Genomic DNA, 72,089 nt, shown 5'->3' with positions numbered 1-72,089 from the left:
TCTAATGCTGAAATTTGACATATAATCTTTCGTTGAGTGAATGATACAAATTACATTCAAAGTCAATGTCACAGTACTTTAGCAGACTCAAAGGGCCCACTTTGTGTACAGAGATGGATGCAGTGAATGGTGCTGTTGTATATAGACTAATATCACAACTTTGCAGGTCCTTTCGGCTGTCAATGCACACGTCTGAGAGTGGTGCCACCACCTGCTTATTGAATATTGTTAGGGGTGTGCGAATATCAAATTTTTCGAATACGAATCGAATACGAATACCCACGTTCGAATATCGAATCGAATATCGAATATCAAAGGAAAAATGCCTCCACAGTAACAATATTTTATTTAACATGTAGCTATTTGAAAAAAAAAAACATGGTTGATCCCTCCGTCATAGGAATCGGAATAACACGAAAGTAAAACGCGCCCTTACAGAAGTAACCGAATCTTTACTGTACATTGATATAAGAGGGTTTGCACAATGTATATTGATGTCTGGAAGCTATGGTACCGTTTAACGTGTATGCACCCTCTTTGACGATTGGTGATACATCTCCATCCCGACGATTAACGTCCATGTTCAATTATTAAACAAACCCTTGTGGTAGCTGTAGTAGTTAGCGGTGAAAGCGTAATCAGAGAACGAGTTGTGATAGCCAGAAGAGCGTCGCATATTGGACGCAGAACTTGGTCGCCATCTTGCGGCATGTTAAAATGTGATTGAACACCACGGCCGCACTAGAGGGAAACGCAAAGCGCGTCGTGCCGCCCCGGAGCCCGGCCGCAATTTTTCTGGGAGCGAGCGCGTAGGCGGGGAACGCGGTGTTACAGCCAGGTGAGGCAGGCGCGCGTCGCAGAGCTATTTTTGGTTTGATTAGCGTGATGCTATGAGCGATGCCGACGCTTTTACAACGCTTGCGTTAAGGTCGCCACCTCACGGTGTGTTAAGGCATTGACAAAATTGCACTTGTATTGAAATCGCGCCGAATGGGACGAACGTGTAACGCGTTGCAGGTACTAAAGCCACAGTAATTATGAATAACTTTGTCGCTTCTAGAGGGCAACACCACCCCGCCGACCGGGAGAGTGGTAGATATAAAAGGCGCGTTTGTAAAGTCTCTAGAGTCTGTGATCGTGGCGCAGTGGATACCGCGCCCGGCATCTGTTGTTGCGGACCGAGCGGTCGTGGGTTCGATGCCCGTTGACGGAACTTTTTTTCTTTGCCATCTGATCGTGTACATTTTTTCGGCGTCATTTCCGTGACGGAAATACGTCACTGAAGTCTTGGTGGACCCCGGCATAAAACACTTTCGTGTTAAAAAAAACATTAACTGCATGACTGGCAACACAACATACACTGCTATCTCCAGAACACAATGTCCAGGCTAGCACAATGCACATCACAACACAAGCAAATTTCACACCACAACGAAAGTAATGACTAGATGCTATCATGAAAAAATATGAGTTGCTCCACATGATCAGGCAGCAGGCGCTCCCTTCTAACAGAGACAACCCCCCCCCCTTCCCCTGCCACTGAAAAGGCACGCTCGCTTGGAACAGAAGTGGCTGGTATAGGGAGGTACATGGGGCAAAGCTTTGCCAGACTGGGGTATCTGAAGGTGCCTACAGTCCGCCACCAGTCACATGGGTCACTGTCTTTCTTCAGAAGTGGTCTCGCATAGTGAACGAGTGGTAGTGCGGCACGTTACGGCCGCATAATATTGAAAATGTATGGTTACATGATCGCCAACAGCGCTGCACGACGGAGATGCACCAGCAATAAATCATACGTATTGGGGCGCTCGTCGCAGGCAGATATCGTGCCTCCGTGTACTTATGATGTTTATCGCTCCTCTCGGCAACGTTTTTAGCGATACGAACGCAGCAGAAATGTGGAAGATGAGTTATTTTATGCATGATAATCGAATCTCATATTCGAATTTTTCGAATATTCGAAGTTATCGAATATTCGAAACTTTTCGAATACGCGATTTTCGAATCGAATACGAATATTTCGAATGTAATATTCGACGAATATTCGAAACTTCCGAATATTCGCACACCCCTAAATATTGTCTTTCTTTCATTGAAATTAAAGCTCTTTTGCAGAAAAACATTCTTGTATTCAAAAGTATTTTGTGTTTGCATATAGCATAATTGGGCATAAAATTACCCTGAATATCTCCTTTCAACGTGGTCTTGACAAACATGTATTTGTCGTCTGGTCAGACATAGAATAGCTTTATTTTTTTATTTTCATATGCTGCGCCGAAAATTGCTGCATAATTGTGACAAAATTGTCGTGCGAAAGAAAATTCTTCAATGGAAAGAGCTAGCTATAGACTTAATTGTAATTTATCAACTCTCCACCAGAAACAAATATCTAAGTTATATCTGTTGCAGTACCTAAACGCAGATAAATAGTTACATTGTTTACGAACGTTTTACGACAGTCATGCAAGTACAATACTGATTCCGTTTTTGAGCAATATATGAGAGATAGATCCGCTTCAGGTGCACAATTGCAGATGCCACTTGATATCGTTCTTCATTCGCGAACCACATAATAGTGAGCAACAGTGTTTCGCTTTCTGACAATTTGCGACCTTCATGCATTTCGAAGAAAACGTCCGAGCAAGAGGCTCTTCCAATGCGCCTTTCACAGATCTATAGAGACTCGTTAGGAGCGGTGCTTTGTTTCTAACAGCACAGCACAAATTTGGGAGCATCGAAATAAACTCACCCAGTCGTGCATGGTTCACGGGGCAGTGCCCGCAGTAGGAGCACCAGGCAACTTAATGTGGCACGCCTGGTTCCCCTGACTGGCGGCTGTATGCGAGCCATCCAATCTGGTGCACTCACACTCACATCGCAATCACACGTTCCATCATAACTGCACGCTCTTCTCTGAATGCCTTTGACGTCGGTCGAGGTGTACATCCCACGCAGCAGGGCCTGATCGGCACTGCCGAAACGTTGCAGCACGCCAAGATGATCGCGGGACCGAATTCTCAACGAAAACAGAGAGACCGCGCAAGGAGCGGGCGCAAAAGAGACAGACACCGCTCGACGCGCATGGGAGAGAGAACTGTAGGGGGAAAAAGTCACAGTTTCGCCGCAAGGGCGAAGCAATGAATGCGATAGCAAGGAACTAATAGTCTCAGTTGGAACAGCGCTTCTGTTGCAAAGGCGGCCGAAGCAGCGAAGGAAACTAGCGTGCTTCAAGTGTCGAGCTGTGACACTTGATAGTTCGCGCTCATCTTCTGTTTGTTCGTTTGGCGGCGTCCCTGAGCTCGAGTGACATTCGTACGCGCCGTAACATGAGCGCGGACATCACGGTGAAAGCGTGAAACATTCCTCTACCCCTCGCCACGAGAAAACCGCGCGAGCAGACAGCGGAAGGGCAAGCTTCTCCCATGCGCAAATATAAGAAGAAGCGAGCGAGCTCGCCGACGACTTTTAAATGCGCCCGTCGGGATCCTAGCGCCACCTCGCTGGTAATGAAGAAACGCTTATTATCGCCTGCTGTCTCCGAGTCCGTCCAGCGCTAAATGGTGTGTATATAACGCTCGCCGTTAGCTACGCAGAGGATCTGCGTTTCGTGGCGTAGTGGATAGCGCCGCTCGCTGCGGATCAAGAAGTCCCTGGTTCGATTCCGCGCTTCGGAAGCATTTTTCTGAGTTATTTTTCTTTGGGGCCTTTATATATATATATATATACATACTTATACATATACGGTGCATGACGGCGGCGACGGCGACGGCAAAATCCAGCCGAGACTGTCCATATAATTGCTATCGCAATAATAAGTCAGCGGCGTGAGCAGGGAGAGAACGCGATCAAAGGTGAAAACTTCCTTCGCACGTTGAGTTTGTCTGACGTAACTCGGCACAGCCGCTGTCTTTCCAACGCACGTGCTTCGCACGTAATAAGATACGATCGGCGAAGGTCAGGGAGGCGCTGGTTTTATCTCGAGTTCACCGGCCGCATTCGGCGCCAACACAGGAAACACTACACGACGTACACGTGGACTTCGAGCCTTGAGCACGCTCTCTCGGCGCTGTTGATATATAAGTTTCTCTCTCGCTTCTCGCCGCTGCGCCGATGTCAATTTCCCGCATAAAGAAACGGGCCCTGTATAAGCGTTGCGTCCGCTCGAGACATTTTCGCGTCAATAAACACCGGGCCCCATATAAGCGTTGCGTCCGCTCGCGGCCGCATATAGCGGGCCCAGCCCGTCACCGCAGAATTTGTCACGCTTAATGGCGGTTGAAGGGCCGCTTATATGGAGTACCTTGTGGTGGAATAAAAATGGGCCGTTTATGTGCCGGACGTTATACGGTACTTGAATAAGAGTGTACCCTTCACAAACGTATGAACAGTGTGGGCGTTCCATCGTGGGTATATCGAGCAGCGTCGTCGGCGAGGAGGTTACAACTGATCCCACAGTGACCCCGTAGCCATTGTAAGACTATGTCGTGTAATTGCTTAGCGGCCCAATGACAAATTTCATTGATACCAGACACCAACTGGTGGTAGTTCCACGTCGTAGACTTCGCACGCATTGAAGGGACGCGTTAGAGTCGCAGAATAAGGCGCACATAATTGTTGACACCAGTAGGCATCAGTAGCAATATTAAGAAGCAGCTAGTCAACATTACTTACCACTAGCCAACGTTATCAAACCATTACCCAAAAAGAGCCCGTACTGGTTTAGTAGAAATAAATACCATATAGCACACATACACAAAGAAGGCTTGAGACTGCACCAGATATCGTCATAAGCATTCAATTTCTTACGCTACATTTAGATTCGATTTGGGTCTAACGTGACTCTTTTATTGCGATAATAATTACACGGACACTCTCGGCAGATTTTTGCCATCGACGTCGCCGTCATGTTACGGATATGCATACGTATGTATATATAACTAGAAGCAACAATTCAAAATTATTCAGGAGAAGAAAAATTCTGATGCGCTCGACCGATGTTTCGAATCTGCGCCCCCTCGCTCCTCAGCTCGCTGCCTTAGACAATTACGCCATACCTCATTTTTTTTTCTTTAACTCATGGAAAGATGACCTGTTATCGCAGTGAACCACCCACTACATAATTCGTCACATTAGAATTACCTTATTCCTTTTCCGGGATACTAACGGCAGAATACAAACGCACGCGACGTTGGGGGAAACGCACGGGACGCCACACGTGGCGAAATTAAAATTATGCGAGACGCGAGCCACGCTGCATCGCTGCCCGCGCTGCGTTTGCATCGTATCGCTGGCGACCACGCTAGTTTTGCGTTTTGGGGTTGTAGAGCCACGCCACTAGCGATGATGATGATGTCCTCTTCTTGATGGCGCTCACCCACAAAGGGGGATGGGCCAAGAACCGGGCCAGGGGCGTAGCCAGAAATTTTTTTCGGGGGGGGGGGCGGGGGTTCAACCATGCTTTATGTATGTTCGTGCGTGCGTTTGTATGTGTGCGTGTATATATACGCAAGCAAAATTGAAAAATTTCGGGGGGGGGTTCGAACCCCCCCCCTTGGCTACGCCCCTGAACCGGACGGCAGGATGCTTAAGGTAAACACCTATGAAACTAAACATAAAAAAAAGAAAATCATGGCGAAAAATTCTGATGAGGCGGCGGGATTGGAACCTGCGTACCCACGATCCGAAGGCAAGCGTCGCAACCACTCGGTTATCAAGGCACACTGGCAGAGCATAGCATAGACTTGTATAGTATAGTATAGTATAGCAAGGTGAAGGGAAAAGGAATTGAGGGTGAGGAGAAAAGATGTGAGGGTGACGAGGAGAAAAAGGAGGAGGGCAGAGAGTAAGGCATAGCATAGAGAGAAAGAGAGAGAAATAGAGAGAAATAAAAGGAAAAAACAGAAAGAGAAAGTAAGCTAGAGACAGATATAAAGAGAGAAAGAAAAAGGAAGCGATAATAAGAGAGAGAGAAAGAAAGAAGGAAGGGCAAGAGCGAGAAAGATAGAAAGAGTGAGAAAGACAAAGAAATACATAGAGAGAGAAAGAAACAAACAGAAATATAGACAGACAAAAAAAGACATACAGTAAACAGAGAAATGAAAGAAAATGAAAGAAAGACAGGAAGAAAGAAATAGAAAAATCAAGAGAAACAAAGAAGGCGGTCTGCTCCGCACTGCTTTCAGGCTTGGCACCACTACTGCGAAGCATCACGTAATAACTAGGCACGTGACAAAGATCACGTAACATCCAGACACATGACTAAAAAGCCCGTGACATTCACGCGACTATAATCACGTAACATGACGTAACTTGCCCCGTGACTAGAATCGTATGTATCTAATCGCGTGACTAAAAATCACTTAACATTTTGTCACGCCACTAAAATCACGCAACATTGCGTGATGGCTAGTCATGCGACATGCCATAGTCCGCCATAATCTACGTAGCAGCTAGCCACGTGACATGTTCCCGCAAAAAGCCACGTAACAGCTACTCACGTAACTGAAATCACAACATCGCGTAATATTAATGAGAACTAACATACAAGGAGGAGGAGGAGGAGAAGAAAAACGGAAAGACAGGGAGGTTAGCCAGTTCTCAGACCGGCTGGCTACCCTGTGCTGGGGAAAGGGGAAGGGGGAGTGACATAATACCAAGGAAAGTATAGGGGATGTTATTTGTGTAATTAGGATATAAATGTCAAGAAACTAAAGCGGACGCAAACACTGTTGCTGTCACGCGAAGAGGAACCAAATCGATCAGCATTAAATTGAATCAAAAGTGAGACAACCTACATTAATCTGCCTGCTGGGATAAAAGCGTAGATCTAGAACTCTGTGTGTTCTATGCGGTAGAAGTATACAATCCATATGTTCAACAAAACACGGTGATGTATAAAGGGCGTTTAGAACAGACACGGTGAACGATTTAGACTGCAGTACATGAACTTGCAATTAAAGAGCTGCCAGCGGTTGCCTGTAAACATGAACTGTCAGCCTCGATGAAGAATGTATAGCCAGTATAGCTACCTCCATCTTCTTGTTTAGGATAGAATTGACACAAATAGTGGTACCAGTTATTCTAACCCGGGGGGAGGGGGGGGCACTGAATGTTGTCCCTTTCGAAATCGGAGCGGTGAATGCAGCTGTCCATGGAGCCAATTGTCCGTATGCTAGACTCATGTATGCTAACATGAAAAGCCACCGTGCATGCTCTAGTGCAATCTGCAGGTTATATCTACGTATCAAGCTTAGATAACGCGTGTCCACCAAATAAATGGTAAAGCTCAAAGTGCTTCGTTCATTACATCACATCGTTTAAGCTAACATATACGAATGCAAGGCAAACACGTGGTCGGAAGGTACTTTTGATTTAAGAGTTATATACTGTCACGGATATTGAAAGAAGGGGCTAATAAGAAGAATATAGAACATCGCGGCAATGCACCTCAATGGGGACACAAGAGGAACGTGCACGGTGTGCACAATGTGAGGAGAATGGATATAGCTAGGGGGTTGCGAGGGACAATGGATCAGGAGGAGTTGCGTGTAGTCTGTGTTTGTTGACGCGGAATGGATTAATAGGAAAGACGTGCATTCGGTAGTGGTGGTGGCGGTAGATAGCAAAGGGAGCTTTCGAAGTGCCGCTTCCATTTATACGAAGGATTCGGGGCTTGGTGAGCGGGTGGCTACTGTTCTAGCACTAATTCTTCCAGGCAAAGTTTTACTGCTTAGTGACTCGCGATCTGCGTTTAAAGCCTTCTCGAGGGAACTTGTGGCAGAAACGGCTTACAGATTGCTGCGTGGTAGAGATATCACTTCGCGTACAGTTACTTGGTTCCCGGCGCACATGGCGTCAGTGGAGAGAGCCCCGCGTAACCTCAACGAGGTGGCGCACAGGGAGGCGCGAGGATTAGTGTGACGCGCACTCTCCGAGAGGGCTAGCGTACCTTAACCCGGTCGTCATGGATAAATTGAATCCGGACTTCGGGGTATCTGTCTATTCGTATTGAAACAGCGCAAAATACGTAGGACATAGAAAGACTTCACAACACGACCGCTGACTGACAATTGATTGCATTATTCAAGCGAAACAGAAAAAGAGAGGGAAAAAAAAAAAACATGCGCATGCAACCTATGCACATCAGAAAAGACTACACTTGAACATAATTATGTCTTCTCCAAGTACGTCAACTCTCACTCAACTAACGCAATCGACGGTGCGCTGACACACGTGTGACCATTTTTGCAGATAGCGAGGGCTTCAGTTATCTCTCTTATGCGAGAATCCATTTGTCTATAAACGGTGGTCGTGCGGCAGAATTTTGGGGTGCAACCACAGGCGGCACAGTCGACAGACAAATGTTTCTTTCGCTTGAATAAAGCAATCAGTTTCAGTCTGCGCTCGTGTTGTCAAGTCTTTCTGTGTCCTACGTATTTTGCGCTGTCTCGACATGAATGCAAACCAACTACAGTGAAACCTCGGTGATACGAATCTCACGGGACCACGAAAAATATTCGTATCATCCGAAATTCGTATCACCAGAAAGCATGGAATATTAGCTTGCAACAAAAGAAAGCTGTTCCATACTTAATGTAACTGCGCAAAAAACGGACGGAAACACGAAGGGCGAGAAAAGGACAAACAAGCGCAGTTTCCGTCGTGTTTCCGTCCGTTTTTTGCGCAGTTACATTAAGTATGGATCATTACCAACTAGCCCAACTTACCACTCTTCAAAAGAAAGCTGACCTACATTTTCATTTACTGTTTTTCAGGGCCGCAGCAACGTCAGGAATAACCCTGAATGATTGCCAGTTAATTTTTTAGATGTCGGCAATCATATCATCAGTCGTAAATATACGAGCCGTACGCGCGTATTTATTAATTGAACCAGGTGCGCTGTGACCCGCGACACCAGTAGCCCCTTCCAAATTTTAGTATACTTTCTTTCATGACACCGGAGTACTGCAGCGAAAGTAACAAAAGAAGCGCTTCGACGCGATGGATCAGGGCCACAAAGTTACAGAACCACGGTCCTGTGTTATGATTTTGTTATCGCGGAGGTGTTGGGGTTGTTTTTTCGGAGATTTATGGCCGTGCCCGCACAAGTGCGACCTCAACGGTCGCGCATTTTGACGTAGTGACGCCTGACTCCTTCATCAAGACCGTCCTCGCCTTCTTTCGGTCCTCGTCCACCTTTCATAGGATGACTGATGCACGAGGCAGGCATGTGTAAACACAGTACAATGACAGCAGATCGTGTCGACGCGTTAGAAAAAAAGCGTGGCGTTAATGTCATCTGTAATCTAAACGCGAAGGCACACGGAAGGACATAAGGGCCTCAAAGATTCGCGCACGCGATCTCGGAGGCCGTGACGCGTCTCTGAAGGTTTATTCTGACCGTAAGAAAAGTGTTTTTCTTACACCGTGATTCTGACGATTTGGCGGTGCGGCGCGCATGCCCAGCTTGCGTCCCCGCGCTTGCACGTGCTTGGCGCGTCTTCCGCGACAGCGGGGAAAACACCTCTTCGTACCTGGGCGGTTGTGGTACGTTCGTATCAAACGTCGCTGGGTGAAAATCTGTTCGCAACAACCGTACTCTATTATATTGCAGGCCAATGGGCCTTGGCCGGGACCAACTAAAAATTCGTATCACCCCGAAATTCGTATGAACTGTGATCGTATCACCGATGTTTCACTGTAGCCCAACTCTCCCTTTTGCTGCTGTTGTTTCAGTCTATTGTACTAAGCGTGGGGGCTTGCTCGAGTTATACCATATGCTCCGGCGCTGCTAGGCGTTGGGCGGTGGTTCTTCTCAACTTAAACAGTGGTGGCAGCAGATGCTGCACAGTGACGTGCTGGCGGAAAACCTCAGGGCTGAGCAGAGGGCCCGTATGACGGCAGAGGGGCTTGTCCTCTCTGTCCCAACGTCGGAGCGTCCCACATCAGTTCGAGACTGAATCCTCACGACCTCAATAAAGTTATTCATATCGTACCATACGAGAGGCCATTGTGTCCCGTGTTCCTTTGCTAGTATAACATATCATCTACATCGAAATAAGACCGCTTCGTCGGGGATAAAATAAGCTCCGCAAACAGTCCGCTGCATTGGTGACGAACAGTAGAATTTATATTAAGGCGAAAGCCTTAGATGCCTCCTTAAACGCGAAGTCTGACCGTCGGCGTCTGCGTCTTGCATCGGCGGCGTCGGGGGGGAGGGGGGGGGGGGGGGCAGTCAAACCGGTTTACCGGTTTGACTGCTGCGCTGCGTTTTTCTTTGTCACAACCACGTGACAACATTTCATGTATTCCCGATCAGGCAAGGCTGCGAAACCCTGAGTGCATGTTTAGACTAAGGGCACAAGGTAGGCCCTATACCTTCCATGTATTTTAAGGCTTCTTGAAAGCCCATTTTCTCTGCTACATGTTAAACGTTCGGGTTTGTTTCATTTCATTCGTCAGCGTCTCCTCTTGCAATAGAACTGCAATTGCATATCAAGTGTTGACATTTTTCAATTTTTTAGCAAAGCAAGTCATTTTTGTCATTATTTTTGAAATGAAACTGCCAAAGAAATGAAAAGTAGTCTGCGTCCGTACATTATTCTAGTTTGGTAGCTTCGTATTGATGTTTTGTTTATTCTGGTAAAAAATCAGCCTGCTGTTTCTTCAAGTTTTGACAATGGGGAAATGTAACAAAAAAAAAATTGATTTCAAGGTACTGAGAGTTAAGGGGAAAAACAAGTTTATTTCATGTTTGTTCAAAAAGACGATGTACTCAACAATTTAATTAATAGCAACGTCCCATGTAGTCATCACACGAATTAGCTTTTCGCTTTTCTTGTTTTATTGGTTTCCTGGATTGTTTCGTCATATATACTGTGTCTCTATTGGCCAAATACTCTCGATGGCGGTCGATCTCAGCCAACCACATAACACTGTTGCGCCTCGGTGATATGCCAGACGGCCTTGATAACATTTACTCGGGCCATGCAGGCCTTTTTGAAAATTTGAACGGTTTCAAAGGTGGCAGTTCTGAAGGTTTCCATTCCAAAGAACACGATTCATTGTGTTTTCTACGAGTGCCACGGTTCCTCCGCATTATGTGCAGACACAGTTACTCCTAATCACGGTTTCTAGCAGCTCCGCATCAATCAAAGCCTAGCCACTGTCACTACTGGTAACATGTTGTCCTTGCGGCGACGCGTAATGAGGACAAACTTACTTGCTGAAGTGCTCGCGCGAGTGCTCCCGGTCTCGTTTCTGTTAGTAGCCGGAGCGTGTTCATTTCAAATGATACTGTGCTTCCTAAACAGTTTCTTTGATTCGTCAAGATGAGAATATCCTTTGCCGTCGCCACAAAATCAACAAAGGCGCAACTAAACGCGCGTCACACACACACAAGGCAAGTGGACTTGGTAAATGCAACGTGTGTTTAAAAAAAACTGCGCCACGTGCTTTTAGGTAGCCAGAATACTTCTTTTAAAACCTAGTAAGCTCAGGGAAATTACCAGTTTCGATTATTTTAAAATTAAGTGGAGGCAGACAGCTCAGGTTGTGCGCCGTTTGAGAAAAAGGGGCTTGGCTGCTCATCACTTGGTCTCCAAAACCTGGTTTTTTTGGCGCAATCAAAGCGCACAGAAATGTGTGGGGCACTGGATATTGTTAAGAAGTACCTTGTCACTCAAATCAAGCGAAAACCAAATTACGATTTTTTAAAAAATTTTACCCTACCCTGTCTCCTTAAGTTGCATTCATGCTTCGCACCTCTCGTAAGCTCGACATCGCATTGCAGTGATATATGAACCACAACAATCCCGGTGACTGTAAATGCATCAGATTATTTTTACTTTCGCGCCCACGTTCAGGGAAAGAATATATAATCTCGACCCCGGTTAGCATCTGTCGGCGCTGCCGGCGTAGGGGCCGTGGCTTTGGTTACGTCACAACAGAGGGCACGAGAACACTGGCGGCAAGCGTGCGATAAGAAGAGGCCGGATACTATCATAATCGTGTGTTCCAGGTGACCCCGCAACCCCCAAGCAAGGATGGCTGCAAGCAATCAAAATTCTGGTCTATATTGCGCACAAGACGAAGCTTTGATGTAATACGCATGGTTGAGCATAGAGAGGCTTTATTTCTTGGTGAGTCTTCTGGTTGCTGGAGTCCAGGTGCGCTCTCGGCCTTGATGATGCGTCTGTTTCTCTTGAAATATGTGGAGCAGATACTGGAGATAGCATAGACGGGACTTAGTTACTTTAAATATAGTACAAAATAAGCGTGAAAGGCAAGGCAGACGCATCGAGTGAAACTCGTCTAGCGCCTTGGGCAGTTAAGTTCGACGTCGGTGAGGCTCTGCACGCTGCGTCCTCGCAATTTCTCCGGAGTGTGGCACCGAGCGCGCAGCCGGCGGTCCGAGTGGCGCCCGAGGTGGGCCAGCTTGCAGTCGCAGTGGAGCCAGTTGTCTGCACCGTTCGAAAAGAGCAGGTTTGCTGCTACATTATTACTGCTTCTGGTATCCAGTATAACTCAACACTGTCGCTCTCTATCAAAGCACAGTATTAGCCCCCTTCACTCACGCCATTGGATACACCATTTATCTATGTCAAATGGGTTACGAACATCAGAAAAAGACGACATGACGACAGAGTTACAGTGTGCAGTTTATTCCTACAAACCACATTATTCCTGAACGCGTAGTCTGGTTAGTGCGGTGTTCAACTTCCTACGCTCCATCAACACTGGTGAATAAATTGTTGGTGATCCAAATGTTCTGGTATTGGATGAAAACGCGCCACCACATACTCCACAGTAAACTGATAACGCTTCGGCCTGGCATTCTGGCTCCAACAAGACGAGCGTATAAAAAGAACTTACAAAAAATTACACCATCTCCTCCTAAAGGGGACCATGAGGCGATGCGAAGCCGGAGCACCTGCACGATCGCGTTCCGTTGGCGTTCGCTGGGCATGCTACCGACCTCGCGTCGTGGAACGCGAAGAGGAACACTACGCGCGTCGTGACTTCCCTCTAGCCTGGCCGTTAATTCTCACAGCGCGTGCGGGGAACGTCGACAGGCGCGCGAGAGAGAGGCAGCGTAGGAGAGGAGAGAGAGGGGGAGGGGACGCGCATGCGCTGGCCCTCATCGCGGCGCTGCGCAGGAGAGAATTTCGGCATGTCGAGCCCGCATTTCAGAGGAGCCAACCGAGGCAAGCGCTGGACTGAACGCGCGCAGCGCTCTGCCATTTGAAGGAGAGGAGACTATTCGCCGCGAGATCGGGCTACAGGTGGCAGCACCGTCGCCGCGCTAGTGTGGATAGGCGGTTGTCGGTGCGTATACAAACGCGCACGACAGCGCTTCGTTGTGAGCGATTTGACCGGATTTGCGGCAAACAAAATGCATTGACTGCAGCTTTCTGGTAATGTGTGCGCTCTTCATTCCCGAATTAATGCGCGAAGCGCGCCGAACGTTACTATTACTTGTGAGAGAAGCGCATTTTGCCAACGAACGGGTGGCTCGCCTTCGGCGACAGTCTGCGTTTTCGCAATGGGCGACATTTTCTTGTTGTTTTATTTGTACATGTTTAGCTTGTCTTCCACCTACTACGCACTGCTGTATCGCGCGACTGAATTAACTATTTACTTCTTGTTCATCTGGATACCCCCCAACAAAAAGAAAACCCGTATTCCTGTACGATGAGTTGAAATAGCACTTTGTGCATTGCGTGATCAAATATTCATTCGCATTTCTTATTCAGTTCTCCATGAAATGTTGGACAGTTTATAGGTTTACTGAGGAAAGCCTGACAGCGCTTTAACGCTACGGAGACGTTTAACACAAACACGCTTGTTTTTATGCCAGTAACAGTACACAAAGTAACTGTACAGCACGGAACTTTCTCCGATTGATTACTTGCACGACAGTAATGGAACTTTGGCCGGGTTATTTCACGGGACCAAAGTACGTTTTTTCATGCGAATAATGTCCGCTGCCTTCCGTAAATCTACTATAACAGCGCAACACAAGCGCTCAAGATAATGTAAAGAAAAAAAAGATGTGGCTTCGCGTGAAATTACCACGACATAAATGTGAAGTACGCCGTTTGGATTAATTTTAACGCGGTAGCGTTAGAGAGCTCGTGTCGCAGAAATTCCGCTGTCGGCGTCGGCACCGTTGGTTGTGAGCGAAAAATCATCCGTGAGCGAAAAATCGAGTAAGTAGCAAATAAAATAAACGATAAAATCTTCGGTCCCAATGAGGATCGAACCCGGGCCGTTCGCGTGGCAAGCAGGTGTCACCACAAAGCCACGATGTTGCGTGCAGCTGCTTCGGACAAAAACACTACATAAATGTCATGTAGTGAAAGGAGTCTCGACGCATTTTGTTCGGCAGGTGTCACGACGAAAACGAGCCCATACGGTAGGCGCATTCGCGAGGCCATCAAACTACGTCGAAAAACGCCGGGATAGTGCAGCCATGGCCGCTAAATACACACACGAACTTTCAAACAGCTCTAAAAATGGAAAACTATGTCCACCTAGAGGAAAACATATCAAGCCAACGCAGCAAACGCTAGATAATGTGCTGCCATCTGTGAGGCATTGTGAGAAATATGTCTCGACTTTTCATGGCATCCGAGAGGGCCGGCGCGCGGCGTATATCTTGGAGGCCATGCGACTCTTGCTTTAGATCGAAAGCCTGTAAAATTCGCGCGCGTGCGTGCGTGTGTGTGTGTAACAATACACATTAATAAGTATGCACTTAGTGTTTGAAGTGCGCACTAGGGGCCGGATATCGCTATCGCGTTCAACTCTTAAAGGCGAAGCTTAAGGGTCCCCCAATTTTTGACCATCAGGGCTCTTTAACGCGTACCTTAATCTAAGTAAACGGGTGTCTTTGTATACATTTCGCCACAAGTTATATTTGCGCAAGGCAACTCAGTTTTGCGATTTCCGTGTCATTCTATTTTTTGTTCTGTTTAGGGGGCAATTTAAGTACCGAAATGTCGGACGTGACTTGACAGAAATATTTCTCTGCAGTGGGACCAGGACCGTACACAACAAACTCGTCGCGTAACCTATGAACGACAGTCCTGAGGTTTACACCTAACCACAATGCGCAAGTGCATGAGAGCATTTTTTTTACCACCGAGCCGCTAAAAGGCTATATTCCCATGAGATTTATTACCTCTCAGCTTTAGGACAACGCCAAGTGCACTTTGCAACGCGCTTGGACCACAGAGCGGCACCTACACTGATATGACTCTCGTGAACGGACGGTACGATGTACACACACAGCGCTCTCGGCAAGTGCACTCACCGATCTTATTACAGTATATATACAGCCGATCAAGGCCAAATGCTTCTTTCCATCGTGTTAGGTATACCTACGAGCGGTTGAAGTTGCACTAACGCAACGAAACAAACCGCCTTTTGAGGACCTGCCTGACGTACGCGCACATGCGAACACAACGTGGCTAGCAGACGACGCATGGAGCAATCCACACTAGGCGCGGTTCAGCCAGAAGCCGCCAAGCGGCGACATCGCTCGATCTCGCGGCCAATAGGATGAGAGTAGCGTATGCGCCGTGAGTGCAGAAGCGAGAACGCAGGAGAAGCGCAAGCAGGTGCTGGTAGAGAAGTGGAGAGAGTAATGCGCAGCTGTTGGAGAGAGGGAAGGAGGAGAGTCGCGCACGCGTAGTGTGAGTGCGAACCACAACGCTGCGTGCGGATGACCACGCCGCGTTACATACCCCCGAGCAAGAGATACTTCGCATCTAAAAAAATATTGCCCCTCCCTCAGGAATGGAACCTGTAGCGTGGTGAGTATATATCCTCCGTGTAACGGAAGCACTTGACAAGAAGCGCGAATATGTGCGACCGTAAAGTGGGAGAGCGCTGTCAAGCATATCGTGCTTTCACAGTATCCACGCATATTCTACAAGTTCTGCGTGTACGGTTATGTACAAGTTTTACACAAACGTTAAGTAAACTTCGTTGTCGAAGCGAAGAGGCCAATGACAATATCATCACACTACGATGAATCGGGCTTAGTGCTAAGAACAGCTCGCACGTGAATGGTGAGGTCTTTGCCTACGCACAGTATGATCCACTGTGCGTCTACAAATCCAACTGTACAGTCTGTCATTTGCCGTTAAATCAAAATTAAATCAAGTACGTGTGCTAAGCACGCGCTCTCGTATAACTTAGGAAATGGTTGTAGGGGGATTTTCCTAGATTTTCACTGTCTAATCACGACGGCTAAATGAAAAATGCACAAGTGTATATTATATCGCGCGGAAGTTACTTTCTCTTCTTTTCATAGAGTCCTAAATGCCTCGGAGCAGTATTGTGCAATACTGACGCATCGCACAGCAGTGCATCATATTTTATGAGTGAAGGGATACACTGGAATTTTAGAGGGCGCTGAGCGTCGGTTAGAGTTGACTCGGCTCATATTTGAGCCCGTCCAGGCTCAGAATTTATTTCGTATTCCTCGCCTTCGCGGTGGTGCAGCATTTAAGGTGCTCGGCTGCTATCCCGAAAGTCGGGAGTTCGATCCCGACCGCCACGGTTGCATTTTGATGGAGCCGAAATGATAGAGGCCCGTGTGTGTGCGATGTGAGGGCACGTTAAGGAACACCATATGGCAGGAGTTTTCGCCGACTTCCACTACGGCGTGCCGCATAATCGTATCGTGTTTTGAGCACGTAAAAACCCAGCAATTATTATTATTTCCTATTATTCAAGAACGCCTTTCAAAGAGGAGCTAGCGACTCATTCTAAGCTTACCTACGAGATGATAAAAATAGTTAACTTGAGTTTTATTCAACAAATGTAGCCGTGATTAAGATGCGCCACCCCTCAATATAACGTTCAGTTCAAAGGTAAAATGAAAGCGGTAAATAAAGAAGGCTTCTAAAAAGTCTCCTAGAGAGACAATCGTCTTTGTGTTTTGTAATGTTCGCGAGAACTGTTCAGCATTTTTTTCTCATATGTCGCACATGCTGTTAATGTGCGACATATAGGTAATGTGATCCGCGGAGGGATGTTTAGCGCACTGTTCGCACTCCGGTTTTGACTCTAGATCTCCTCAGTACAAAACTGCAAGTAAAGTGTGTGTGTCCTATACAAAGCGACGGGACATCGCTTCAATAAAGTGTTCTGGCTGGAAACACAACTTCCATTGGCGTTGAATAGGTTTAAATGTTTGTAGTTTCTTGTGTACCCTGGGCTCCCGCTCTTCCTACAGTCTTAAAGAGAAGGTAGTAAAAATTTAGCGACTGCAGCATTCACTACAGGTATGTGAACTTTGCTACGTGTCTATAACATTACACATTTAAAGTTCTGTCTAACGAAACGCGATTTTACGATATTCTCTACTTAGCGAATAAAGTTCCACTTCTCGGCAGGTACACATAATGGTCAATGTTTTCACCAACCCGAATTAACGATGCCGATTTGGTGCCACGCCCCATATAATGAAGGTTTTCCTGAAATACAATTGTAAAAGAAACGGTGATTTCATTCGTATTTTGACACAAACGCGTTTTTCTTGAAGCGTGCGATCTCACGCCACGTGCGATCTCACGTCTGTCAATCCCGTTCCGCATCCCTTCACAGAGTAGCATGCCAGCGGTATACTGACGCCGGCAAAAATCTCTGTTTTTCCAATAAAGAGTCTCTCTCTCTCATGGTTTGGCTCATACTGTGCTGGTACGTTTTTTTTGGTGGCCTGCAAAATGCAAGATTTTGCAATGCCTCTTTTTATAAGTTTCGTGTAACTTTAATCGCCGCACTTGTCCCACGTGGATACTGATATGGCCTTGTGTAAACGTAAATTTCCAAGAGATAAATGTATACGTGTTTGCTCCATAGTTAGCGTCCTCATTGGCTCATGCGCGGTTTGCCCACAGTGCCCACTCCTTTGTCTTTTCCCACCCCTTTTTAAATGCGAATCATTTCTTAGGGAACCTTTGGCACATTGAGCGTTTCTATGTGCCAAAGGATCTATCTATCTATCTATCTATCTATCTATCTATCTATCTATCTATCTATCTATCTATCTATCTATCTATCTATCTATCTATCTATCTATCTATCCGCCTACGTCTGGGTGCTCTCATGATCGCCTTCTTAACTTGATGTAGACCAAAATTAGCATGGGAGTGCAAGGGGATTTGACGAATATGACTGTTGGTTCAAGACATGAATAACGTGAAAATCCTGTCGCGTACGTCGTTAAACCCTTTCCCCGAGAAACGTGTGGCCCATACCCGTTTACCACGGGCCGCGGTGTACGGGTATGCGCCACAGGTGATTGACAGTTTATACCTATCCAGGAAGGGGCGAGAACAGATATTGGTAACTTAAATGCGAGAGCCTTAACAAAAACCGACATCGGCAGAGTTGGCCAGACGAATGAAAACAATGAAAATTAGGATGCCAGCAGGAATCGAACCCAAGCATTCTGCGTGGCAATCACATATTCTACCACAGAGCCATGCCAGGTCAATAGACTGGTTGAAAAAACAGCCTATGCAGGCGTAATGTCGGTGCAACGCCAATTGTGGTTATGGTGCTGGCGATCTAATTTTGCAAGAAAGCAATAAACGCTACATGATACTCCTACGATGTGTACTCCTACGATACAGGCGTCATATCAGGTTTTACGTTGTCGTTCCAGTGTTGGCTGCGCTTTTATAGAAGTCTAATAAACATTACATTTGTATTCCTATGACTCAGCAAGCTAGATTGAAGCATTGCTCGACCCCGGAGGAATACATTAACGAAAGTTACCTATGATATTCACATCATCGCACCGTAAAGTGCACTTAGTCCTCCAGAACGACGCAGTGTCCTTTTCATTTCTTACGAGCCTGGGCGATGGCCTCATACTGACCGATGATGATGCCAGATTGATTGACAGCCGCTTTGTAGACTGGGCTACGTAGGCCACATACGCCCATGTAGTCTATGAATACGACAAGCGCCATCCACTGATGTTGGTCTACGTAGCATTATCCAGGCCTATCAGCCTCGACGGCCTATACCTCACCAAAGCGAAGGGTGACTTCAGGTTCCGACATGTCGCGGGCTCTATCGACATAGAATTGGTCAACGAAATGACCGAGGCATGCACGATTTCCAACAACTGTACTATACCTGATACTTCACTACACATGGACCGCTCCTCACCGCGATCACGACCGGATCCAATAACAAGTCATGACCAGCAGCTGCTGGTGCTCACTGACCACCGTTATGATGACCTTGTTTAGAACTGTCAAGAACCTCTTCCACACATGCAAACGGGCTCGTGAAACGTGCGTGCCTTCTCCATCACAAGGGACAAATATAAGCACTACATATCCGCTTACCGCTTCCGGTGTTGGTAATACGATGGTAATACCCACGTTGCCGTTGGCAGCGTTACCCAACTGTAAACAACTGGTTAAATAACACATATGCGGCTCTTCAGCATATGTGTGTGCGTATAAAATTTGTCAGATCTTTAGCGTCATTTTGTAACGTTTCGCTCAGTAACAAAAATTACGTCACAGTCACCTTCCAGCAGCGTGCCTCGCATAACATCGATTCCCACGGTACGTGGGATCTGCCGAATTTCTTCTTACAGTGCACTGGTGCGCCAAAAATGAAGAAGGGAACACACGGGTGGCCAACACTAACGTACGTGCCGCACTATTTGGGCCAACTCCACTATTCGACACTCCAAGCGCATGCGGCGAGCCATACAAGACGATGCCTGTCGCGTACCCGCTGGGGTGGTCTAGTGGTTATGGTGCTCGATTGCCGTCTCGAATGTCGCGGGATTGAATACCAGCCGCGGCGGCCACATTTCGTTGGACGGAAAATGCTAGAGGCCGGTGCACTTAGATTTAGGTGCACGTTAAAGAACCCTAGGTGGTCAAAATTTCCGGAGCCATCCACTAAGGCGTCCCTCCTAATCACCCATGTTAAACAGACAGGGCGTGCAAACAGGGACACAAGAGAGAAGTCAAGACGCCACAAACTTCGGCGTTCGTGGTATGTTTACTTCCCTCTTGTATCCCTGTTTGTACGCCCTGTCTCTTTAGAATGAATACTTACCAACTAGCTAAACTCTGTTTTTTTAAGCTTACAATCATTTCGTCGTTTTGGGACGGTATACTCCAACAATTATTATTATGGCGCACGTCTCGAAACGAAGAATACGTCTAAAAGACGCATGTTGCTCAAAAGGCTCCTCAATATCGTGCATGAAACGCCAAGGGCATGCGAAAGCCCGACAAGACGATACCATCACGGCAAAAAGACGAATGCTTCTCAGGTGGAAAACTTTAAAGTAGCTTAATATGTACTTATGGGCTAGTTGGTGAGGCATGATATTTTATGAAGCAGCACAAGCTAACTTCGAAAGAGACTCTCTGGGAAAGATTTCGAATTTAGCAATAGGGTGAGTGATTGGGTAAGGTTCGAAATTCTGTTGCCTCTCTGCCGTGTGCGAAACAGCTTCGCTGGTCATCAACCTGGATATAGGGGAATAGCTCTTGAATTTTTGTTGTTGTTAACCATGTTGGAAATAGCTTAAGCAGTATAAATTTATAAAAATCCTCAAAGAGCAAGCTTTTCGAGCTAGGGCGACGCAATAATGTTAACTAGAAGCAATAGTCGAGCACCGGTCAAAATGAAAAGTTGCGTAGGGTATGTTCAACAACAAAACACCTCACGTATTTTAATACATGGACACTACACGTGTCATGGGACATGATCACATTGAAATTCATTATAAATATGCAGTAGACGATCGTCTAGTGCTGGAGTGTGGAGCTTGTGATACAGTGTGGAGTACAGTGATCGTCTAGTTAGAAGATGAAGCAACGTGGATCGATTTGAAGGAATATAAACATATTGAAAAAAGTGAAATGATAACCTGCTCTCTCTAAACTAAAACAGCAAAAAAATAGGCTGCATAACAGCCAGAGATGCTAACTCAACGGTGGGCAAATACTTTGCATCAGTTACCTCTTAGTTTGGTCTGTGTAGGCAACCAGTCGTATGTGCAACAGCATCTATAATACACCAGAATCACTCAGATGTATCTCCATCTGAATAAGTTTGTGCATATAGAGTGCAACAACTCTGACGCTTATAATCAATAAACGATATTTCGTTTTGGTTCAGGTTCGATATTGGTTCATAACCTCCTCAGAATAATGGTTAGAGTTTAGTTCCGGCCAACAAGTTGTTTGCTAGGGAACAGCTTCGGGCTCGGGATTCGCTTCCCTTTGACACCCTGATGAGACCGTAGTTTTCGGCTTGGTGCTCTAAACCGCAGGAGGTGAAAAATAAACGATAGGGAAAGAGAGAAGAGCAGCGCTATTCCAGTTTACGTGGCTTAATGTTGTTTTGCTTGTTTTCTCCCGCGTGTCTTCAAATCAATGCACATCAATGCCAAAATTCATGCACCTCATCAGAGTGACTTACTTCCCAGTAGTACCACGGTGCTGGTGTCGTTCAGCACACCGGCGAGTTCACGCTCCTCGATGGTGGTGACCTTGTTTCCCTCCAAGTCCAGGAACGCCAGAGCGGGAAAGCCGTCGCCGAAGCCCGCCGGGATGGCGCTCAAGTCATTGTAGCTTTGTGGGAAGACGAAACGCGGCACTGTCATTTCAGCAGAACAGGCAATCATCCCAGGAGCATCGTCATCATCATCATAAAAGAGACTCATGGGTTGATGCTTGAGAGAGAGTGAGAACCGATAATGGAAAGTAGGCAAGTGAACTAGGCTGGACCCCGTTGACTAATATTTTCTGGCGAATGTTGATCAATGAAGGAGAACTACAATAAAAGGACACTAAAGAGCAAAATGATTTTTCTCATATCAGTAAAGTACTCTTTCACGATACCAAAAACACCACGCTTGCTGCGAGAAGACGCTTAGTAAGTGAGAAAACGCGCAGAAACAAAATGTGGGTGGCGCCGCCAACTTGAAGTTTCCGCACCATTCGCCGTGACGTCACAAGTTTTGATGGCGCCTAATAGGGACTACGTAGTTCCTAATCGGTAAAAATGAAGTACATTGTCCTGTGAGGCGGCCATAGACTTAACATACCAAGTTTGGGGTAATATTGTTGAGCCAATGGCGCCAAAATACGATAAATACACTTTGAAATCCATGACGTCACGCGGGGAGATTTCCGCGCGAAATTTAAAAATGAAACTTTGAACTAGATTTTCTCCTCTAATAATGACGAAATTAACGACATTAGAGTTCTCAGAGCACAATTTATTGATCTAAACCATTTCGTTTCTTCTCTTTAGTGTCCCTTTATCAGCGTCGACGAAAACAAGTTCTCACCGTTCATTTTGTTCGGCAGGTGCAGAACGTTGCCCGATAATAGGCGTGGGAGAACATCACGTAATGTTAACATAAAAACAGTCAGAACGCTTTTTAACCGTCCTAAAGCTTTTTGAGCCGTAAACCATAAATGTCTGTCCAAAAATTCTGGCAAGTTTGCGCAATGACGCGCCAAGCTAGGCACGGCGTTGTTGGTCTATCCCTAAGACTTTAGGCTAACGCCGGTTGCTGCGATGTTGTAACTGGTTCTTGCTAGGTTTTGTTATGTTGTAAGCATACGTTGTTTGTCCCCGTTTATTTCTTTTCCTACTATCTCTGTCTATCTTTTTCTTTCTCTTTCTTTCCTTCCTTTGTCTCACACTCTATTTCTCGCTCGCTTCCTCTTTCTCTCTATCTTTTTTTCCTCTCCATAAATTTATTTTCACTCTTTTATCCTCTTTCTGCATTTTTCCCTCTCTCTTTCTCATTCTTTTCCTCACCCCCACTTCTCTTTCCTACCCCTTGCTATGCGATACTATACTATAGGGTATGCTATGCTCTGTAAGTGTGCCTGGATAGCCGAGTGGTTAAGACGCATGCCTTCGGAGCGTGCGTACGTGGGTTCGAATCCCGCCGCCTCGTGAGACATTTCTCTCGCCAAGATTTTCTCTCTTCTTCTTTTTTCTATCTATTTCTTTCTCTCTTTCTCTCACCTCCTTGCTATACGACAGAAAAATCGGCGCAATTTGTCCAATTTCTCTGGAACATACCCGTTCGTGATGATAATATTTTTCGGGTCACGACATTACACCGAGCTAGAACAGCTCCACTGCTAAGTAAAGAAAGTGAGCTCACTTGCTGCGTATGAGCGCACAATACACGCATGTACTTCGTTCACTTCGTCTTTGCGGCGTTCAGGTGAGTATATTAAGCAGAAATTTGAGGGGTTTCCTAGAACTTTCTGAGAATGTGAAGTCTAAACTCTACTTGGACCTTCTACTGATCTGCTGTTTAACTTTTTGCTGATATGCTGAACTTCATGATGAACGGATGCTATTAATAGAGGCACGTGTATCGATTTGGCATTTTGCAACGCGGAATGTGTAAAAACAACGAAGCATGCTTCGTGCTACTTCAGAGATCGTAAGGAAATGCTTGTCATTGTGAATAGAGTTGCTGAGGTTGGTGTGTTCACTTGTCCTGTTAATGAAGTGAGCAATTATATGTCGTTGGAAATTGATGTGGAATATACGTGGTGTGGTGGTAGAAGTTCCGCAGATCAGCAGAAAGTTCACCAGCAGATTAACAGAAGCCCCAAGTAGGCTTCGGAAGAGGGAAAAGGAGCAAGTAAAAGAAGGTAGTAAAATATACGTCACAAAACAAAACACTAAAAATAAAAACTAATTGATAACCATGTCATAAAAATTGGGGGACCCTTAAGCGTTGCCTTTAAGAGTTGAACGCAATAGCGAAATCCGGCCCCTAGTGCGCACTCTAACCACTAAGTGCATACTTATTAATGTGTGTCGTTACACACACACGCACACAGACACATACACGCGCGCGCGCGATGTATCTATAGTAATGGTACAGGTTTTCGATCTAAAACACTTCCCTGTGATAGAGTCGAGACATGTTTCTCACAGTGCCTCACAGATGGCAGCACATTATCTGTTTGCTTGATATGTTTTCCGCTAGATGGACATAGTTGCAATTTTTGGAGCTCTTCTCATGTTTGTGTGTGTTTTTAGCGGCGATGGGTGCACTATTCCGGCTTTTTTCGATGCATGGCGTCGCGCAAAAAACGTTTGATGGCCTCGCCAATGCGCCTACAAATCGCCGAATGGGCTCATTTTCGTCGTAACACCTGCCGAACAAAATGCGTTAAGGAGACTCCTTCCACCGCATGGCATTTTGTAGTGTTTTTTCTAGTAGCACTTGCAAGTAACATCGTGGCTTTGGCAATAAATAAAAAAAAAACATCGCAGCTTTGTGTAAGGACACCTGCTTGCAAAGCAAACCGCCCGAGTTCGATCCTCAATGGGACCGAAAGTTTTCATTGTTTATTTTATTTGCATCTCTCTCGATTTTTCGCTCACAAGCGACGCCGTCACCGACCCCGACATCGGAATTTCTGCGAAACGAGCTCTCTAACGCTATCGCGTTGAAACCGAGAAATAATTATGAATCACAAATACCGCGGAACACGAATAAACACTAAAAGGACTAGAAAGGCAACATTCTCTTCATTCAACCTCAAATAAATGTTTGTCTACCAAAGAGCTCCTTTGCATCTTCTGTTTGTAAAGTAGACTGTTCAATTCCACCCAGTAGCTGCGGGCGCACTTACTCGAGGTCGATGCTTCGCAGTTTTAGTGCTGGTATGGGCAGCATGCTCCGGGAGAAGTGAGGGAGCTTCGAATCCCGGATGACGACGTACTCAAGGTCTGGCAGCTCTGCGAGCCAACCGTCCTCGACGGTTTCTATGCTCGAGTGGAGCACGCTGACACCCCGCACAGTGCGCGGTAGAAGGCCGAAGTCTCGGCCAAGCCTCAGGCCACTCATCTTGACCAGCCCGAGGGTCTTGAGACGGGGCAGCTTGCGAAGGAGCTCCCAGCTGGCCGGAAGCGTGCTGTCGTAACTGGACAGGAAACAAAACACTCGACATCGTCAAAGCCGGCTGTTGCCTCTCTGTTGGGCTTAATGTCACTTAACGTACAGAAGTCCTTATGCCTGGAAAAGTCTCAGGCGGTTCAAGTAGACACGGAGTTGTTGGAAACAGGCTTTGTTGTGTTTGTCCTGCCGAGAGTTGTGCACCGATGCACCAAGATCGCAAATCGGTGTATCTTATGCAGCATAGGCTCCTTCGCTCTCGGAGTCTGACCCGAAGCAGTTAACTAGTTTCAGCGCTAAGGTGTAGGCAAGAATATAAGCTCTGAAACATGTAAGCAAAAACTATAGAAAAAGCTGTCATGTTTAGCAACCCTTTCAGTGTTTTAAAATATCTGAAGTCGTTTAGTAAAACCTGAAACTGAGCATCGAATGAACTTCATTTCCTCCAACGAAGCACATCAATATAACACATGCTGGGTGTCTGGGTACAGAGTAATTCATGATAATTTGCTTGCATATGAACTTCCCAGCACAACAGTGACAAGGCTTCTCTGTGGCTGTAGACATGAAGTGCCCCTGGGGGGAGAAGATGAGGAGGTACTGTCGAGCAGGACTCGGTATGAGGTAGGCTCGACGTCAATGCTACTCAAGAATTGGACGCAGCAAGATAGTGCGTCGCTTCTTGAAAGTGACAGGGCGTCAGCATCTAGTCGGCCGGGCCGGCGTAGTTGTGCTCGAAGAGATTGTCGCCATCGAGCTCACGCCGCACTCGGCCCAAGTAATCAACAAAAACAGGACGAATGCTCTTTTACGACATTCTCCGCTATATTTGGCGACACGTTTATTTTCACTTTTTAATTCATGCCGCCATTGGCTGTTTTTACTGCTCCGAAAGAGGACCAGTGTTTTGGAGACAAATATTGCTACTACTTAGGTGGGAAAATACAGGTAGCAACGGTAGGGGTAGTGACCTTGCTCCTTGAAAAAAATATTGTGACAGTTACTAACATCGCTGACTAAATATAGGCAGTAACCGTTACTCACGCGCTCATTTTATTGCATCATTTGCCCATTTTTGAATATGGTTCTTGCAAGTGGCTCATTTGTTTCTATATAATTCCTAGAAATTTGCACAAAACAAACAAATGTATTGTGTGCTCTGTCACATTCTATAAGTATTTGGGTGTTCTCATTCCGAACAACCTCTCGTAGCAACAACGTATCGAATAGGTGAATAATACCGCTAATCGAACACTTAGTTTTTTACGTCGAAATTTTTTCCTTCACATGCTTTCCTGAAACTTTTATTATAAAAAGAAACACTTGTAATATCCAAACTAGTCATTGCGTCCTCAATGGACATTTTCACAAACATGCGACGCCGCGCTTTCCCCTGGTGGCGTTGCATGCATGGACCTTTGACAGGCATTTCGTTGCTTTTTTTCTTGTGCATTTGTCGATCGTGTATTTTGTATGTCCGATAAGATTGTTCGACTAAACTTGCAGATGCCTGTTACGCGACGGTTTCATTGCGCTCTCGTGATGGAGTATGCTGACACACACACACACACACACACACACACACACACACACACACACACACACACACACACACACACACACACACACACACACACACATATATATATATATATATATATATATATATATATATATATATATATATATGCGTTTTTTCATAAATTTTAGTTGGAAGCCAGCGCTTGTCTTTGTTAACTAGCCCGATCTCCAAACCGAGCTACACCTTCCCTGGGAATGTTAAAGAGGTTGTGAAAAGAAAATGATACTGCCCGGTTGTAATTTTCCCTGCTTCAACAAGGACTACACATGCAGATTCCGACATATTTCGGCGCAATATTCAGTCTATAATTAATGACGCCCGTTTGAAATCGCAGTTTTCTTGGTCTCCTAAACGACCATGCGGCATTACTGGCCGCCATGGGCACTAACATGGGACGTCACGATGAGACAGCGTTAGATTTCTTTTGCTCTAAAATAATAGATTTATAGGGACCTAGAAAAGAAACAAATAACACAGCAATTTTTGCTCTCTGAGGTGTATACTGTGCAAGTACAGCACGTGATCTGCATGCTCCCACTTTCAAGTACATCCGGGCCCCGTCACGTGTGCATTCTTGCCTTCCAGGTTGACTTCGTTGGCTCGGTGAACGTCCCAGTTTTTTATTACTGGTTGGGTTAGGTTGTGTTTTACGGCTTGCTTTGGGTGGCTTAGTCCTCGCTATGCTAATCATATCGTGGTTTTTGGACGTAAAACCCCAGATATTATTATTAGTCCTCCCTATGCCGACCGTGTGGATCGTCAGGCAGTGTCGTACAACTTATCAAAGTGGAAACGACGTTCGCTTTCACAAGCTGCCCAGCGAGCCACAGCGCAGAGCAGTGTGACTTCGAGCTATCAACCTCGATGGCCCCGATGGTATGGGCGTCCGTGACATTATGGTGACGTCTTCAAGGCGTCACAATCTAGACGGTATGATGCTACGAACCTCGGTCAACTATGGCTCAGCAAACATCGCTGCGTCGCCATGATTTGTCGACGACAGAGACTATTCATTGGCTGACTTAAAGTGCCGCCTGCTGTACAGTTGAGGGGAACGTGAGCTGGGGAATCGTAATTGTGCGTTTATAGCTATTAAATGATTCCGGACGATGAAAAGAGTCTATATATAGTATTTATGGACTGCCAGGATTCCGAGTACAACGTAGTTGAAAATTTTTTAAACGTTTCACGACCCCTTTAAGGCGTCATACGGAATTGTGTGGAACGTTTACCTATCTTTAGCGATTATTGGTTTGGAGCCGCTTGTGCGTGTACTGTTGAAATTTCGCTAGCATTTCACCGAAATTTTACAGCTTCCCGCATCAGGCAGAAGCATGAGAACATTGACCGGTACACTTGCAATCTGGAAGGCTATGCTTTGAAGCCTTGCCAACGCCAACATTGGCATAGCCCGCATTGTTTCATGCTAACTCAGCGCGAGAATCGCCGATAAAGGTAATTGAGAAGCCGCTTTATATCTGTGCATCGCATTCTGCAAGGGTACAGCCTTCTACTTTTATGGCCACTAACTAGTTGGGAATGTCTTCGAGGCACCGACAAGGACTAATTCCCAGCTTTTTCTCGACAAACTAGGCAAGTAACAACGCCAAGTGTAACATCGCAAGGCCATTACTATAGAGGCCGGATTTTTAGGCACTGAAAGCATGCATTTTAGGAGCCAGAATTAGGAATGCAAAACAACGTTTTAGGCCTCCAACGTCGTCAATGTAGGCACAATAAATGGTCTGCATAAATGAAAATAATTTCAACAGATGACATGCGCGACTTGCATCTACGACAGGGAAAAAATTTTGGAGAACGCTTGAGCTTCGCATTCAAGAGTAGAACACGATCGGGCCCCGTGCGCATCGCCTTCAACCGTGCGCAAGGAAAGGAACATTTGTGCGCGTAACATTGGCCGTTTCAAACGATCCTACAATGCTTACCACAAGTACAGTTGCGAAGTGGTCACTAAGCCATAATTCTTCCTTTTGCAAATTGGCGAAGTGCGTATTCCGCGTCCGTAAGGTGTCACGCGCACCTGAGAAACTGCACGCTTAGTAATGGGTGGGCACTTTTAAACCACCCGATCGTTGCGCAATCATTTACTCACACACAAAACTCGCAGCGCCAATTACAGCATTATTGCGCGCAGCATAACGTGCTATAAAACAAATCAGCACTCTTTTGGTTCGCAACCTCAGGCGTTAATAAGTTCCAGTCCGACATTGTGCGCGGAAAGAGAGAAGATTCAAAATAATCTGTCCTGGGGACATACGCCTTAACATTAAATGAATGTTCTCTTCGAGATTTCGAATGATGCGGAGGAAAGATGGCATGATCCCAGTTTGATTGTTGTTTATGAAGTAATATAGTTTGGAGACGAAGGTTTTTGCGGCTCTCGTTTAGCGGAAGCCATCGCAGAGTTCTTTGCATATTCGTTACACTGTTGAATCGATCCAAAGCTTTTATTCGTATATGTTTGACGCCTTGTGCGATTCTACAATTCTGCCACGCATTATTACATGCTTGTAGGAGACTCCTCCCACTGCATGAAATTCTTATAGCGTTTTTTTACGAAGCAGTTTCAAGCACTGGCGTGGCTCCGTAGTAGAACACCTGCTTGCCCCGTAGAAGGCCAGGGTTCAATTCTCACTCGGGCCGCAGATTTCTTATTATTTATTTGTTTGCATCTATCTCGAATTTTCACTAACGGACAACGCCGATTTTTAGCTCACAACTGCCGACGCCGGAATTTCTTCGAAACGAGTTCTTTAATGCTATTGCGTTAAAAATGGTGTTATGTACGGTGGCACAATGGCGCCGTGATAAACATGGCCGTGCCATAAACACTTGAACATGGCGGTTCTATTGATCTTTTCCCGCACGGTATGCAGAACATGGTATCTCTGTTTGTTCTGTGGCATAGTGAGTAAAGTGTCCGCTGCTCAATCACCACACTCCTGGGTGCCTTACTTTTCGGCATGGCTGAGGAGGGCAGAGCAGGAGCATATAGCCAGACCGCCAAATCATCACAGGCCGGGTCGAATCGCGCAGAGCCACTTTCTCCCTGGCGGTGAACTCCTTAAAAAGGAAATTACAAACAAAACATAAGCTGCGTGCACATCTAATCTTTCTTTTTTTTTGCTCTTCACTCTCCTTCTGCCTGACGAACCTCCGCGGTTTCGCATCCGCCAACAACTCGCGCCATGCCAGCGCGACGGCGTGCGCTGGCCGGTGCGTCCCACTTCAGTGGTGCTTGCGGTTGTGTTGCGCGAGTTGGTCACACAAGAGCACTAGGTTGAACCCCATAGAGAACCGAACAATGCTCCCCGGTAACATGAATAGTGTTCTCAAACTGCACCCGAAAGAGAAACTTCAGGCTAAATAGTGTCCATTAGGCGCCGATGTCTTAATTACTACAAACGACGTCCCCTATGCTTTCCGTGGCATTATTGTCAGTTGGTTCTCATTAATATTGCGTCTAACAACGAATTTATTTCCTATGTATGCAATATATATATATATATATATATATATATATATATATATATATATATATATATATATATATATATATATATATATATATATATATATATATATATATATATATATATATATATATATATATATATATATATATATATATATATATGCTGCCCTAGCTTAGCCAGACGTGTAAAATATGCCGACGCACTTTATGATGACGCGACCAAGTGCATGTTGCTGACTTGCCTGGAGTACGTCACACCAGTGTATCAGAACGGAACGAAAACCGAAAACAAAAAAAAAAACGATATTTTGGACCGGAACGAAAACCTAACCGAAACTTTATCTATTATTTTGTTCCGGAGTGAAACCGAAATTTTTTCAATCGTTTTTCGGTTCACGTGAAAACTTCGCAAACCGGAACACCTGAGCTCATCCAATGTGAGCAGATCTCAGCTTACAGTATTAGCGCGTAACTCAGGCAGGAATTCCAAAGCAGTGTTGAAATTGTGCGACAAACGAGAACAGTGGCAGCCAGAGACGTGTATATTAACGCAAGTGGACTTTCGAGCCGCCTGTCACGCAGGCCAAAGTGGAGAGGGCATTGTCGGCGCTGAAGCTTGTTACAGCGAAAGCTGTTATGAGATCACAACAGCTGATTTTGGGGCCATATTTGTCCGCCGCCGCCGGTGTCCGTGACCGCTATCGCACGAAATAAGAAAAAAATGAACTGAGAAACAAATTTCTAGGATCGAATGGGATTTTAACCAGCGCCCTCTGCGTCGCAGTCGAGTCTTCCACCACAGTGCCACGCTGGTGCTTGTTACTCCTTCGCAAAAATACTCCATGCAGGCGTCATGTCGGCCAAGGAATCGTGTTAACATATGCAATATAGCGTGGCAGAAGAGTAAAACGACAACCAATCATCACACAATGCTAATTGCGCAAAGAGTGTGTGGTTTACTGCTTCCCACCAGTGTAGCGGAGTTGCCACTCCAGAATAGGAATGACTCCGGAATCATTCCACATTTTCGCGACCCTGGAATGGAATATGAATGGAATGTGAAGAGAATGTGAATGTGAATCAAAAGTTCAATGTTTTTTGTGTTTACCTTAACTTCAAATTTTTGCTTAAAAAAAACGTTACGAACCGTGACGGAACATTTTCTTTTTTCGTTCCGGAACAGAAACGGAGCGCAACTTTTTGCGGTAGAACGAAACTAAAACCGAAACGAAAAACATTTCTTTCCGACACCCAGCGTCACACTATTTTTTTGTGTTCTTCTTAACTTATTAATCAGGCATGTTTAATTAACTAACTTCGGAAGCAACGAAGCTGGCAAAAAAAATTCAATGAGAAAGCTGTAGATCAGTTTGCAAAACGCCCGATTAGACCGTTTCTAACTTTCTATCTATTAAGTATTAGTGTTTTTCTGCTTACTACAGATGCCCGCGAAAAAAAAAGAAAACCACGTACCTACGCGCGCCATTATTGCAGTGCTGCCGAACGTCCCGCGTGGAAAGGACCATAGCATTTGACCGGGTGTGCTGCCTCGACAGGACAGAGAAGATGGCTACGCGATGATGCACGTCTTGCCAGCGGCAACAGAAGCGATCACCGCTGCGTGTGCTTGTCGTTGTCATGAACTTCCGCGAGGGAAGCGTGTCGTTTGCAAGCGGAAGGTTAGGGAGCACTGCAAATCACCGCCGCATAGGCGCGCAAGCGGGCATGCAACTTGGTATATTTTTGGTATTTCGCGAACATCTGTAGTAAGGAGAAAAACGCAATGCTTAATAGACAGAAAGTTCGAAACTATCCATTCGCACCTTTTGCAAACTGATCTACAACTTGCTCACTGGAATTTTTTGCTCAGCTTCGTTGCTTCAAAAAGTAGTTAATTAAGTGCCTCATTCGGCAATTAAGAAGAACCCGAACCATAGTGTGGTGTACTTGAGGCAATAGTCAGCAACATGCGTTCGGTCGCGTCGCCAAAGTGTGCACCGGTATATTTTTAAACTCTGGCTAAAGATAGCTGGGACATCCTGTATGTGTGTGTGTGTGCGTGCGCAGCAGCGTTCACTATGAGCTGCAGCACGGCGCCTGTTGCAGAAAGGCTGATCAGACTGAATGGTGACACTGGACAACTCAAAATACTTCAGAAATATTTCTTATACGGGCACCGCCGTTCAATTTTGTGGCCACTTAAACCACCGGCACCGTGTTACGGCCGATATTACAAGCGAGTGCTCGTTTGGCTGAACAGCCGAGGAACCACATCGTACCTGAAGACCAGACGCTCCACTGAGGACGGCGGCGCGTCTCCTGCGAGCCCGGACAGTACTGCGTCGTACGATTCGGGCGATGTGAGAGTTACGTTCTGGAACTCGAGCAGAGTGGCGTTGATGCCCTCCAGCCAGCCGACGGGGAAATCGCGCGGCCGCGAGTCGCGAAGGATGAAGCTTAGTCCACGTGACGAGCGAGGGACGACGCTACGGTCAAGACGGCGCTCGAAGTCGCCTGGATCCTCGAAGCCTTCGCACGTGTACGACGTCTCGTACTTCCCGCTCGTGTCCTTGCAAATGGCTTCGTCAGCGAGGCACAGCGAGGGCGCCAGTGCGCTCAGAGCGAGCAGGAGCGCTGCGCGTGCGCCAGCGTGGCCGCGGTACATGGTGTCGCGGGAGCGGTTGCGGTCTCCGAAGCTGCGGTTCATTCGCTGCGCCGCATACTCCCTTTTGTTTATGATTTGCGACATCGCTCGCACGCCGGAGTTCGGGCTTCTCCGCCTTCTTCCGGTCCGCGATGACGAATCAAGCGCGTGAGCGGGAAATGTGGAGAGAGGGGACGTTTAAGTGAATATATATCAAATACGGGGGTAGAAGGGGATGTGAAGTTTTTCCATGCGTTCGTGATGCCGACGTGGAGGAACTAGACGCTTATTTCGATGTTATACTCATTCGGTTGCCTTTATCCATAGTTGTGCATATTTCGAAGTTTTCTTGTTGTTGTTGTTGTTGTTTTCTTCCTTCCATAGTGATGCGCTTTCGCTGTGTTGCAGCGAAACTGCATCACAGTTTCTGTCTCAGTAGTGGACAGAAAAGTAAGCCGGCAGTGCCTAAGACAAGAGTTCGGTGCGCAGAAACCGAAAACAAAAACAAAAACAAAATCCTCACAGCGCTCCGCTGTGCACTTTCAACACCAAGAACATTATTTCTGCCAGACGGAAGCCACATATTCGCATATTCAAAAACTGACTCGATAAGAGTCGTGTGCATTCCAGTTCCTTGGTTTCTGGCGTAGCGAGGCGGACTGTTCACTTCGCCATATGTAGCCCGTGTCTTGCTTTTTTTATTACGTTTCGCGCGAGCAGTTTCCAGCTGTGGTCAAACGACAGAACTCTTCAATGTCTGTACTGGATGGCATTTTGAAGAGAAATGTTATGAAAGCACAGAGGACTGACAACTTGTACTTTTCTTGACTACCTACACCACAACTATTTGATCTGGAGTGAATACCACCTGCTACCGTAGGCTAGAATTGTGAGAATGGAGCAACTGAGGTCTAGTTGGCCACCTCGGCATGTTATTTCCATGTATGTCATACAGTATTCAGGAAATAGGCAGATTCTGATGACTGCCTACGGCGGGTGTGTCAATCAAATCAATCAATGTTCCTTTCAGCAAAAAATTCTGGATGGTCTTCAGGGCTAACAGCTGCTCTAGGTACCTTGGCCGGGTCCCTGAAGAGTTAAAGTCAGGAAATGTGAGTTAAAAGCTAAAAACAGGAAAGAAACCACAGCAGGGCATACCCTAGAAAACCTTAACCTTAAGCGTGTCCCATGTATCAGACCAGCCGATTACGGAATTCAAAGCATTGAACCTTCGGCGAGGTTGCAGCACCTGGTGAAATATAGGCACTGCACTAAAAATTATATAGAGCACTTAGAGTGTATAGAGCACCAAAAATGTATAGAGCACTTTAAACTGAAAATTTATAGCAGGAATGGACGCAAACGGAAAACTCCGGTTAGTTTAGTGATCATGTGGTCCCATTTTCGCAGGCGCATCAAATTTAGAGGAGTATCAGACCCAATTTTTAACGGATTTTTTTTATTATCTAGCAGACTAAGCGATGAAAGGTTGGCCGGCACGTCTTGCCTTTCTGTTTTACAGCGAAAGCTGTTATGAGATCGTTTCAGCGGCCGTTTTTGGCGCCGTTTCAAGCACCGGCATGGCTCAGAAGTTGAATACTGGGCTCTCGCGCAGAGGGCCCATGTTCGAACCTCGTTCCATTCTGGAATTTTTTCTTATTTGTTTTTTTTTTTATTTCGAGCGATAGTGGTTACGGACACCGGCGGCGGCGGACAACTACGGCGCCAAAAACGGCCGCTGAAACGATCTCATAACAGCTTTCGCTGTAAAAAACGAAATAAGAAAAAAATTCCAGGATGGAACGAGGTTCGAACATGGGCCCTCTGCGTGGGAGCCCAGTATTCAACCTCTGAGCCATGCCGGTGCTTGAAACTGCTTTGCAAAAAGGTCCTATACAGGCTTCATGTCGGGAAGGAACCACATTAGCATAAGCAATATAGCGTGGTAGAAGAGTAAAATAAGCACCAAGCGTCGCACAACGCGAATTCTGTAACCAGGCGTCGCACAATGCTAATTGCGCAACGAGTAGGTTGTTGAACGCTTCCAACCCATAAAAGGGCTCTGCCATAATTCTTCATCGTCATCAGACACAGCATCAATAAAGTGCGCACAATGCCTTACATGCGCTGAGCAGGTACCACGGCTCTCCATAAAATGACGAAAAATGGCACAGTGCCTGCTGCCCTACTTCTCAAAAATTACCATGATTTATAGTGTAGTGGGTTCCTCGCAGTTGCCAAGGAAGCCCATAAGCGCATGATCCATTTCCTCGGGGTCTCAGTAAAATTACAATGATTTATAGCGTAGTGGGTTCCTCGCAAGTGCACTTGTATTGGTTGCCAATGAAGTCCATAAGCGCATGATCATTTACTTGGGGTGTCAGTAAAGTTCTTCGCCAAACCCCCCCCCCCCCCCCGTCTCTCTCCCACGTCAACGTATGTTATACAGCATGACGGGAGAGGGAAATAGCGACCGGGCGTCACCCAATGCAAATTACATAACTGGTGGGCCGTTTAAAGCTTCCAACCCATTACAAAGGGCTGAGCCATAATTCTTCATCGTCATCAGTCGTCGCGTAAACAAAGTGCACATAATGCCTTACAGACGTGTATCTGGTGCCTCGCTTCTCCGCAGAATGACGAATAATGGCTTAGTAGGTGCTTCCCAACTTCACAAAAATTGTGATTTATGGCGTAGTGGGTACCTTTCTAGTGTACTTGTATTGTAGCCCTAAGAGAGCTTACAACGGGCTCTAGAAACGCCGCTCTTCCAGCTTTCGCTGTGACTGTGCTGCGGTTTCAGCGCAGGCCTGGCGTTTAGCGTTTTTTATTAGTGCTAGCCACACATCTAACTCGATGCATCAAAAAGAAACAGTATTTCCAAATATTTCAGTATTTCATTAAGTTGTTAATTAACAAAATTGGCAGCACATGGCATGGGTCATAACATAACATGGGTCATTGGCAGCAATGAAAGATCATAACACCACGATCATCTTTTGATGTCATGTATGTCGTGGTATACATGGCATGGTCATGGTATTCTCGCGGCGATTTCATTACCTTGATATACACCGCAATTGGCATGACAAGACAAACGCATATGACTAAAGTAAAATGACAAGTCAAAACATGACAATATTGTCACCTATGTCATGATATACATGACCCGGTCTGCATGGTCTCGCGGCCGTTTCATTAACACGACAGATACCAAAATCGGTATGCCTGTGACGAATATAAATGACAGGTCATAACAGCAAAATCATGTCATGCGTGTTATGTATGAAAAAAGGGAATTTTGAGGGCTCGTTTTGTTAACGTAACCTTAATGAAAACCAGCAGATAATGAAGCATGTCATCCATGTCATGTACGTCATGATATACATGATACAGTCTTGGTGCTGCTCTCAGCCTCTCGCGGTGGTTTCATTAGGCTGATATATACCAAAACTGGCAGGACATGAGGTGGGTGTATAACGAACAAAAATGGAAGGCCATAACATGAATATCATGTCATGCATGCATTTACGTCATGACATTTATGACACGGTCTTGGAGCTTCTCACCCCTTTTTTCACTTTATATACACCATAATCAGCATGGCAATAAATGTGTATGACAATCATAAATGACAGATCATGGCATACATGACATACACAGTCATGCTGCTTTCGCGGCCATTTCATTACCTTGATGTAAACCAAGATTTCATGACATGACATTAGCGCATGGCCAACGTTATTTATAACTCGAGACCTGAATAGCATGACATGCATGTCGAGTACGTAATGTACATGAAAAACACTATCGCGTTGTCATAATGGTGATTTTATTGCACTTATATCACTAGAACGGACATCAGATGATACGCGTGTATGACGGAAATGAACGACAGGTGACAATATCAATTTTCATGACATGCGTTGTCATGTGTATCATGACATGAATAACACAAGTGACATGATGCAAAAGCCTATCATAGCGTTCGGTCAAAGAACTGATGTAATAACTAAAACACCGACGCGTTTACACCACCGTCCCCGTGGTAGCCACTGTACTCCGCCTGACACTTTCGAACCAAAATGGCTCCCCACGAAGAAGCGGCGGCGCGAGGTGGGTCAAAAGTTGCCTCCACCCTGTAAGCGGCGGCAGTGGCATCGAGGCAATGTACTCCGGTATAGAATTACTGTATATTCCACCTCTAGAGTTCATGTATGTGCCACCTTTAGGTAGCACAGCTGCGCATCTGCCTTCCAAACGCCGCTAGCAGCCATGCGTTGCGGAGAAGCTGACGCTCGGGCCAATTTTCGTATTTCTCGACGATGCCGCTGCAGTGAACTGGACTGACACTAGTCGTCGACAGTCAACTTAATCACCGGTCTTCGACACGCCAAACATGTCGATCGGCGACACTGTAGGCATGTCGTCTGCAAAAAGGGAGTGCGGCTTCGCCGCATAGCTGTGGTTGCTAGTCAGACCTATGCGCAACTCTGCTACCTAACGGTAGCATATACACTGACTCTGCTCCGGTACGCAGGCGAGCGCCTCTGGAGGTCGCTCCTTGTAAACACGCACATCTCTCACAGCTGCCTCCGAGCAGCTGCCAAGGTTATGTCATGTGACTAAGCGGTACCATGGCAAGCGCTCTTCTACGACGCCTAGTCGTAACACGAAGCAGGACCTCCGAGATTGCGCGCCGGCAGCGGGCTCTCGATAGAAAAGAGAACGACGTTTCAGGCGTACCATTGAACGAGAGGAGGCATTGTGTCGGCATACTACATCACGTGAGCGCACGCAAACGCTCGCTCAACAAATAATGTTAATATCTGAGGTTTAACGTCCCAAAACCACGCTATGATTATGACAGACGCCGTAGTTGAGGGCTGCGAAAATTTTGACCACCTGGGGTTCTTTAACGTGCACCTAAATCTAAGTACATGGGCCTCAAACATTTTCGCCGCCATCGAAAATGCAGCCGCGGCCGGGATTTGATCTCACGACCTTTGGATCAGCAGTCGAGCGCCATAACCACTAGACCACCGTGGCGGGGCTCGCTCAACAAGCGTCAACAGGTTAAGTAGAAAAGCCGTAACAAAATACACGATATGCAAAAGCACAAGAAGAAATCAACGAAAAGCATGTCAAAGGTGTGTAGCTATGGTTACGCAATCAAGAAATGCCAGTTCTTTTCGAGTCAAAGCAACCGAGGGCTTCCTTACAAGGTTACCCTTGGTAATAATCGAGGCCTCACTGATCACCCTTGTCTGATAATTCGCATGTTTTGCCAGGAAAGTTGGTAAAACACGGGAATGCAGCCGCACTGGGCACAGTGCTGAGCAAGGAAACCGTCATTTCCTTTCGGGACCTTGAAATTGTATTCTTGTAAGGTGATGTTCAGTCATCGCCCTGTTGACCAGCATATTTGAGACCGCCGAAAAGGGGAACGCTGTACGCACTTTGCTGGCACATTCAACAAAATGGTTTTGATTGTTTCCTTGTACTTGTGCTATGCCTTCTTTACTGGACATGTCCTAGTACCTAACTGATACAATCTGTGCGGCGCAGACAAAACAACAGAAACACCTGAACGTAGGCTTATATTGATGATATGCGACACACGGTGTAAGTACGTAAGGAATTTCTTTGTCCAATGCCCGCTGCGCGCTGTTGATTGAAGATGGATTACCAAATAGCCCAATCTCATACCTTGATTCCATCGTTAAGTCCGCCAGATAGTGAATATAATCTGTTTTTAGTCTGGTGTCATACGCCTATTAATTTCAAGCATCTACACATGTGCGGCGATTTTTCTAACGGTGACTTTTCTTCCCTATTTCGTGCAGTAAATTTTCAGATTGATACCTGCACTCGCATTAGGCTCTTCTCGTCTGTCGCCATTCTGCCGCGCTGTTTAGTTACTTCACCATGGTGAACGACTTTACCGGAATTCACCACTTCGTGTTTCTGCCTATAGTATCCATCATCTTCTTCCGAAAATTTGTAGATAGCAATGTTTCCCTAAAGTCACTGGTTAAAAAAAACTGATTGGCGGAAAACATAAAAAGAAGTAGTAATTTTTATTTCTCATGCAAGGAGCGCGCGCCTCTTTGAGTGATCTGCTCTGAGAGTTTACTTGTGCCATTTGCAGTAGCCGAGTTAAATTATCTCAAGTAAAAAACAAATTAACTGATTGCCGAACTAAAAATTCATAATGACGTAACTTTCTCTTGTGCTGGTTTCGCGCAACTAATTCAGCGAAAGAATACGGCGCCGTCAAATAACGCTCGGCACTTGAAGCAGCATTTTGTTGTGCACATGTTGCGGGCTTTCGCGCTGCGGCACAGAGGGACAGATACAAAAGAGCAGAAAAAGTACAACCAGAGCGAGTGTTGTGCTTTTTCTGTGCTTTCCTAAGTGTCCCTCTGTACCGCCCATACAGCGAAAAAAAGCCCGCAAGCTGTGTTCAACTTGCACCAACGAGCCCAAAAGGAGTGCTTTATTGAATTTTGTTGTTTGTCGCGTACCGGGTCACGACTCACGGCAGATAACATCTTGTTTGCTCTTCATATCAGGCGCGCCCATGCAGCGCAATTTTGCACCGCGTGAAACCCACTCCTGCATACAGACAGAGTGGCGGCTTGCAACGCATAAACGAGAGAATTAAATATTAGCGAGAGTCGTCCGCGCACGCCGTCTTTGTTGGCGACGAGGAGGCGGAAGTAGTCCAAATAGCGGCAACGGTGTCAACGACCTGAGTCTTCATGATGCCGCTAGCTGCATGTAGTGGCGAGGGCTAGAGCTTTCTTCCCACTGGGATGCTTACGCGAGACAACTCGCGATCTTGGCTAACTCAAGATGATGGGAGGTTCATTGCCTGACGTTCGTTGCGCCCGGAAGGGCACGCGGGTTCGTTTAGAGCCTCAATGAGCTCGTCCCTTTCGAGAGCTTCCTCTCATCTGCCTTTTAAGACCGGCAGCTCAAGCAGAAAACACAACATGAACGCTCGTTACCGCAGCTGAGCTTGGGATCCAGCTGATGTCACTCATTACGTTGGGCTGTCGATAAATATGGTTTAGTTGCTTACTTTTTCTTCTGTAGAAGAAAGTCTAGGTGATGCTCGTAATTGTGTTGTATGGCGCGAGGGTCTATGAAACACTTTCTTCAAGCTGTTTTTCAACAGCTTTTTTGCCTGGGGAACCCCCAACTTTTTCTGTTGGAAATAAAGTTCATTTCATTTCATTTCACTTTGCGAAATGGTAAAAAATAGTGTCCAAGAAATAACTATTGGCTTTCGTTTAAGCATAGTTCATTAGGATTATGTCAGTTTCATATACCATTACGCTTATTTCGGATCAGCTCTTTTGTACCATGTATTAACCACATGCTGTGTGCAATAAAAAAACTAAGAAATGACTTTTCAACGCCCTGAAAGACTTGTAGGGCCATCAAGCCCAGAATAAATACTATGCCCAATACCACCAAACACATTTAGGCGCAACCCCCAAAAATCCTGGAAAACGAGATCGTTCAGTTGGGCTCATATTTGCTTTTTAAAAGAGGAAAAGACGCCTCTCTGTAACCTCTACTGCTCATCCAACAGCGAAATAATGTTCGACGGCACTGCTGTGCCAATTTATCAAGAAGACTGCCCGCTGTTCACTGATTATTAGGGCGAAAGTGTCTCATCAGACGTTGGCCTTCAAGGGCCCGACGAAACTCACGTGACCTCTCACGCGTAACCATAGGTCGGCAAACTCACTCATCAGTCGACTCACTCAGACTCAGATCGAGCCGAGAGTCTGAGTTTGAGTGATTCCGGGTGAGTAATATTTTGGTGAGCTTGAGTCCGAGTGACTCCGGCTGAGAAAAAATTTCGTGAGTCTGAGTCCGAGCGAGTCCGGTAGCGGAAAATTTTAGTGAATCTGAGTCCGAGTGAGCCCTATGCGCAAAATGTATTTCTTGAGTGAGTCTGAGTAATCTCCACACTTTTCTGCCGACCTATGGTTCTATCTACACAACTTCAGCATTACTATTCTCGGCGACAACTGGTCAATTGGTCAAGAGGGCTATCGCTAAATCATGGCTTGGAGATGCGTTGAAGAAAGCTTGCGTACGTCTCACCGAAAGAGAGTTTTCGCGTGCAGAAAAATAGGCTCGTTGCTGCTGGATACCCACAAGAAATGATAACAGTGGTGGCAGAAGTCATGCACCGCAAGGTAAGAAAAGAAACAGGCGTCGGTAGCGCAGCGCCTAGACAAAGCACGGGGGAAATTTCGCAAAACGAGAACAAAAGGTTTGTCGTTATTCCTTATTTGCATGGTATTTCTCATAATCTAAAGAAGGTACGCCAAAACTAAATGTTAAGGTTGTGATGTCGGCAGCAAAGAAATTATCAAGCCTATGCAAAATGACATGCCCAACAGCCAAAGAAAAACACGTGTTCCACGAAGCATCGTGTAGGCTTTGGAGAATATAAAGAAGCTGTTGTTTTTTAGGTTGCTTTGTCATGCGGCAGCAGATATGTGGGACAGAACGGGCGCTGCCTGAACGAGCGCCTCAGGGAGCATGCCTGCAATGCCCGGGGAGGTTTGCAGGAACACGTAGCGACGCATTGCTGAAGCTGCGGATGTAAACCAGAGTTTGAAAAAAGTGCAGTGCTCTTCACTCATGCCGACCAGAAAGCACGAGAAATAGTCGAAGCAGCAGAAATGGCCAACGATGATCACCATTGTATCAGCATGCAGAATTGTGCTTTCTAGGCGCAGCACCTGATAGTGCCAGACGAATCATGTAGAACATCTTGGTTTTGCTCGTTACCGATGTCTTTAGATATTCAGCTTACTGTTATCACTTTAGGATGTCGTGGGTTGTGGAGGTCATGTCGTGCAGGCGCGCGGTTATCATTATAAATATGTGTCTCAAACAATAAAAATTCACTTGAAAGTTAGCGTTTGTTTGTGTTCTGTTCCTTCGCCCCTCGTCTCTGAATTTGCGCTGCAGTAGCATCTCCGTGATTGCACCACGTTTGACGAAGCTAAGATGGGATGTGATGCCGTCATCATGGGACGTTACGTCACAGTGATGTCATGGTGTCGCCCTAATGACGTCACACATTTCGGTGATCGTGACGTAATCACGTGATGATGAACTTTTGCATCAGTCGTCCCCGACGGTCAAATATCGCCTTCGATGAGGCAGCTAAGCCGTCGCCTTAATAATAAGTGCTACGGTTGGTCAATACAATGCAGCGGACTGTTTGCGGAGCTTATTTTATCCCCGACGAAGCGGTCTTATATTGTGACGGGGTCGTGACGTCGGCGAAGGCAGATGTCGTCGTGTCCAGGATAAAACTCTTTAATTGGACGAACTTGTGGCCGGGAAAACGGAAGTCAAACTACAGCAATACACACTGCACACTGATAGCGGCGAAGAGAGCGTCCGCCTTCGATAAATACTGCTCAGCGGTGGTGGTGGTGGTAAACTTTATTCACTCAGTTGAGTGAGTCGGGGACGGCCTCAAGAGCTGGCTCTTAGAAAATCTAGGAGGTGTCCCTAGTCCGGGTGGCGTATGCTGGAGCACGCGCTCAGGCCACAAGGGCACGCTGGTCCTCTAGGGTCGAGCAAACGAGCAGGGCAGCCTCCCAGCTCTTTAGGGTAGGGGGGGGGGAGGAGAGTGAATGGCGGGACCACTGGGTATGAGGGGCATGCCCACACCATGTGGAAACGATCCGCGAACGGATAGCCACAGTACTCCCCAGAGAATACCAGATGGAAATGTCTGAGTATCGCCGGGCACAATGCTGTATTGGTGTAGAGACGGAGGAGCCAACACTTGTACTTTTTGGGCAGTGGCCGATGCCGGGGGTGGGAAGCGGAGCCTCTTCGATTTGTACATAGCGGTGATTTCTCTGAAAGAGGTAGCCGGATTGTGTTCTGGAGCATCAGGCGGTGGAGGGCGAGGCGGGTCCCGGTAATTAAGCGCGCGGGCCGAGGCATCTGCAGCCTCGTTTCTAACTAGCGCCGTATGAGCAGGAGTCCAGATAACGGTGCGTGGATTTGGGCGATCTCGATAATAGCATCGCTTAAAGATTTCGGTGGCGCGATCATTAATTCAACCCCGGGTGTGATTTTGGCATGCCCTCCGCGAATCGATAATAATTATCCGCGACGCGGGGTCCGATGTGGCGAGGGCTATGGCGACCTCCTCCGTGTGTGTGATGTCCGGTGCTCGAAAATTGAGCCCTAGCAAAGGTACGTTTTGGTGAAGCACAGCAGCCGTGTGCCACCTGCCGTGGTGGGGGCCGTATGCGTCCGTGTAGAAGACTCCCGGGCGTGAGCCATACCGTTGCCGTAGGGCTTTAGTCTGCGCTGTACACCGCCCATCCTGAGTCCCGTTTGTCATGTTTTGGGGCAGAGGCGGAATGATCAGAGCACCACGCCAATCCTCAGGGATCGCGGTGCGCTCTTCCACCTTGCGGGTGTAGGAAATGTGCAGGCGGTGTAAGAGGTTGTTCCCATCCTGAGACTTAGTATGACGCATGTAGTGGTTGTTTAGATGATCCTATTTAAGTTCCCTGTTCGTGTTGGTCATGCCAAAGTCTGCGAGACGTTGGTTAGACGTCGAGATGGGGAGGTCTAGGGCGCTTGTGTAAATTCTGCGGAGTACAGAGTCGAGTGTGTTCTCGTCGCATTTACGCAGACGCAGGCAGGGTGTCGAAAAATGGATCCGGGTGGCCACGAAAGCGTTGGCGAGGCGCAGAGCATCACGGCTCTTGATACTCCTCGATTGTTCGAAATCCGGCGGATCATGCGGCCCGCATGATCCCCCACAGTGCGCAGTTTGCGCAGAGTGGTGTCGATGTGTGTCGGCATTTAAACATGCGGCATCGACATTCGAGCCTTATCGCTGGTGTTGGCGTTGGTTCCAGAATGAATTCAACTTACCGCGTTTGCGCGCTCAAGCATATAAAACAATTCTGAAATAATCTGAGAGGTTCCCAGACATTCCGGTGCGGTTTTCGCAAGACAGTGATTATACGTGTAACGGACCACTTACATAAACATAGCAAAAGAAGCGCGCGTGGCAATATCGATTGAGTGGAAATGTTATACCAGTAAAGGATCACGGGACACAATGGTATCTCGTAATGCACAGTACGAATAACTTTATTGAGGTCATGAGGATTTAGTCTGGGACTGTTGTGGTACGCTCCGACGTCGGGGCAGAGAGGACAAGCCCCTCTGCCGCCACACGGCCCTCTGGACAGCGCTGAGTTGGTCCGCCAGCACTACACTGGGCAGCATCCGTGGCAGCACTGTTCAGCTTGACAAGAATCACCGGCCAATGCCAAGCAGCGCCAGAGCAAATGATCTAAATCGAGCAAACGCCTACACTTAAGACAATAAACTGAAACCCCCTAGTCCTGATTATTTTTATTCGTGACGACCGGCTTAGGGTACGTACGTGTTTGCACAAGCCTTTATGTAACCGCTTGTGGCCTATTTATTCTAGAATGTGTCAGGGGGCATGCCCTGCGCCCTAGGTAATAGTTCTTGGTGATCTCGTTAACAGCTGGTGCCTGAGCTTAGGAGCGGGACATCCAGCCCTCTCAGGGCGTGCACGGCGCACGAATCCTAGCGCCTCCCTGTGCGCCACCTCGTTGAAGTTACGCGCGGCTCTCTCCACTGACTCCATGTGCGCCGGAAACGAAGTAACTCTGTGCGAAGTGATGTCCCTACCCCGCATCAGTCTGCAAGCAGGTTCTGCAGCAAGTTCCCTCGAGAAGGTTTTAATCGCAGATCGCGAGTCCATAAAGAGTAGAACTCTGCCTGAAACAATTAGTGTTAGAGCAAGCAGTAGCCACCCGCTCACCGACCCCCGAATCCTTTGTATAAATGGAAGTGGAATTTCAAAAGCTCCTTTTGGTATCTACCGCCACCACTATCACCGAATGCGCATCTTTCCTATTAATGCATGCCGCGTCAACAAACGCAGACTACTCACTACTCCTCCTGATCCTAAGCCCTAGCTCTCTCCGTTTGCCTTCTTACATTGCGCACACGTGGCACATTGCTATTGTGTCCCATTTATTGTGCCTCGTCGCGACGTTCTATATACTTCTCAGTAGCCCCTTCTTTCAATATAAGTGACAACATATAACTCTGAAATGGAAGGTACCTTCCGAGGATGTTAGCTTAAACGATGTGATGTAATGAGATAAGTACGTTGATCTTTAGCATTTATTTTGTGGATACACGTTATGTAAGCTAGACATGCAGATGTAACCTGCAGATTGCACCAGAGCATGCACGCCGGCTCTTCATGTTAGCATACATGAGTATAGCATACAAACAAATGACTTCATTGGCGGTTATATCCTCCCAGCCCGAGTTTCCAAGGGAAAGCATTCACTCTCCCAGGAGAGTAATTGGTACCACTATTTGTATCAGTTCTATCCTAAACGAAAAGATGGATGAAGTTACACCATAGAGAAAGAAAAAAGTTAAGAGAGGACACTCCGCGAAATCTGGCCTCAGGAAGTACGTCACGACTACGTAACGAACTAGTGCTCTCACCAAACGCCAGAGGACGCAAGCGCGAAAAAAGAATAAGTTGTCATCAATCCAACAGAATTGTTTTTACAAAATAATAATTATACGCCCGAAGTTGGCACGTTCTTCATACATAAAAACAATTTACTCAACACACCTTACTTGGTTATTTTCATTCAGCCGTACTGTCATAAACACCATCTCAAAGCGACAAACCCATGCATGACAGCAGGAAGGTTTCGTCCACGTCGGCTGCGTCGGTGTTTTCGTGTGTGAGGCAACAGGTGAGGCACGTTTGCAAGAGAAGCTTGTAGAATGAGATGTTGTTGGGCTAGTTGGGTCATTCATTCAGAAAGAGGTTACAACTGCGCGAACAAGACACCATGTAAGTAACATAGAAGCCCGCACACACACACACACACACACACGTTGCTCTTCCTGTGTGTGCGTGTTTCTGACCTGGTGTCTTATTCGCCCAGTTATAACCTTTTTCTGAAGGTTGTAAGGACGGCGAGGTTCGCTAAAAAAACAGTTTGCGGCTCTATGCGGCAGCTAGACGTGAACATTGTGCAACGTATGCGTCAAGCCAAGGCGACGCGTGCTGCGTCTGCCACCGATGCGAGCGTCTCTGCGCTGAGCTCGGTGCGAAATATTGAGGAGCGTTCGCTGGTCCTCGCATGCTTCACGGCGCGTTTCCCGAAGCCTCGGACCACGAATAAATTCTACATTTTCTGGTATATTGTGTCCTGTGGTTTCTGTACGCTCTTTTTTTTTCAGTGCTATATTTCGGTGAAACGCAGTCGTGACTCGCGACTTGATTGTTATGTGTATTTCACTTCTTCCTTCTTCAACTTTGTGCGCTGGGTTTTTGCCAGAGATCCTTACGGCCTAGTGTGTCATACTTCACCAGCTTCTGCCAACTCTAGCGATGTGTGCGTTGTCTGTGTTCTCTCTGTATTTGTTACAATTTATTTGTAAGCCGAGATGCATTTGTTGTCTACCTTGCATTTCTGTGCGGTGTTGTTCTCATTTTATGCTTTTTATATGCTCAGCCTCTACCGTGCCTTGTAATAAAAACATTGCGGATACGCTGTGTCTTTGATTGATATATAGATTAACCGCTTGTTCCAAAAGAAAAACACAAGCGCGATAAATGAAGCCGTAGTGAATTATGATTTCCTGCATCTTTTCCTATTATAACTTAAATGAAATAAAAATTACGTCACGACATCAATTCGCACGAACCATTGAACTATACAAAATAGGGAATCGCTAATTGAAAACGACAAACAATAACTTTGCCATTTGGGCGAAGAAATAAGTAACTTTCGCCGTAGCCAAACGTCGGTTACGCACAGTAATTCAAAATTCGCGCCAGTGAAACCGAAACAGGAAGCGCAGGCCACTTGCTCTCACCATCCACCAGGTGCGCTAGGGTCGATTGGGCCGCTGGGGTCTATGGGAGTGTCCACTCTTAACTTTTTTTTCTTTCTCTATGGTTACACATTTTTCTTCAAGGCTGTGACAGTTCATGTTTGCAGACAGCCGCTGGCAGCTCTCGAATTGGAAGTGCTTGTACTGTACTGTAAATCATTCACCGTGTCTGTTCTAAACGCACTTTGCACATTACCCTGTTTTCTTGAAGATAGGCGCTATTTACTTCTATCGCATATAACACACAGTGTTCTAGATCCATGCTTTTATCCAAGCAGGCATTTTAATGTAGGTTGTCTCATTGTTGATTCAGTTTAATGCTCTCTGATTTACTCTTGATCGATTTAGTGTACGTTAATTCACACGGCGTTGTGGCCGGGGGCGTCCGCCCAACCCCAATCATAACAGCATCGCGTCAAGCCAGCCGATATCTTCACTCAGTCTATGCTTCATTGTCTAATGTACAGGGTTGTGGAGATTGATGTTTTTAAAGACAGTGACAGCAGGGGACTTGCTGATGTTGCATTGCAAGAACAGATTACTTCTCACCTGTATCCTCTAAAAACACGGGACCAGATGTATTCCTTTGTGAGTAGCCCTCCATTGCTTCATTTACATTTTTGCATGCATTGCAAAGCTTGATTTTGGTCAGGCAGCGCGGTGCCACGAGACACGAAGAAAGAAGTGAGACGCGGTCGCGTCCCACCGCGCAGTTTGAGCAAAATGAATACTAACCAACTTGCCCAACTTTGCACGCTGCTTATTGCAAAGGTTGTTTTCTTTAGGACTTGCTGAAAGGAGAGGGGGAGGAAGAGGCGTCGCTAAAAATGTGCCACCAGCTAATAGATATGCCAGCTCACGCCTATGGTAGTGTTAAATCTGTTGCGTAGCTGCGCTGTTTTGTGCGGTTTTGCTGGGTATCCTTTTTTATGGGGCACTACAGTACAGCGTCAAGATTTTAATGCGCTAGCACTAGGACTTTGAAGCCAGCGAAAAGGCCACATGTGTCTGTAGAGTACTTAATCCCCTTCAGGCGCGAACTATGATACACTTGAGAAGACGCGACGGCGACTGACGTGGCCATGCCGTTCTCGTTACTTTATTTCGAGGCGAACTGGCGAAGAGGAGAGGCGGAAGCTGCAGGCGTCCATACCGCCAGGATCGTGAGCTCGTTCCTTCTCGCTCGCATCTCGAGCTCTCTGCATGTGCGCCAAATTAGCATGGCATGATTTCAAGTCTCTATTTTAATACATTTCAAGAAAAAAATAAGGGAAAGAGTTGTGTTGTCCGGTTTTGAGTAATGCATGTTAATTAGCGTGTAATTAAATGTCTCATTTTCCGCAGTCGGCTTCAATTCATGCATAAAAAGTATCTAGTATTAGTCCAAAAATGCATGCACAGTGTGTCTTTTTTTTGGTGTATTCGATTCGAGCGAAAAACAAAACACTCTTGACGTTGATCCTTAAACGCGGCACGTCTAATGATCGTCGAACGTGGTAGTGTCTCCAGCAAAGTGATCCTGTGCAGCAGTACGCAGAACAATGAAGTTAAAAGGCCGGTAGTCGTCCACTGAGGAAGCCTGCACGAATATGCACAGTTTCAATCCACGTGAAGAAACACACGATACGTGACGCGCCAAATATTTGATGCGTGCTATTGTACACGCCGCCGCTTAAGGGGTTAACAATTGAAAAGCGAAAATTTAGCGCTAAGTAATGCTCACACTTTCGTTTCCAGCATCGACAGTTCGTGTCTCATGGGGTTGATTTGGACTCGAACGTTTACATAAGTGACAACATTTAAAAAGATGTTGCGTTTTAATCCCTTAGTACTGTCTGTGCCCGGCGGGAGCATGAACAACCGATAGCACGGAAGCGCCGCGCACGTTCTTCATTGTATGCCCGATGGTTTAACATTGCGCCTGAACAAACGGTGTCGCAGATTTTCCGCGATCGGGCACGGATGAGGCGCCGGGTCCATCTCGGTTGGTCGAAGTGTATGGCCGGTCTTGACGAAACACACAACTACAGCTGAAACAATGTGAGTATGCGTCCCCCGATCCTAGCGTTGAGGGCTTTGTTGCTCAACGGCAGAAGAAGTTGGAAGCAGACAGATTAACAAAGTTTCATGAAAGCGCAAATGAAAATCCTGAAAAGAGGAAACACCGTCTCGACGCTTCCGCAAAGGCCACGAGAAACGCGTGGGGTAACGGACCTCCCGAACAGCTTGACAAGGCATTGTGGACGCCGACGTTTAAGCTAAGAGCACTGCACGGGCTAAGAGCACAATAGTTCGTGCTTACTCGAAGCTAAACAGCCATCGAATTTTAAAATGTATTTCGCATGCTGCTGCGAAGCTACGACAATGACATGGTGCTCCACACCTCCATACAGAAAACGATGTAGTTTAAACAGGAATGCTTTCTTCATGTCAGTTCCATGTGGCACGTCCGTCTCCGCTGGCCGTCTTAAGTAGATGCTGGCTGTGAGAACTCATCAACTGCGCAGTATAAAACTTGGCAGCCGCATTAGAAAAGTTCGATGAACGAAAGTGAGTCAACGTGCGTTTTGAGAAGCTCTTAAGGGAATCAATGGGCTCTTCTGCTGGTTTTGTTTTCGTTTCATGTACATGTTGTGGACTTGCCAATACGGCTTTGTGATCTCTTCTTGGTTAGACTTATCTTTCCTACTTCTCTCCCTGGGCACCGGACAATAACTGGACGTTGCGATCTGGTTACGCTGCCTGCATTTTTTACGTAGATTGCTTCTTGTACGTAGGTTCGCTCTTCATCCATCTTAAACATGTCCATTGACACCAAAGACTTGTAATTGATTCGCTGTTGATTTACTTGATTCACGTCATTGTGCATTGATTCACTAGAATGTACGTTTAATCACTCTTGAGTCAATTTGGTGTGGGTCGGTTCACCTTAATTTACATGGAATTCACTATATTTTGAATTCCTGATTACTTGGACACATAAAGTCGCGAAAATTTTAGCAGCATTCGCCTTCACGACACCGCCAGAGGCCGGATTTTTTCGGGTAATGAACCATATATGGATTACGCCACCAATTATTTTTAAGGTTCGTAAACACACTTTCTCGCACTGTTTGTCGGTGGCGTCGTTCTTTATTTCAATTCCTTATTTTTTGCGCTAAGCTGAGCGAAAGTCATGAAATTTGTTGAAATTGTGCCATGCTGCTCCAAAATGCCCGAACATCTTCCAAAATTTCCTCACTTGCGCTAATTTTAGCAAGGAGCGGAGGCAGCGTTGGCCACCTGCAGTTTCGACATCATGTAATTCAGTACAGATGCGCGAAAAAGTCGCAGGCGTGGTTTGTGCAGGGCGCCCGAAAGCTTTCTTTTTCTGCTGGAGGCAATGCTGCGCTACGTGGACATTTGAAAATCAAAACGAAAGCTCCATGTAAAAAATGCGCAGCTTGCACTAATGGCGCAACGCAGGAACCGCCAGCGGAGCTAATGTTCAAGCTCGCTAAGTTTTGCTAGTATTATCAAGCTTTTGCTGAGTTTTTGCTAGTAGTATTAGGTATCCCTAGACTTGACTAGACATGTCTAGAAATGTCCTGACTGCCTGTTACGTGATGTTGTTATTTCAGTCACGTGAGTAGCTCATACGTGGCTTTTTGTGGGAACATGTCACGCGGCTAGCTGTTACGTGGTTTATGGCGGCGACCAGCTATTACGCGACAGCTATTACGTGATCTTGAGTGATTTTAGTCACGTGACAAAATGTAACGTGATTTTCAATCACGCAACCAGATGTTGAGTGATGTTACCTGATTTTTAGACACGCGAGTAGTTACATGACGTTATGATTACACTCACTTGGCTAGTTGCTTCATGTTACGTGGTATTAGTCACGTGAGTGTTACGTGGTTTTAGTCACGTGACTGGATGTTACGTGATTTTTGTCACGTGACTAGTTATAACGTGATGCTTCGCACTAGTGGTTCCAAGCCTGAAGGGAGTGCGGAGCTGGGCAACATTCTTTGTTTCTGTTTATTTATTTATTTATTTCTTCCTCGCTTTCTTTCCTTTTCTTTCATCTCTCTGTTTATTCTGTGTCTTTCTTGTCTGTCTTGTCTATCTGTATGTATTTCTTTGTCTTTCTCATTCTTGCCCTTCTTTTTTTTCTCTCTCTCTCTGTTTATCGCTTCCTTTTTCTTTCTCTCTTTCTTTCTCTTTTTATGTGTGTCTAACTTACTTTCTCTTACTGTCTTTCTTCCCTTTCTTTCTGTCTATTTCTCTCTTTTTCTTTCTTTCTATGCTGTGCGTTACTCACTGCCATCCTCATTTCTCTACTTCTCACCCACACGTCCCTCTTCTCACTCTCACTTCCGCATCCCGGCAGCTTGCTATACTATACTATACAAGCCTATGATATGCTCTGCTAGCGTGTCTGGATAGGGCAGTGGTTAGGGCGCACGCCTTCGGATCGTGGGTACGCCGGTTCTAATCCCGCCGCCTCATCAGAAATTTCTTTTTTGCCATGATTTTCTTTTTCTTTTTGTCTATCTGTCTCTTTTTTTTCTTTCTTTCTTCCTTTCCTTCTTTCTTTCCTTCTCTCTTTCTTTCTTTCTTTCTTTCTTTCTTGCTTTCTCTCTCTGTTTCTCTGTATCCCTCTGCACTCACTCTTTCCTCTCAACCTGCAGGGCTATTACAGGCCAGGCCGTAGACTTCAGCGCGATTGTTTTGGGAGAGAAGCAGAAGTTGAAAAGGACGAAGCGATCGCGTACCGGTTAATGATGATGATAATTACTATTCGCACTACCCGGCGCAATGAAAAGCTTAAATAGCTCCGCTCTTAAAATGTTAACAACGTGGCGCTGGTGTATGCGATAGCAAGACTGGCCATTTCCCTGCATGCCAACTCTCCTGATTTGCCAAGGAGACTCCAGAATCTCGGGCAAATCTCCCTATTGTGCGGATACGGACATAAATTACCCGATAAAGGACCCTAACCCGCCAGGAAAGAAAATCTATAAAGAAAACGGTTCTAATATTTCCTGACATTGTTCTCCCGCTTGTAGCATATTTTTTAAAGCCACTTTCTCCTCAACACATTGACGCCATGCGAAAACGCTTTCTGACATTTAGAATAGACTTTTAATATTAGCTGCCGCGAACGCAGCACATTTCCTTTCTTAATTGCTCATGCGTGTATGTGCCGTATAATTACGAGTACTCGCATGATTTCTGACACCTAAAAATATTACTGGCAATCATTCAGAATGGTGCATGACGTTTCTGCGGCCCTGAGAAATAAACAAAGCCGTACAAAAGTTTTCTTGTTTCGCCACCCCCACTCTCTCCTCCTTTACGAATCTCCCGAATTTTAAGGTCGCCAAGAGGGTGAAGGATAACTGGAGAGATAAATGTGGTGTAGGAGATAAGGGGAAGGAAAGCTACGAGTCTGCAGCTGTCGCCACAGAATTTCGCCCTTGCTCGGGGATTTGCAAATGAGTGGCGGAAAGGTTCAACGTTCTTATCGGTAGTGTGTGCAGATGTCGTGGAATGAAATAAGCCATTCTGCGCCGCTTCTACAGCAGACTTAAACCACATCATGTGGCGCTGCCCTAAGAACCCTCTTCCCCCTTTCCTGGCGCGCCTAATTTCTAGTGAGGAGCAGTGGGCGGCTGCCTTGCGCAGCTCGAGGCCCGACATTCAGGAGGCCATCCTGGCGTGGGCTGAGAGGGTTGAGGAGGCCTATTCCAAGTAGGTCCTCCCCCCACCCTCCGTCCCATTGACCCCTTTCCGTTAACCAAGGACAAATAAATTTGTGCATTCATTCATTTAAGGTCGCCATGTTGGCACGTCCACATCAGCTTTTGCAGCGCCTGTCAAATGATTTCACAGGCGCTGAAAATGGTTACATGGTCTTCGTGACTGTTTACATTGTGGTGTAAAGTGTCACGAAGACTGCTACTTTTTCGAAGTAGCAGTGCTCGCGGGCACTGTGTACGAGCGAGCTCATGCTGGATTATTTGTGCATATTTTTGTTTTCATTCCTAAAAGCAAACACTCGTTTGCATACTGCTCCAAATTTGGGATTTTGAGCTACAATACTGTGGGGTTTTTCCCCATAACCTACTCAAAATGTGTAATTTCGTGCTCCATAAACAACATATTGCTGCTCCAAAAATCGCTCCAAGTCCTATTTTGGCTGTCGCATCCCTGGTCCATGTTACCACTTCTTTAACATCCTTTGTATTGCGATTGTTGAATACAGAGGTCAGGTGACGTTTATTTAACGTCACCCTTTGCCGCAAGCACCATGACAATCTTGTGTTGTCGCACCAATAAAAATCAATACAGGTGTATTTTGTCTGTGACGCACCCATTGCGAGGGATAAGCCGAAGAACACCACCGCATCGCGCTCTTTTTTTTACTTCTTGTAAGCCGTGAGCTCTACTGTGCATCAACTGTTGTACCTGCCAGAGGCATAGCGTTTTTCCTTCGAGAAGACGAACTTTAGCGACATTGGCCACGGCTGCCATTGGCTGCATTCATTATGACGCGCCGTCGACGCTAGCGCCAAGCGCGCCTTCAGTTGGGCGCTTTAGCCGGGGTCCAAAACAGGCAAGACGGGGGCGCTGACGTCATTACGCGACCCACCGGAGCGTTGGTCTATCCGACGAATGGCTCCAGACCATTCGTGAAAACTTTGACATTTCATGTTTAGGGAGAGCTTCTTACAGCTCTCTCACAGCAAGGCACATGTACTGTGCTCTAAGCCGTTCACTTGTTCTTCTAAACACGGATTTTACATCTCTGGGGTTTTTTTTCTCACATAGTAGATATAAAGCTCTACATCGAAGCTTTACTTCCAGGAGAGGGTTTAGTGCGTGTTGAATTACTCTTGGTTCAGTTTATTGTACGGTGATTCACGCCGGTATTAGCGGCCATGAAAACCTTCGTCGGTGTCAGCATCTCCTAATGCAACTGCACGTTTTCTTATCGGGAGAATTGGCGCTACGGCATTACCCACCTCCAACACCACACTGACGCACCGCTCCCTTGCCCCTGGTTCGTCATTCCCTCTCGTTGATTTCTAATAAAGGTTGCATTGTATTCGAAGAATACATTGCGATTTTGTTCTCAGGCTGCTGGCGTCGAAAGCCACGCGCCCGTAAGGTAACGCGTTACCCTCCGCGGTAATATAGAGGGACTTAAGTCGAAAGCTTTAAATGCCTTATCAGACGGAAAGAGTGACCGTCGGAGGCGTCGGCGCCAACACGAGTAATGGAAAAAAATCCTCATTTGATGAGGTCATTCTGTCGTCACCATGACGTCAAACGCCAAAATTTGTGATGTCGTCATGACGTCACTATTAGTTGACATAGCTTGACATCACGTGATGCCGTGATCACATGACATAGTCGCTTGGTCAAAATGTCGGCCGAACCGGAGGCAGGGCACTACCACGCGCGTAGGGTGGGTCAATACAATCCACTGAGAAGAAAACAAATATGGTTTTTGCCTTCGAGTTGTCTTAGGCAAACGCATAAGGGAACGTGAGACTTTTCATTTATTTTTATGTCACACTGCCGTATTACTCTAGAAATACAGCAAGTCACATCAGTCGTTTCAGGGCGTGTCGGGACCATGCACTCGATTCTCAAAAGGAAGCTGAACAGTATACAGATGTCGCAGGAAGTAATCATACTTTCCAGTTGGCGCAGAAGTAGTGTGGGCCCCTTAAGATTGTGCGACAGGTAACGATACCGCGCAGGCCGGTGTTGGCTAAGAGATATCAGTTGTCGCCTGTGGAGCTCACGAAATGACGCCGAATGTCATCGACTGTTTTTAGAATGATGGCTATATTGTTGGGTAACGTGGATAAGAATTGGGCAGTGTTTGACTAATGGTTTGGCCAGGTTAACAGTGGCATTGCAAATAGGGATTGCGACATATGAAACACCACTTCGTTTTGATGACCGGCACAGCAGATTCTTTTTTCAAAGGGTGGTTGTTTTTGACGACGTGTTTTCATCACATTCGCAGATGTTAGGTTAAATGATAATGAGGAATGACATAATTTATTGCGTCAGTGCTCTTAGTTGATCGTTACCCATGATGTTAACATGACGCGCTGATAGCATCTCCATGTCAACCAGACCATGCACGCTTTCTTTTGAGGGTGCCGTACATCAGTAGACCACTTTTGAATTTGGCCCCGTTAGCGCTGAGAGGGCGAGGTCTGGCGTTACAATGCTCTCTGTAGCAGTAGTATCCCTATTGAAAATCGTGGGTTGGTGGATGCTGGAATTCTTGGTGGACAAGGTGGAAACAATAGTGGATGTGGTGGAAACTGTGGTGGTCATAATGGCTGATGATGGCGAGAGTGGAAAAAGTGGTGGCAGATGGTGGTGGTGGTGGCGAGCTTCTTTTGGTGTTAAGTGGAAAATGCTGGCTGATGGTGGCGAGAGTGGAAAAATGGTGGCAGATGGTGGTGGTGGTGGCGAGCTTTTTTTGGTGTTAAGTGGAAAATGCTGGCTGATGGTGGCGAGCAAAACATGTTTCGGTGGATGGCTTGGTGAATAAGCTGGATGACGGTGGCATGATGGAAGTGCACGTGACATTATGTGAAATCACTGTCACTTCTAATGTTTTGCTGTTCAATGTGTAGAAAAATATGTTTAGAGTTCAAAGAAGCCAACGCCGATCATTAAGCTTTCCAGCACGCTTTTTTTTATTCATGCGGCGTAACCGCCTCAAGATTTGTGGAGCACAGCAGCCGTGAATGTTTACATTTTACGCACGTACTTATCAGGTTTACATCCGCGATGTGCTGCTCCATTGTGATGTTTACAAGTCTAGAAGTGTCGGTGTGAACAGCGACAGTATCTGTGTTACATCGGCGCACAGTTGCCGAGATGTAAATGAGCCCTTCTAGCGGGTAGACCAGAAAACAGCCGCCGCTTGATACCGTCACGCTAGAAACGCAACTCTGGCAATTCTTGCACACTCACTTACCTCAGCGGCACTTTAAGGTAACAGTGAAAATGCGTGCGAAGCTAAAATGAACAAACTTTTACCTTCGGCCTGCGTCAAGATAAGCCCGACCAAGTATCACTTCCACCATCATATTCTACCACCATGATTGCCACCAAAGGTTAGGCCTAGCTTACCGACCGAGTCCGTCTACGTGTTATCGGCACTTCTGGGTTTCAGGATACACGATTCCGATGAGTACGAATGACTTTACAGCACAGCTGTGGCATCGGCTAACCTAAATGAAGCATTTTTTCTTGTGTAAGGTGTCCGCACAAGAAGCGATCAGCATAGACGCGACGCGCTTCCAGCAAACGGATCCGCTCACCAACCGCCGGCGGACGCACTCGCCGGCGCTTCTCTGACACGTATGCGAGAACATAGACTTGTCAATTCGAACGCCTTACTGAACCAATATGATGGCATATTTTTCCCGCGCACTGCACTTGCGTTTGGCCGAGCTGTTCTGCAGTTGTAGCTAATGATACAGCGTCAGATCAGTGCGCTGGCACGGCTGCGCTGTAGGTTGCGCGAAAAAAGCATCACAATACTCAATTAACCGTACGCGCGTATTTATCGAATGAGATTTGAGTCGACATAAAGGCTCTGCACATGTCGCCCTTTGGAAAAAGCGAGAAACGGCAAATAAACTTAGCTGTAACATTCCCGCTCCTCGGTCCACTTGACACTTTTTTTTTGAGTTACGTTGTGAATTCTACAAGAAAGTTAGCGCTGTTGCCATTATCGACGTGCCATTCGTTACCGGCAGCAGTTTGTTCGCGTTTAATAACTATGCAAATTTTAGTAGGATGTGAAGATCGCGTCTGTGTCCAGTATGAGACATACAAAGCTGAAGCCAAACGGTGTATTCGTATGTTGACTAGTCATTTTGCAGAACTCAGAGCAACTGTCAGCGTGGCGTAGTGGTAAAGTACTCGGCTCGAGATCCGAAGGTCGCACGTTCGACTCCCGGTGGCGGCAGTCTTTTTTTTTTGCATACGGCTTTTTTTTCGTTTTTTGTACTAATGCTTTCTACATCGCCTTCTATACAATTATTTATGTGTAACAGCTAATCACGATGGTCCCGACGCTGTAGAGCCGTTTTACGCTCCGCTATTCCCAGCATCCATCATACGCCAGCATCCAGCATACACCATGTGCCACCATCTTCCAGCACCATAATCCACCATAATGGTGGATGGTGGAATCCACCATCCCACATGGTGGATAAATTTTCAATAGGGATGGATGGCTGTATATAGCACTTCCATCGTAGATGCGCAGAGCTTGAAATCGCTCACATTTTTTTCACACTAATGACGTTAATATAAATGAGTAAAAGTGGTTCAAGAATCACGCTTGTTCTTTCGTCCACTTAAACTCATTAAAAATCACGTTATTATTAAATGTGAAGTATTTCTTGGCGAACCTTTCAAACTTTCAGCGTTTCTATCCTTCTATCTATCTATCTGGCCGCCTACATCTGGGCGCTCTCATGATCGCCCCCTTAACTTGGTGTAGACCAAAATCGGCATGGGAACGTACGACGATTTACGAATATGGCTGTCGGACCATGAATAACGGGTAAGCCCTGTTGCGTACGTCGTCAAACCCTTTCCTCCAGACACGTGTGGCACATAACCGTTTACCACGGGCCGCGGTGTACGGGTACGCGCTTCAGGTGATGGACAGTTTATATCTACGCAGGAATGGCGAGAACAGACATTGGTAATTTAAATGCGAGAGTGTTAAGAAAAGTCGACATCGGCAGCGTTGACCCGACGAATGGAGAGAATAAAAATTAGGGTCACAGCAGGAATCGAACCCAAGCATTCTGCGTCGCAATCAGGTATTCTACCACAGAGCCACGCCAGGTCTATGAATTGGTTTGGAAAAACAGCCTATTAAGGCGTAATGTCGCTGCAACGTCAATTGTGGTTGTGGTGCTGGCTATGTAATTGTACAAGAAAGCAATAAGCACTACATATGTACTCCTGCTATACAGGCGTCATATGAGATTAACGTCTCTCGTTTTCACATTCCTATGATTCAGCAAGCTACAATAAAGCATTGCTGGACCCCTGAGGAATACACTGACGAAAGGTACGTATGATATTCACATGATTGCACCATAAAGTGTCTTAGTTTCGATAATACTGATGTATATACTCTAACGTGAAGGCTGACATTACGTCGCACGATAACGTACCCTTTAAACGTCGGTGTTGTGGACGTGCCTGGTAAGCCCACGATGTCCACACAGCTACTGCACTTATACAAACACGTCGATCGATGACGTAAAGCCATTAAATTCAGCATAGAAGTACTCACTGACTGGTTCGCATGAAAACGATTCCCACAACGCGCGCGTTCTGCCGAATTTTTGGTACAGACTTCTTTTGTGACAACGAATAGTGGCTCCCAAGCTTTTCCGGACGTAAACGTCAGTTGGATTCATTTCGTTGATGCAACAAATGAACGAGCCCCTCGAAAAAGTTGCCCTTTCTTTCACCGTTTTTTAAAGAAAAACGAAAGGCAAATGTTAGGTCGACGTTTATTGCTGAAATAGCGTTCCAGAAATCTCGTAGTGCTGTCTCGTTCCAAGGAACTGCTTGTTTTGAACGAAGATCACGCGTTAGTGGTCCGCACACCGTTAGCGCGCTTGAAATCACGCGCCTGAAAAAGCCTCCTGAGCTAGCATTTGCCTTCCCCAACGTTGCCAGCCTTTACTGCCGGGCAGCCGAAGCTGTGGTTTCTGCCCTGAAGGGCACACTACACAACATCACATTTACGGGGCATTTTGTTTACCTTTCCGTTAGAGCGACATTCATGATCGTGTAAGCTAGTTCAAGGCACACACAGCAGTACGGGATAACGAAATTAGCACTGAGAAGCGACCGCGCGAGCAGAGCGCAGCCCTGCGAAAACTCAACTTTTGCACAACCCGCGCCGTTCTCCACTGTAACAGTTGTTTTTCCCATGAGTCAAACAGAAACACACAAGCAACATTTTATTACGTCTTGCGTTGCTTGCAATGGACTTTTTTATCATAAGTACCTTGAATACTAGTGATAATTTGCACTCGAGACTCTTGACGTCATCGGGCTCGTTCCAAAACGTCCCACCGGTGGCACATATAGTGTCTAACATTTAGCTTAATTTCTCGATTACTAGTGCACTGCTATGTATAATATTGACGTTTTTCTTTAATCTCACATAAATTTGACTTAAACTGACATAAATTTTTGTTTGCTTTTAGTGCCTCTTTAATGGCACGAGCAGCGTGTGACACACATGTGTCTCTACTAAGTGCTTCTGGTCAAGCAATTTCTTCTGGTTTCCTGTATATTCAGAAAATAGGTTTTAAAAGATTATGCAATTACGAAATGGATGGTTCGGGTTCATGAGCTACATTGGATACATAGGATACCGCAGGACAAGTTTCCTTAAGATAAGTGCCGATTAACTGTCATGATGAATAATTAAAATTCATTGAATGAGTTCATTGAAAGCGCAGGCGGTTTTCTTGCGAGCAGCTGGGATGGTCACGGCACGTGGTGGTGCAGCGCTCAACCACACGCTGCTTTCTACGTGACATCTGAGATCAGGTTCGGCAGTGCGAGGACACACAAGGTTAACACAAGGACTACACCTGGGCACACGAACGCCGACGTGCGAGCGTCACTGCCAGACACCCAAGGCAAGGATTAGGGTCGCCTCCAGATTCGTTACGTTGATTACCGCTCGTACATTGATTTGCTATCAATTTGTGTCTAATCACGCCTAAGTCATTCGATTCACTGTTGTTTCACTTGAATTTACGTTAAACCACTCTTTACTCAATTGAGTGTAGGCCGATTCACCTTAAGTTCGCTTTAGGGTCACTTAAATTTGTACTACTCATTTGGATTTGTTTAACCTGTACTTAAGGCCACGAGAGTACTGGTACCATTCGTATGCACGACGCCACCAGACGCCACAATCTTCGAGTGATGAAGCATATTAGACTTTCGCCTTAATGAGCTTACCAGGTTCCTAAACGCTATTCTGCGTACTTAGATGGTGGCATCCGAGTCAAGCATACTGTATACAACACCTGTGCGTTGTTGGCGCGAGTGCTGAGTAGAGAGGTGTCTTATGTCTTTTACGCAACCGCTGAGAGGAAAAGGCCCGGAAACACCACCGCGGCTCCATCTTTTGTTTCACTTCTGAGAAGCAGCGAGCTATGCTCTACATCTACCGTTGTATCTGCCTGACGTGTACCGTTTTTGCTTCGAAAATACGTGCTTCACCGACATTGGTCAGGGCATATTCGTCTCAGCAATCAATAGACGCGTATTGCTTGCATTTTATACTAGCAGTCTGAGGCCTTCCACCCACGTCATCAAAGCTATACTAACCAATACTTATGCATACTTGGAAAACCAGAGCGAAGACCGCGGAGACACACAGAATAGTGAAGGACACCGGGCGAGCGCTGTATAACTGAAATTTATTGAACAAAACTGAACACATATGGGACCAACACCATGCGTCCGCAGGATTCTAGCGCACGTGGAAACATTTGCTTAGCATGCTTACCTCGCAATCTGCCAAACAAATGGAAGGTTCATATGTGCAATCATCACGCATCATTCTGATGAAGAACGCTTCTGCGATTTCCCGAGCCTTTTTATGTGTGTGGTTAAAGATTATAACTGTGTTATTGAAAAAAAGCCTGATAACAGCAACCTGCAAAAGTAACAGCAGAGTTTTCGTTGTATAATGTGAATTTTGTTGGCAACTATCAGCTGTTACTTTTCTTCGTGATACGTTCCTTGGGTGCTATTGTGAACATTTTCAAATTTCGCTATTTTGTCAAATTCCACCATTGGTCAACGCTGACTAGCTCAGAGGGCTGCTACGGCCTCTCTGATTCGCTTAAAATGCCGCCATTCCGAAATTTGGCAAGATGGCGGAATTTGACAGTGTCCACAATAGCACCACTCATATCATTCGCCCTCTGTGTGAGTTTTTAACGAGCAAATGCAGGTCGGCCGCAATCGAAGCGGCACTGGTAATGTGAGCGCCGCACAGCCTCGGTGGCTCGAGGCTGTGCGGCGCTCACACGGGTCGTCCACTCAAGCTTGGTAAAAGGCTAATCACAAAGCAAAGCTTGTCGTACCATGCAACCTTACTACGCTTTTGTTGTTTTATAACAGCTGCTGCGTTATTATGTCGCGTAGAAATATTTTCAACAACTTGCGTGTGTTTTGCAGCACAAAGTGAAGGGCGCGGCTGCTACGCTGAGCTGGTCGTATTTCAAGCTTCATACCTCGTTAGCAATTAAAGTGATGGAACGGTTTTAAATGCGAAGCATTTCTTAGCGAACTTCTGCGACTTTGAGCGTATCTATCTATCTATCTATCTATCTATCTATCTATCTATCTATCTATCTATCTATCTATCTATCTATCTATCTATCTATCTATCTATCTATCTATCTATCTATCTATCTATCTATCTATCTATCTATCTATCTATCTATCTATCTATCTATCTATCTATCTATCTATCTATCTATCTATCTATCTATCTATCTATCTATCTATCTATCTATCTATCTATCTATCTATCTATCTATCTATCTATCTATCTTCTATCTATCTATCTATCTATCTATCTATCTATCTATCTATCTATCTATCTATCTATCTATCTATCTATCTATCTAGCCGCCTACGACTTTGTGCTCTCCTGGCCGTTTCGTTATTAGGATTTACACCAAAATTGGTATGGCGAAACATGACTTTATGACGAACATAAATGACAAGTCATTACACGAAAATCATGATATCCATATCATGAACGACATGATTTACATGCCACTGTTTTGGTGCTCTTGCGGCCGTTTCGTTAGTTTGCCTATACCAAAATTGGTATGGCGTGACAGAGTGTATGACAAAGATAAGTGACGTGGTCCTAACGTGCAAATCATGACACGCATGTCATGCACAGCATGACTTACGTGCCACGCTCATGGTCCGCTGGCGGCCGTCTCGCTAGCCTGATATACACCAAAAAAAAGTCACAGTTTCGCCGCAAGGGCGAAGCAATGAATGCGATAGCAAGAAAATTACACCATTTCACGCTAAAGGGGAGCATGAGGCGATGCGAAGCCGGAGCACTTGCACGATCGCGTTCCGTTGGCGTTCTTTGGGCATGCTACCGACCTGGCGTCGTGGAAACCGAAGAGGAACGCTACGCGCGTCTTGTCTTCCCTGTAGCCTGGCCGTTAATTCTGTAGGGTGCCGTTAAGTCGGGGTGGCGGAGGTGATTCTTAAAAGGAAGAAGGAAATGAAAATGGAAATGGGGTGTGGAGTGCACGATAACTGTCTCTCAAGTGAGGAGACCTCAACCGATACACTCACGGGGGATTGGGGATTAAAGGGACAGTGAGAGGGAAAAGAGTATGGTAAAAGAAGAAAAAGAAAGGTATGAGTGGAAAAAAAAACAGTGAGGGGGAGGGGGGGCAGGAGAACGGGCGTCCGAGTCACCGTGGTGAGCGGCTAGAAAATTCGTTCGACTAGGCCGGCATCCTCGAGAAAAGCGAGTAGGGCCGCAAGGGCTGATCGGCGACGGTGCACGTGGCCGGTGGGATGGAGCAAGTCCTGTAGGGTCGCACACGGCAGTCCGACGAGTCGGTACTTCATGACGAGCCGCTTCCGCGCAGGCATGCGAGAGGGGGGCAGCGTAGGAGAGGAGAGAGAGGGGGAGGGGACGGCCATGCGCTGGTGCTCATCGCGGCGTTGCGCAGGAGAGAATTTCGGTATGTCTAGCCCGCGTTTCAGAGGAAGAGTGGACAGGGGGTGGGGAGAGGGAAAGTGGAGAGGGGAAAAGGTGAGAGGTGAAGTGGAGAGGGGGAAGGGATAGGGAAAGTGCAGAGGGGGAGGGGAGGGAAAGTGGAGAGGGAGAATGAGAGGGGGGATGTGGAGATATACATACTTATACATATACGGTGCATGACGGCGGCGACGGCGACGGCAAAAATCAGCCGAGACTGTCCATATAATTGCTATCGCAATAATAGGTATCTCGCGACGTAACTGTGTGACGAACATAAATAACAGGAATTAACATGCAAATCATGACACGCATGTCATGTACATCATGACTTACGTACCACGCTTATGGTGCGCTGGCGGCCGTTTCGCTATCTTGGTATACACCAAACTTGTATCGCGCGACGTGACTGTGTGCCAAACACAAATAACAAGTAGTAACACGAAAATCATGACACGCATGTCATGCACAGCATGACTTACGTGCCACGGTCATGGTGCGCTGGCGGCCGTTTCGCTGGCTTGATATACACCAAAATTGGTATCTCGTGACGTCATGGTATCGCGAACCTAAATAACAGGAGTTAGCATGAAAATCATGACACGCGTGTCATGCACAGCATGACTTACGTGCCACGCACATGGTGCGCTGGCGGCCGTTTCGCGAGCTTGATATATACCAAAATTGGTGTCGCGCGACGTAACTGTGTGACGAACATAAATAACCGGAGTTAACATGAAAATCATGACACGCATGTCATGTACAGCATGACTTACGTGCCCCGCTCATGGTGCGCTGGCGGCCGTTTCGCTAGCTTGATATACACCAAAATTGGTATCGCGTGACGTGACTATGCCACGAACCTAAATAACAGGAGTTAACATGAAAATCATGACACGCATGTCATGTACAGCATGACTTACCTGCCACGCTCATGGTGCGCTGGCGGCCGTTTCGCTAGCTTGATATGCACCAAAATTGGTATCACGTGACGTAACTGTGTGACGAACATAAATAACAGGAGTTAACATGAAAATCATGACACGCGTGTCATGCACAGCATGACTTACGTGCCACGCACATGGTGCGCTGGCGGCCGTTTCGCTACCTTGATATAGACCAAAATTAGTATTGCGCGACGTCTGTGTGGCGAACAGAAATAACAGGTCGTAACACGAAAATCATGACACGCATGTCATGTACAGCATGACTTACGTGCCCCGCTCATGGTGCGCTGGCGGCCGTTTCGCTAGCTTGATATACACCAAAATTGGTATCGCGTGACGTGACTATGCCACGAACCTAAATAACAGGAGTTAACATGAAAATCATGACACGCATGTCATGTACAGCATGACTTACGTGCCACGCTCATGGTGCGCTGGCGGCCGTTTCGCTAGCTTGATATGCACCAAAATTGGTATCGCGTGACGTAACTGTGTGACGAACATAAATAACAGGAGTTAACATGAAAATCATGACACGCGTGTCATGCACAGCATGACTTACGTGCCACGCACATGGTGCGCTGGCGGCCGTTTCGCTACCTTGATATAGACCAAAATTAGTATTGCGCGACGTCTGTGTGGCGAACAGAAATAACAGGTCGTAACACGAAAATCATGACACGCATGTCATGTACAGCATGACTTACGTGCCCCGCTCATGGGGCGCTGGCGGCCGTTTCGCTAGCTTGATATACACCAAAATTGGTATCGCGTGACGTGACTGTGTCACGAACCTAAATAACAGGAGTTAACATGAAAATCATGACACGCATGTCATGTACAGCATGACTTACGTGCCACGCTCATGGTGCTCTGGCGGCCGTTTCGCTAGCTTGATGTACACCAAAATTGCTATCGCGCGACGTAACTGTGTGACGAACATAAATAACAGGAATTAACATGAACATCGTGACACGCATGTTATGCACAGCATAACTTACGTGCCACGCTCATGGTCAGCTGGCGGCCGATTCGCTAGCTTGATATACACCAAAATTGGTATCTCGCGACGTCACAGTATCGCGAACCTAAATAACAGGAATTAACATGAAAATCATGACACGCGTGTCATGCACAGCATGACTTACGTGCCACACACATGGTGCGCTGGCGGCCGTTTCGCGAGTTTGATATATACCAAAATTGGTGTCGCGCGACGTAACTGTGTGACGAACATAAATAACAGGAATTAACATGAAAATCAGGACACGCATGTCATGCACACCATGACTTACGTGCCACGCTCATGGTGCGCTGGCGGCCGTTTCGCTACCTTGATATAGACCAAAAATAGTATTGCGCGACGTCTGTGTGGCGAACAGAAATAACAGGTCGTAACACGAAAATCATGACATATGCGTGCCATGTAGGTATGATTTAGACGCCACGCTCATGGTGCACTCACGACCATTTTCTAAATTGCATATATACCAAAATTGGTATGGCTTGACAGGAGTGCCGTACTTAAATAGCAGGTCACGCATCCTTATATATGTAGCAGAATATATGTTTCATTAGCATGGCATGTACCAGATTCTACACGCATGCATGTATGACAATCTCGCGATATATGGCGAACTCGATGTCACGGCATGAATGACTTCATTAGCCTCAATGGCAAACAAGACGATGTATGCAGCTCTTTGTTGGCTGCTTCGCATTACATCGATTCCCACACTGCGTGGGACATGCCGATTGTTTTTTACGCAGATTGGTAGACAACCTCATTCACTTCAATCAGAGATATCTTTAAAAAACAATGGTGTTTGTGAGCCAACTATTTTCAAGCCTCGGCGTTTCTGAAGCACCTCATACCTTTCAGCACAATTTCGTATAATGGTGAGCTCGAAAACCACGTAATGTTTAAATGAAAGTCCGAGATGTCAAAGTCGGAGCTTTATTGTCCTCAGTTTAAGGTGTCTCCGGCAATAGATTCCTCAAATGCCGGTATTTTGCGAGTTTAGCATGGTTGTGTTTTGTGTTCTCAAAAATACTTCGACAAGAAAGCAAAATAAAATACTGATACCATTCAGTGTCGCTCGTTTTTTATGGTAATAAGTACTGTGACCAAGAAATAGAGTTTGTCCTCTAGGTGCGCTGATAGTTAAGTTGCGAAATGGGTCTCATAGTGTTCTCTCTGGCCGATATTCCTATATATTTTATTGTCAGGAGGACGAATTCTTTTTCGCAACACTAAGTTCGAAAATCTTTCTTCTGGGTCTGAAGCCCGCGCCTACAGTAAGTTTCATCAAAATCGTAAGTGGTCACCATGACCTCGGGTTCGTTCTTATCTAGACACACCCATAATGTCTCATTTTAATAGTGGCACTGCAAGTAATGATTGCGAACTGTCCGACATTTGCCCATTAGGGAGTTGCTGATTCGTTGTTCTTGGCAGTCATTTCGAGCAAACAGGTGCACAGTTTTATTTAATCTCGGCGGCAGCGGTCGGATTTCGATAGAGGCCAACGTGTAGTGTGCGAAGTCAGCGCACGTTAACCCCAGTACTAGATGCGAGTTAGTGTTTGGTGGCCTATACGCCTTGTGCACCGCCTATAGAGGCGCCACTGATAGCCACCTAGCGGGCGCCGCCGACAGTACGTGCGGGAAGCCGAGAAGGCGACAGCGCTTTGCACAGCTTTGCTGTGAGGAGATGGATGAAGTTCGCGGCTGCTATTTCCCATTCCTGCGGGTGCCAGACAACTAATTCTGCGCTGGCAGCTGCAGGAAAGGCGCGGGCCTCTACGAAATTGGACTTGTGCACGATGTTTGTCGCAAACAAGCGCTTAACTAAGAGCACGTCGCCGATTTCGAACGACTGCATGAAAGCCTGGCGCCGACGGTTCGTGATCGACGGAGCGCGCGCATCGAACAAACAAGTATAAAAAGGCGCCGAAAGCGCGTCCCTTACCCTCTCTGCAGAAGACGCCACCTACACAGCCAACGCACGCGAAAGAACGGGATATTCGAGAAAGCAAAGCAGCGCCAGCGGCGCCGTCTAATTCCGCAGACGAATCGCTGAGAGCATCTAGCCCTTTCCCTAGCTTTCGCTGTGCTACGCACAGACGAATCATACGCACCTTCCCGAACCCAGGCGCGAGCCGATACAGGCAACGCAAGCGCGCGGCGACGGAGAGACACTCAGTGAGGAGTCAGTCAGCGAAGAAGTTATGTCGTTGTAGTGATAGGATCGTTCGCTCGACCGCAGTAGACGTGTTGTTTGATGATCTAGTGCTGCGAGCAAAGTATGAAGAGATGACGCCGCGGGAGCACTGACAAGTTTTGAAGAGGGTCGCCGAGGTGACATGTGATGACCGGCTGCGGAGGATAACGAACGTCCGCGTGGAGTGAATCGCCATGCCGGTGAATATGAAAGGTGCGTCGCGCAGACCAGCGTAACAAGACCCAGCTATGAGGTGGAGCTCGTGGTGAACATCCGCTTCGTTTTGTTTACAAAGGTGACGTCTCAATCACTTCTTGTTGTTTCTGAAGTCAACCATTGCTGCATTTCTGTTTCTGTAAATAATAAATATGGAACATCGCCTGTAATAGCGCGGTACATGTACCGCGCTAGTACAAGCTAAGTTCATGGATGACCAACTCGCCCGAACTACAACACTTCTGAAATATAGAACGTTTGAGCGAGGTGCTCTTGGGTGGCACGGCAGTCGAACCGAACCAACACATGCTCAGGCTTATAACTTTGGTCGTCTACCAGTGTCAACATGATCGAGTGTATCCAGCGAGCACCGATATGGCAGAACAAAAGCATTAGAACGAGAAGCGACGTGTTAACTCGCACAATGACGAAGCGGCTCGCCTTTGCCAACGAACAGCGGAAATCCATTGCTTCCGTCGCTCCTGCTAAGGAGGCCTTGCGGTAAGTGAATAAAACCGTGTTCCGGGCGCGTTTTTGTAGGTGTTTCAGCACTCCACTCCACAGCAATTGTTATTCGACATCCCTTGAAGTTTCGGCCACCACACATACGACGAACGTTGATTATTTCACTACGGAAACGTGAACAACGCGGAAATACACGTACAAAGACGTAGGAAACCACGGCGGCCGTCTGCTTGCTTTCCCAAGAGTAATGACCGAGTTCGCCGCCTATGGCGCTTCCGTCGGCGCGCACTAGGCTTATACATACATTCCTACATAATGTCGGACGTTACTGAGGAAGCCTTGGGAGGCCGTCCTTGCTCGAGCTGACTTGGAGACGCAGGAGGATCTCTTGGATCAGGCTGAGCCTACGGCAGTGTGCACTGGAGTTCTGGATTCGGGACCCAGCCTTGCTGCTCCCATATCTTTTATCCATCACATAAAGTTTTTCATGTCAAATAAAAAACCCAGATGGCCGAAATTATCTGGGACCCTAGCATACCGCGCATGCCTTATTAACATCGTAAATTCTGGCACTTGAATTCACAGATAATATTATTACCACCATATTTTGTTATCCGTGGGAGTAGTTAGTTTTTAAAGGGTACATACTTTCCGATGGCGTATTTGCCTTAGATTCGCAGATGTTAGGTTAAACGATGTCAAGTAATTAATGAATTACATTGAGCATTAGTTTTTGGTTGGTGATTTCGCGTAATGCTAACTAGACACTGGGTAGAATCTACGCATCCCACCAGAGCCCGCAAGGTGGCTTTTGAAGGAAGGGTACCTCAGTGGTACAAGCAAGTATTTCGCTCCATTGGCGGTCTCTTAGCGTCTTCTCCGTATACTTTACAGGGCAGCTTCCTGCTCTCCGTGAGTAGAGCACTTTGTAATGTGCGTTATCCGTGGTCGTACCAGACGGACGCATGCTCGAAGCTGTAGACGTTTAATGAATACCTTGACATTGCATGGTTACCGAGAGCTTCTTACACTTCCTGTAGTCAAGTACAGGCAGTACATGTATTCTGTTTCGAACCATTTACTCTTTCTTCCGAACACATGTCTTACGCCTGTGCGCTTCCTTGTGAGTAGCCACTGCTTACTTCTCTCGCATATTAGATATACAGCTCTGCATTCACGCTTTTATCCCAAGAGGTGTTTTGGTGCACCTTAAATCACACATGATTCACTTTAATGCAATTTGATTCACGCCGGTATTTGGTAATCCTATAGAAGTGTTAAATGCGTCACGTTGGTGTGCTGTTTAGGGCAGTTTCGCAGGGCATCCTTTAATGCGTGGCTGTACTGCGCAGGGTCAAGATTTTAAAGACGATAGTCTTTCTTGGGGAACTTAAACGCAGAAATTTTGGTCTGTCTTTCTGTCTGTCCTTCTGTCTGTCTTTCTGTCTGTCTTTCTGTTTGTCGGCACGTCCCTCGATTCAGCCACTCGGCCAAAGCTGAACCACTTGCCCAAGGGCCAGCCATCGTGAACGGCTGACGAGGTTTATACTTGTGTACATTGTTGATCAAAAGCAAACATTACGCATATCTGAGGCGCAACATCACTAGGTAAGTATTAGGCGGTGTGTTCCTTTAACAGAAAATACATAGATACGCAATTTTAAAGACCTTGATGGTATGCGTTTAACGTTGAGACAGTAACGCGTTTATTAAAAGATTGCCACAGCTGAAGCGATCAGCGGTCCAAGCCGAGCAAGCGCGAGCGCCAACAACAACCGTCTTCGTCGTCTTCTTTCGCAGGCGTTCTTGTCTGCGCCCTACCATGTTACAAATCACTCCCCCGCGGTAAAGGAGTCATCCTGGCGACCTAAGGAACAGGTACAACTGGTGGGTCATAATGCGGCTTCAGTCGATCGACGTGAACAGTCTCGCGGCCGCGACGACGGCGGTCCGTAGATGATTGAACAGGCTCAATCATATTGTTAACTGGGGATGCTTGACGTAGGACGCGGTAGGGGCCTTCGTACTTAGGCAGTAGCTTTGTGGAAAGGCCAGGAGCGGAGGAGGGAACGCGAAGCCACACCAACGTTCCAGGCGAATACGACTGAGGAGGCAGATTTTCGTCGTGACGGTCCTTCTGGCCCTACTCGCCCTACAATGTTACAACCCTAGTTTCTTAAGGTGCGCTGAAAATGCGACTGCGCTGAAACTTGTCTTCCTCCGTGCCCTCTGCACAAGCTCATGTTGTGTTTCGGTTTCGGTTCAGTATTGCATTGTACGAATGACAGGGGGCGCCGCTCTGGCATTCCTGTTTTACCCAGGCGACGTGTAAGTAAGAGAGTTTGTGGAGAGTACTCGTTGAGTGCGGACGTTTCTTCTCCTTCGGCGCATCGCGCCAAACAGTGTGTTCAGGCTGGCGGGCGTCCCCACCGGTCGCGTTGGTCACCGCCGGTCTTCGCCTGCCGCTGCGCCGGGACTACCAGCCCGCAACACAGCACTCGTGTTTCCCGACGTATTGCCAGATGGCGTCCATATCTCACGCAGCGCCTCTTCTATCGTCTTTAGACGACATTTGCAGCGAAGCACGCAGATACGCGGCCAATTTTTTCTTTGCAAGTGCTACGACTTTCAACCCACCGAAATGGCGTTGTGTGTTTCCGTGCCCGACTCGAGCACGAAGAAACAATATGGGGGAATTGCCACGAGCGCTTTTCCTCCTCTCATAGATAGTTCAGCGTGGCGTGTGAACAAGCCGTATCGCCGTTCTTCAGTGAGTGGCTACTGATGAGGCACCGTAGGGTTGATTCAGACTCATATCCAGCCGTGAGTCTCAGTATTGGGGAGTCCTAGCTGAGAAATATTTTGGTGAGTTTGAGTCCGAGTGAGTTTATTTGAGAAAAAAAGTCACAGTTTCGCCGCAAGGGCGAAGCAATGAATGCAATAGCAAGAAACTAATGGATACTCTCAGTTTGAACAGCGCTCCTGTTGCAAAGGCGGCCGAAGCAGCGAAGGAAACTAGCGTGCTTCAAGTGTCGAGCTGTGACACTTGATAGTTCGCGCTCATCGTCTGTTTGTTCGTTTAGCGGCGTCCCTTGAGATCGAGTGACTTTCGTACGCTCCGTAACATGAGCGCGGACACCATGGTGAAAGCTTGAAACAACCCTCTTCCCCTCACCACCAGAAAACCGCGCGAGCAGAGAGCGGAAGGGCAAGGTTCTCCCTGCGCAATAAGAAGAAGCGAGCGAGCTCGCCGACGACTTTTAAATGCGCCCGTCGTGCTCCTAGCGCCATCTCGCTGGTAATGAAGAAACGCTTACACGCGCCGGCCGTCTCTGAGTCCGTCCAGCGGTAAAGGGTGTGTATATAACGCGCGCCGTTAGCTACGTGGATGATCTGCGTTTCGTGGCGTAGCGGTTAGCGCCACTCGCTGCGGAGCAAGAGGTCCCTGGTTCGCTTCCGCGCTTCGGAAGCATTTTTCTGAATTATTTTTCTTTAGGGCTTTTATATATATATATACATACTTATACATATACGGTGCATGACGCCGACGGCGACGGCAAATTTCAGCCGAGACTGTCCATATAATTGCTATCGCAATAAAAGTTAATTAGTGTGCGTCAGAGGCAGCCAGAACCGCAAAATATATTCCTCGAGTAAGGTTGAGTGAGTTCCACTTTTTTTTGCCGGCCTTTGATAATAAGTGAATATTATTGCTACCGTGCATGCACATAATCGTAAATGTGCATGCGCCTAAATCTGTAAACTTGTGTAAACATCTGTAAACTTTTTTTTTGCGCAGAAATAACTCTAATAATACAGGAATATATTCTTCTTTATACACACATCAGTTGACGTCGACAGTTGCTTTATGTGTACCCATCGTTTTCATTGGTTTGTGGTTGTGTGATAGCGTGTTCATGCGTATTCACACTTCGGAAAATCGTAAATATTTGCGCTGCTTCCGTATTCAAACTAGCACCACACGAAAACGGAAATCTCCAAATATCAAGAAACTCGATAGCAGACGCTGCCTGCGTGAGTGATGTCTCTCGCGGGCGAGGGCGCGTTTTCGTTCCTTGTAGGTCAGCGTTCATCGCAGAAAGAGCGTTTCCATAGTCAACGCACGTGGTTCGCGCTTTCTCGCCACGCGGCGAGCGCTGAGGAAGTGGCGCCCTCTCTTGCGCTCAAGCAAATGGACCGTCACGAGGGCAGACGACGACGACGATGCACGACCACACGCCGAGACCTTAAGGTGCTTCAGCCCTAAAAGCCGACTGCTGGCGCTGCACAACCGTTCACCACAACAACACAGCTGGCAGAGACCTTAAGGGACAAGTATCTCTGCACCAAACAGGACCCTCGAGGTCAGGAATATCTCTATGCAGGCAGAGATAATGAAGAGATGGATAAGCCGTTCCACCTCTATGACCTCAAAGCGGCCTTAGCCAAAATGAAGAGAGGCACTGCCCCCGGTCGGGACAAGGTCACAGTGAAACTGCTGGCCAACCTTCCTGATCGCGAGTATGAGGCCCTTCTTAACTACATAATGCTATATGGAAAGGGGAGACTCCTGTACCGCTAGATTGGAAAACATCACTTGTCACTTTCATTCCAAAAGCAGGGAAGGAAATTAATACAGACAACCTGAGACCTATCTCGCTCACATCGTGTGTGGGCAAACTAATGGAGGCGATGGTGCGAGATAGGCTCTCCGATTATTTGGAAAATCGTAACACT

At 46.6% G+C, this 72,089-nt stretch overlaps 1 protein-coding gene across 1 annotated transcript; it reads right to left on the bottom strand.

Moving 5' to 3' along the window:
* Positions 1–12,110: 12,110 nt before the first annotated feature.
* On the bottom strand, positions 12,111–32,752 carry LOC119399519 (chondroadherin-like protein). The gene is made up of 4 exons (XM_037666327.2): positions 32,307–32,752; positions 24,687–24,977; positions 21,484–21,635; positions 12,111–12,461 (listed from the first exon to the last, which is right to left on the bottom strand). The coding sequence occupies exons 1-4, from the start codon at positions 32,732–32,734 to the stop codon at positions 12,313–12,315; spliced, it is 1,020 nt and encodes a 339-aa protein (XP_037522255.1). The 5' UTR covers positions 32,735–32,752; the 3' UTR covers positions 12,111–12,312.
* Between the last annotated feature and the right edge of the window lie 39,337 nt (positions 32,753–72,089).

This window comes from Rhipicephalus sanguineus, chromosome 7, assembly GCF_013339695.2.
Source record: "Rhipicephalus sanguineus isolate Rsan-2018 chromosome 7, BIME_Rsan_1.4, whole genome shotgun sequence".
NCBI lineage: Eukaryota > Metazoa > Arthropoda > Arachnida > Ixodida > Ixodidae > Rhipicephalus > Rhipicephalus sanguineus.
Note: the sequence above shows the minus strand (reverse complement) of the source record. Positions and strands in the feature narration are given on the sequence as shown.

Bases quoted from the DNA above. Each gene is read 5' to 3' on its own strand.
- LOC119399519 (XM_037666327.2), bottom strand. From the start codon at position 32,734: ATGAACCGCAGCTTCGGAGACCGCAACCGCTCCCGCGACACCATGTAC. The intron at 24,978-32,306 runs GTACGATGTGGT...TTTCCTGTCCAG, and splicing joins GTGGAGCGTCTGGTCTTCAG to TTACGACAGCACGCTTCCGG. The intron at 21,636-24,686 runs GTAAGTGCGCCC...CTTCCCACAAAG, and splicing joins CTGCGAAGCATCGACCTCGA to CTACAATGACTTGAGCGCCA.